At 37.1% G+C, this 72,089-nt stretch overlaps 2 protein-coding genes across 2 annotated transcripts; both read right to left on the bottom strand.

Annotated features, from left to right (window-relative positions):
* Positions 1-15,640: 15,640 nt before the first annotated feature.
* OPRPN (opiorphin prepropeptide) lies at positions 15,641-27,956 on the bottom strand. Its single transcript, XM_003898803.3, has 3 exons — positions 27,313-27,956; positions 26,015-26,080; positions 15,641-16,459 (listed from the first exon to the last, which is right to left on the bottom strand). The coding sequence occupies exons 2-3, from the start codon at positions 26,063-26,065 to the stop codon at positions 15,767-15,769; spliced, it is 744 nt and encodes a 247-aa protein (XP_003898852.2). The 5' UTR covers positions 26,066-26,080; positions 27,313-27,956; the 3' UTR covers positions 15,641-15,766.
* A 12,657-nt stretch (positions 27,957-40,613) lies between these two features.
* On the bottom strand, positions 40,614-47,203 carry LOC101011282 (submaxillary gland androgen-regulated protein 3B). The gene is made up of 2 exons (XM_021938564.2): positions 45,964-47,203; positions 40,614-41,191 (listed from the first exon to the last, which is right to left on the bottom strand). The coding sequence occupies exons 1-2, from the start codon at positions 46,015-46,017 to the stop codon at positions 41,006-41,008; spliced, it is 240 nt and encodes a 79-aa protein (XP_021794256.1). The 5' UTR covers positions 46,018-47,203; the 3' UTR covers positions 40,614-41,005.
* Between the last annotated feature and the right edge of the window lie 24,886 nt (positions 47,204-72,089).

The following is a 72,089-nucleotide window of genomic DNA, read 5'->3' as shown; positions in this document are numbered from 1 at the left end:
AAAAAGTCAGGAAACAACAGATGCTGGAGTGGATGTGGAGAAATAGGAATGCTTTTACACTTTCGGTGGGCGTGTAAATTAGTTCAACCATTGGGAAGACAGTGTGGTAATTCTTCAAGGATCTATAGCCAGAAATACCATTTGGCCCAGCAATCCCATTACTGGGTATATACTCAAAGGATTATAAATCATGCTACTATAAAGACACATGCACACGTATATTTATTGTGGCACTATTCACAATAGCAAAGACTTGGAACCAACCCAAATGTCCATCAATAATAGACCGGATAAAGAAAATGTGGCACATATGCACCATGGAATACTATGCAGCCATATAAAAGGATGTCCTTTGCAGGGACATGGATAAAGCTGGAAACCATCATTTTCAGCAAAATATCACAAGGACAGAAAACCAAACACTGGATGTTCTCACTCATAAGTGGGAGTTGGACAATGAGAGCACATGGACACAGGAAGGGGAACATCACACACTGGGGCCTCTTGGGGGGTGGGGGACAGGGGGAGGGATAGCGTTAGGAGAAATACCTAATGTAAATGATGAGTTGATGGGTGCAGCAAACCACCATGGTGCATATATACCTATGTAACAAACCTGCATGTTGTGCACAAGTACCCTAAACCTTAAAGTATAATATTAAAAAAAGCAGCTCCCATAAATTCTATCTTTATTTTCCATTCTGAGACACTCATACTAACAGACATTAGATTATATGTAAGAGAGAGACATTCAAAATAAGTTATATTTTTATGGCCTTTTATACTATTTTTAAATGCCATACACATAAACAGAGGGTGTCAACAGTAGAAAAAGGTAAAATGCAATGTTAAGAAAATTCAACACCCAAGTATTAAGTCTGAGAATATGAAAGGTGAAATCAGAAGTGCCATGGTATGTTCTCTTCTTCAGTTGTAAAAGGGTCTATCTATCCATCTCCAAACTAATTATTTGTTTACTTACAATTAAATGTAAAGGTGGATCAACTGACTCATGAGTACTTATTGAGAAAGAAGTCACAAAAGCTAATAGACTCAGGGTCAGGTAGGATATTCTCATTGCCTCTAGCTGTTGTTTGAAAGTAAGCACAAGAAATGTCCATTTCAGTTGTCGTAAAAGATCCTCTTTATTTGTTCCAGAATAATGACAGTTTTGAAGAACAGTTTAACAAAGTAATCACTGAGAGACATGGTTGTTAGAATTGTAGACAAATGTGCTACGTATTGAACTATATAAAGTATAATAGAACATTTTAATTCTTTTTTAATGTTAGGAAATATAATTATGCTACTATATACATATTTTATAGTAGAATGAATACTGCAGCATTTTTGGTAAACAGACTGTTAGTAATTAAAAATTTCCTTTGGGTATATACCCAGTAATGGGATTGCTGGGTCGAATGGTAGTTCTGCCTCTGGGTCTTTGAGGAATTGCCACACTGTCTTTCACAATGGGTGAATGAATTTACACTCCCACCAATAGTGTATAAGCATTCTTTTTTCTCCACAACCTTACCAGCATCTATTATTTTTTGACTTTTTAATAATACCCATTGTGACTGGTGTCTCATTGTGGTTTTTATTTGCATTTCTCTAATGATCAGTGAGGTTGAGCTTTTTTTTTTTTTCATTTGTTGATTGGCTGCATGTATGTCTTCTTTTGAAACATGTCTGTTCATTTCCTTTGCAGTGACATAGATGGAGCTGTAGGCCATTATCCTTAGAAAACTAACGCAGGAATGGAAAACCACATATTGCATGTTCTCACTTATAAGAGGGAGCTAAGTGATGAGAACACATGGACACATAGAGGAGAACAACATTCATTGGGGCCTTTTGGAGGGTGGTGGATGGGAGAAGGGAGCAGATCAGAAAAAATAACTAAAGGGTACTAGGCTTAATACCTGGGTGATGAAATAATATGTACAAAAAACCCCTTATGACACAACCTCACCTATGTAATAAACCTGCACTTTTACCCCTGAACTTAAAATAAAAGTTAAAAAAGGCCGGGCATGGTGGCTCATGCCTATAATCCCAGCATTTTGGGAGGCCAAGGCAGGGAGATTGCCTGGGTTATGATTTTGATACTAGCCTGCCCAACATGGTGAAACCTCATCTCTACTAAAAATACAAAAATTAGCTGGTTGTGGTGGTGCTCACTTGTAATCCATGCTACTTGGGAGGCTGAGGTAGGAGAATTGCTTCACCCGGGAGTCGGAGGTTGCAGTGAGCCGAGATGGCACCGCTGCACTCCAGCCTAGGAGACAGAATGAGACTCCATCTCAAAAAAAAAAAAAAAAGAAAAAAAAGAAAAAAAAAAAAAAAAGTAAAAACACCCTGCTTAAAAAATAAATAAATAAAAGTCTTGGTTTTGAATTTCAAAAAATATTTCCAAAATATGCTATGAATAATAAGGGAAAACATGTAGCTAAATCTCATTAGATTTAATAAATATCTATTATCATGTTCAAGTGTAACCATATAGGGTAGTTAAGAATCAAATATAAATGTTTTGTGTGGATTTTCTGAGGGCTGGCTGGTCTACATTTCTAATAGATAGTTGGTATAATTAAAAGATTGCCTATTGAATTCAGAATCTTAGAAACATAGATTGGTATCATTGGAAAGAATTTAGGAGATGATCTTATTTCTCTACTCAGGATAAGGGCAACTCTAGCTGCCCTAGCAGTTTTATGAAAAGAGTATCAGACTTTTATTCCCATATGCATGTACTTTCTATAAATCCTTTATTTAATCATTATGAATTACAGATGAGCTGGTATTATCTTCACAATTAATCAGGAAAAGGTTTAATTGCCTTGTCCAAAGCCACAAATCTACAAAGTGAATAAATTAGTCTTTGAATCAGGACTTTTCAACTCTAAGTTCTGTGGCTTAATGCAGACATAGTGGTAAGTCAGGAAGCGAAGCATTACAGTCTTATGTTTTTCGTATTTATAGGTAAATACAATACAAAGAAGAAAGTCTATTTTAAAAACATTTTTCTCATATGTTCTTGGTTTCACTGCATCTAAGACTTTATCTAGGGCAAGGCTGTTTTTCCTCTGGGAGATCAAAGATTTTCCTGATCTTTTCTTCCTTCTTATATTTGGAGTTTTCCTTAGCCAAAAATGTAAGTAAACTAGATATAACCATTACATACTGAAAAGTAGCAACACAGCTCCCCATCCAGTGAATTATATTAGGACTAATGTCAGGTAGACAGGAGATATCACTAATGTTAAAAAATTATTTGCCAGTAGGAGAGAAAATCAAGACACGGTAAATTAGGTAGAATGTGGATTTCACTAGTATTAGTCCTATGAAATCTCATGATTTTTTTTTTTTTGTCTTACAGTTAAATTACACTGAAGATTAGAAAAATAAAACGGCATCACTAATCATATTTTAATCTAAAAGAACATTTAGAAATGCTGTTCTACCAGTGAATTTTTACAGTAATCACTAGAAATGCAATGTTTAAGAAAATAACCTTGATTCTCTATTCAAAAGTCTTAGTTTGTGAATTCCCAGGTACCTACCTTTGAAGGAATCCTTCCTCCAGGTCTGGTCAAACTACCTGTCAGTTGAATTCTTGTCAGTTACTCTGTCTAGGCATTTTGGTAGCCAAGAAGCAACTTAAAATCTAAGGTGGCAAATAAGAAAGATTAGTGAGAGAAAGTTTCTTATAGCTTTCCTACTAGATTCTTTTAGGAATGGGAATTGAGTAAAGGTCATGTATGGATGGAGGCTTTTATACTAAGAATGGTTGGTTGTTTGTTCAGTTGACAGTAGTCCGTTCAGTTGACAGTTGTCCTTTGTACCTTGATTACTTCCTGAGAAACAATGAGTTGTGTCTTAATATGCATATTGTCCTCTTGTTAAGTATGTGCTCTGAATAGAAGTATCTGTGTCAATTATCTTTGGGGCCATAGTAGACTCTCTTGCTAATCAATAGAAGTCAGACTAGCTAAAAACATCTCTATGCATACAAATAAAATCACGTATTACTGAAAACATTTGAGACTATAAAATAATTAATAAAGAAAATTACAAAATATTTACAGTGAAATACAAAAAACCAGTATATATGGGATACAAAGGGAAGTGCAATCTCTAGCTCTCAAATATTTACAAAAGAATGAGAAAGACTGAAAACAAATGAGCTAAACTTTTAGCATCTCTAAGAACTTGGCAAAAGCAACAAAATACATCAAGAGAAAAAAGAAAGCAATATAAGGGCAGAAATAAATGAAATAGAGAAAAAACAACAACAACAAAAACAGATGCCTTGTGAACAGAGCCATAACCCCTTCAGACTTTTGTAGGCTCACTAAAATTTTTTGTTCCGTCTGATGGGAGTTGTTTTTGATGATATTATCATCAGTTTTAAAGATATCTTACTTTCCTTATATCTAATATTAGTCGATCTGGGTAGTTTGCATTTCATCTCCAGATTTTTTTTTCCTTCTTTTTTTTAACTTTTACTTTAGTTCAGGGGTACATGTGAAGGTTTGTTTTATAGGTAAGCTCAAATCATAAGAGTTTGTTATACAGATTATTTCATCACCCAGGGACTAAGCATTGTACCTAGTAGTTATTTTTTTGGCTTCTCTCCTTCCTCCCACCCTTCACCCTTAAGTAGGCCCCAGTGTCCATTATTCTTTTCTTTGTGTCCGTGAATTCTCATCATTTAGCTCACGCTTATAAGTGAGAACATGTGGTATTTGGTTTTCTGTTTCTGCATTAGTTTGCCAAGGATAATAATGGCTTCCAGCTCCATTCATGTTCCTGCAAAATACATGATCTCATTCCTCTTTATGGCTGCATAGTATTCCATGGTGTATATGTACAGATTTTCTTTATCCAGTCTGTTATTGATGGGCATTTAGGTTGTTTCCGTGTTTTCACTGTTGTGAACAGTGCTTCAGTGAACATTCATGTGCGTTTTTATGGTAGAATGATTTGTATTTCTCTGAGTATATACCAAGTAATGAGTTTGCTGGGTCAACTGGTAGTCTGTTTTTAGGTCTTTGATGAATCACTACATTGCTTTACACAATGGTTCAACTAATTTACACTCCCACCAACAGTGTATAAGTGTTCTCTTTTCTCTGCAACCTTGCCAGCATCTGTTATTTTTTGACTTTTTAGTAATAGCCATTCTGACTGGCATGAGATGGTATCTCATTGTGGTTTTGATTTGCATTTCTCTAATGATCAGTGATATTGAACTTTTTTTCATATGCTTGTTGGCTGCACATATGCCATCTTTTGAAAAGTGTCTGTTCATGTCCTTTGCCCACATTTTAATGGGCTTTTTTTTTTCCTTGTGAATTTGTTTAAGTTTCTTATAGATGCTGTTTATTTGACCTTCATCTGATGCATAGTTTGCAAATTTTTTCTCAGAGTCTGTAGGTTGTCTGTTTACTCTGTTGATGGTTTCTTTTGCTGTGCAGAAGCTTTCAAGTTTAGTTAGATTCCATTCATCAATTTTTGCTCTTGTTGCAATTGCTTTTGGTGTCTTCATCATGAAACCTTTACCTGTTTCTATGTACAGAATTGTATTGCCTAGGTGTCTTCCAGGATTTTTATATTTTGGGGTTTTACATTTAAGTGTTTAATCCATCTTGTGTTGATTTTTGTCTATGGAAAGGGTCCCATTTCAGTCTTTTGCATGTGGCTAGCCAGTTATCCAAGCATCATTTATCAAATAGGGAGTCCTTTCTCTATTTCTTGTTTTTGTCAGCTTTGTCAAAGTACAGATGGTCATAGGTGTGTGTTCTTATTTCTGGGCTCTCTATTTTGTTCCATTGATCCATGTGTCTGTTTTTATAACAGTACCATGCTATTTTGGTTACTGTAGCCCTGTAGTATAGTTTTGATGCAGGACAGGCAAGCTCTAAAGTGGAGCTTAGGCTGGGAGGGTTCTTGGCTTTGCCCAAGAAAGAATTCAAGGGCAAGCCAGAGGGAGAAGAAAACAGCTTTATTGAACAGGGAGTGTTATAGCTCTGGTGGTGTTACAGCTCCTTGACTGCTCCTGCAGAGCAGGGGTACTCCAGTAGGCAGAGAGTAGGAGTTTAGGGCAATTTTGCAGTCATTTTTATACCCATTTTTAGTTGCCTGCAGTTTAAGGGGTGGTTTATGCAGGGAAGGGGTAGTAACTTTTGGAACACTGAGTGCCATGGAAATGGACAGTAACTCCCAGGTATTTCCATGGCAACAGTAAATTGACTTGGCTCACTAGTGGATGGGTCTGACTGAAAGCTTCTTTTGACCCTGTCCTGTTTTAGATAGTCTTCAAACTGGTCTGTGTCTGATCCCTGCCTCTAGGGTCAAGTCCCACCTCCTACTTCAGTTTGAAATCAGATAATGTGATGCCCCAGCTTTGTTGTTTTTGCTCAGGATTGCCTTGGCTATTCGAGCTCTTTTTTGGTTCCATATAAATTTTAAAATAGTTCTTTCTAGTTCTGTGAAGAATGTTGTTGGTAGTTTGATAGGAATTGCATTAAATCTGTAAGTTGCTTTGGGCAGTATGGCCATTTTAATGATACTGATTCTTCCTATACTTTACTTAAGTTTTTTCCCCCGAGTCCATAGCATCAGTATAGTGATGGCATTTCCTTGTAACACCAAATAAATATATATTTAATTTATATACAACATAACACATTTCTTAGAAGAAATAATCATTACAAAGCTTTTAGTGTCAGGTTAGGTCTTTCAGTGATTATCTGTATGTCTGCCTGTCATACACCATGATTGACATAAAGTGGTAAATGTTAGAATTACTGGCTCCATGGTACAATCACCTCCCACTAGGTTCCTCCTCCAACACTGAGGATTACAATTCGAAATGAGATTTGGGTAGGGACATAAATCCAAACCGTATCAGAGATGATCCAGATGTGGTAGAAGAAGCTCTTGTTCCAGAAACAGTAGTGGCAGCTGATGTTGCAGACAGTAGCTGTGGCAGCATCTGGGAAAATGGAAGTAGAAGTGGTAGTAGGATTGGAGCTGGTAGGGGCAACTGTGCCTGTGCGTGAAAGGGCAGTTTAGGCCTCAGTGATGGTAAAAGGTAGCAGTGGGAGTGGCTGGTGGTATCACCAGCTGAGGCAGAGGGAGCAACTGTGGTGGGGGCTGGTATTAGTAAGTGCAGGTGTGCAAGTATAGTTGTTGGGGGGAGTGGTAGCAGGAGAAATGTTGACAATTGACATGTCACTTGATGTTGGGGGAAAGTCCCTAGATGTGTTCAGATAGACAGATTACTAACAGCATCAGATACAGAAATAGGAGTAGAAAGAGAATATGTAAGAGTAGGTGTGGTAGATACTGAAGCTTCAGATATGGTAGTGGCAGCAGTGACTACAGGTGTTGTAAAGACAGTGATGAAGTAATATCATCCATATATAGTTAGTAGGTTCGTATGTAGATAAAGTGTTAAATGTTGAAACTTCAGCTGTCTCATCTTTCAAGGTAAATGTATTAGACGTGCTAATTGCAATCATATCTGTGGCAAAAGTCTTAAGTAAGGTTGTGGCATTAGAAGTGGTGCTTCTAGATTTCAGATCAATAGTTATGGTGACATCTGTGGAAGCAAGTGTGCTGATAGTTTCAGCAGTTTTGAAGGTACTTCTAACTTGACTGGTAGTAGATGTGGAAATTCATGTGATACTGGCAATGGGGGTAGAAGCAGTTGTCATGGATTGGAAAGTGCTTGTGGGAAGTGAATTTATGTTGGTGGCATCTGATGATAAGTTGGTAGCAGATGTAACCTTAGCAGTATTTGATTAGGTGGAGGTGATATATATATAGAGAGAGAAGGTTGAAGTATTATGAAGAGCATCCTGGTAGATATAGAAACTTTTGTGTTGGTGGCCAGAGTTTTGGTGGTAAGGATACATTTTATGCTTATAAGTAAAGTGATGAATTTCATGATATCAGCTACTAGTTTGACAATGACAGTGAAACTGGTGGTGGCACTCTCATATTCTTGTTAATGGGAGCTAATAGAAGTTGAGTAGTGACCATTTCAGTGGTATTCTCCATAGGAATAGAGGTGGAGGAAATTTAGTAGTAAGTGCCACTGTCTTGGTAGTAGTAGCTTTGTTGCCAGTGGCCATGGGTTTGGTAATGGTGGAGGCTACAGGTTTAGAAGTTGTTGGATTTGGTAGTAACTTTTCAGGTTGAAGTGTATGGGGCACTACTGGAGGATAATGATGATGTGAGTGAGGTCTAGTTTTAATTGATGGCTTATGGGGATATTTACATGAGTGAGGATGGAGTTTTTTTACTGACTTGACTTTGATGATATTTTTGTGTGCCCTGTCACTGAAACAGTTTACATGTACAAAAACAAGGTGAAACAGAATAGCATTTTTGTACATCAAGATGCCAAAGTGAAGGCACTGTAGGTTGAGGTTTTGGTTGACCAGGATAGGGAGGTCGACGGTATAGTGGGAGATGTCTCTGATGATGTTTTGCCTGTTTGCTTTTCTGTTCAGTGATGCTTTTGGCTTCAGTTTTGAGCATCTAGGTGATTTGTGTTTAATCAAACTGACCTCATATTACCCTTCACTAGTTTGATATTTTTTGACAATGTTTGTTTGACTGTATTTTTTCTTTATGATTGAATTTTTAAGAAGTTTTATTTGGCCAGAAGTTTTGTACGGACCTAGTACTCATGGCTTGACTTGGGTTGGTCCATTTCTTTTACCAATGGAAGTTGCATGTGGTTTAGATTATTTGCAGTTTTGTTGAATACTTTTTCTAGAAGTAGTTTTAGATTTCCTTGGCAAATTTTTACCAGTTTTGCTTGGATGGTATTTGCTCACACTAGATCTCTTGTATGTTACTGAGTTCTTAGAATTTTGGTATTGTCTACTCCTTGGCTGTGCTGGAGATTTTTTTTAACCAAGAATTTTTTGATGAGGTTGATGATGCCCCCCCTTACATAGGGTAGGTCTCTGCTCACTCAGTGGCTGTTTGGGCTGTTTAGATTTCTTCTGTACATTTGTCTTTGTCTCTGAATTTGAGAACCTAGCTTGTTTTGATTGAGTAGTGTTATAGTAGTATTTTCTCTGGTTAGTCTGCTTTCCTAAGGGAATTTTTATTTCACTGATTCACTGCTTCTTGATCATATTTTTGTGAAATTTTGATTATACAGGTATTTTCTCAAGGTCTGGTGTTATAGTTTGGCATAGACCATTTCTCTTACTAAAGCTGAAGGCAGTAGGTGTTGTTTGGAGTTCTGTTAAACATTGGTTCTAGAGTGGGGCTTAGATTTTTTTTTGGTGTCATTTTGGCTATTTGGGCTGGATAAGGGGTAGATTTTTTCTTAGCCGTTGTGTTTCTATAAGTTTTGATTTGGTAGCTGCTTTATTGTGTAGGGGAATTTTTGTTAGAAAATTCGTTGTCCAGATCCGGGGTTGATAGATTGTCTATTTAATTCTCATTTGTCTATACATTTTAGACAGAGATTTTGGATGGATACATTTTCTTGACTCAGTATTATTAAAAAATTTTTTTCTTTGATTAGCTTGCTGTGAAATTTGTAATTTTATTTGGTTGGATTATTTACTTTCTGGTTGTAATTATATGAACTTTTGATTGGCCTGATGTTTTCTGTGGACCCAATGCTTATAATTTAATTTTATTGACAATTTCTTTTACCAGAAGAAGGAATTTGGGATCAAATTGGGTTTTAAAGAATATTGTTTCTGGGGTAAGAGTTATATCTCATTCCTAAATTTTTAGCAAGTTAGTTGGCCAAGATTTGGAAGTATTATAACTTGATTTACAAAGTCATGTGGTGTTGAGGTTTGTGAACACTTTCTTGCACAGGGTAAATTTGATCAGATTTTGTCTTTTTTGGTTCTTTTTAAAGCAAGAGGTTTTAAACAGGTAGAGAATACTCTAGAATTTTTTTTTTTTTTTTTTTTTTTGTGGGTGGACTTGGATTACATGTAATTCTATAATTGATGAAGGGGAGCTGCTACTCGGACAGAGAAAAGTACCTTTCCTCTGTGCTTGCTTTGTGACTTGCTGGCTTTTAGAAACAAACAGGAAATTCATTAGACATGTATAACCATTCTTTTTATCTTTTCTAATTTTTCTTTTTAGTTCTGGTGTAAATGTGCAGGATGTGCAGGTTTGTTACATAGGTAAACATGTGCCATGGTGGTTTGCTGCACATATCAACTCATCACCTAGGTATTAAGCCCAGTATGCATTAGCTATTCTTCCTAATGTTCTCCCTCCCCATCCCACTCCCCTGACAGGCTCCAGTGTATGTTGTTCCCCTTTCTGTGTCCATGTGTTCTCACTAATGTATAACCATTCTTATCTAATATTTCATTATGTGAGAAATGTTAATGAGCACGTTGTAATTCCTGAACTCGTGTATAGAGAAATCATATAGCCAGAGGACCCTAGTGTCCTATTCTCTTAGAGATTAGTCCTCAGAAACAAACTAGCTGTGTCTGAACTTCAACTCTGCCATTTACTCTCTTTGTGGCTTCTGATAAGTTACTTAATTTATCTGTTTCCCTTCGATGTCTCATTACCTCCAATTACAGAATTTTTTTAAGTGAGACTATCATTTTTTGGATGTCTGTAAATTTGCTGTTTAAGGCAGATTTTTGGGTAAGAGAGATTTCAGCTGATTTAGACCATTTTCTTATACAAATTATTTGAAACAAAGGCCAACGTAGGTGGATCACGAGGTCAGGAGTTTGAGACCAGCCTGGCCAACATGGTGAAACCCTGTCTCTACTAAAAATACAAAAATTTGCTGGGTGTGGTAGTGTGCACCTGTAATCCAAGCTACTTGGGAGGCTGAGGATGGAGAATTGCTTGAACCCAGGAGGCGGAGGTTGCAGTGAGCCAAGATCACACCACTGCACTCCAGCCTGGGCAACAGAGCAAGACTCCATCTTGGAAAAACATAAAAAAAGGATGCCTACATGCTTGTGACAGTGAAATGAAGAGTACAGGAGCACCTCATTTTATTGTGCCACACTTTTGTGTGCTTTGCAGATACTGCGTTTTTTACAGGTTAAAGGTTTGTGGCAACCCCGTATTGAGCAAGCCCATAGGTAACATTTTTCCAACAGCACGTACTCATCTCATGTTTCTATGTCACGTTTTGGTAATTCTCACAATATTTCAAACTTTTTCATTATTATTATATCTGTTATGGTGATCTGTAATCAGTGCTCACTGATGTTACTATTGTAATTGCTTTTGAGTTAATTGCCACAAACTGCACTCATATTAGACAGCAACGTAATTGATAAGTGTTCTGTGTGTTCTGACTGTTCTACCAAGCAGCCTTTCACCCATCTTTCTCCCTACTCTTTGGCCACTCTATTCCTTAAGAAGCAATAATTTAAAATTATGCCAATTAACCCTATGATGGTCTCTAAGTGTTCACATAAAATAAAGAGTTACACATCTCTCACTTTAAATCAAGAGCTAGAGGCCAGGTGTGGTGGCTCACGCCTGTAATCCCAGCACTTTGGGAGGCCGAGATGGGTGGATCACAAGGTCAAGAGTTAGAGAACAGCCTGGCCAACAAGGGGAAACCCCATCTCTACTAAAAATACAAAAATTAGCTGGGTGTGGTGGTGGCCGCCTATAGTCCCAGCTACTCAGGAGGCTGAGGCAGGAGAATCGCTTGAACCTGGAAGGTGGAGGTTGCAGTGAGCTGAGATCACATCACTGCACTCCAGCCTGGGAGACAGAGCAAGATAAGTCTTAAAAAAAAAAAAAATCAAGAACTAGAAATGATTAAACTTGGTAAAGGGATGTCAAAAGCTGAGATAGGGTGAATGGTAGGCCTCTTGAGCCAAACATTCAAGCTGTAAATGAAAAGAAAGAGATTTTGAAGAAAATTAAAATTGCTACTCCAGTGAACACACAAATGATAGGAAAGTGAAACTACCTTATTACTGATATAGAGAAAGTTGGAGTGGTCTGGATAGAAGATAAAATCAGACACATTTTCTTAAGCCAAAGCCTAATCCAGAGCAAGGTCCTAACTGTCTTCAATTCTATGAAGATGGAGAGAGGTGAAGAAGCTATAGAAGAAAAGGTGAAAGCTAGCAGAGATTGGTTCATGAGGTTTAAGGAAAGAAGCCATCTCTGTAACATAGAAGTGCAAAGTGAAACAGCAAGTGCTGATGTAGCAGCTACAGCAAGTTATCCAGAAAATTTAGGTAAGATAATTTCTTATCTAGCTAAGAAAATCTAGCTAAGGTAAAATTAACACATTTTCTGTGTAGACAAAACAGCAGTGTATTGAAAGAAGATGCTATCTAAAGAAGATGCTTTCGTAGCTGAGAAGTCAATGACTGGCTTCAAAGGACAGGTTGACTCCTTGTTAGAGTCCAGTGTAGCTAGTGACTTTAAGTTAAAGCCAATGCCCATTTGCCATTCCTAAAATCCTAGGACCTTAAGAATGATGGTAAATCTACCCTTCCTGTGCTCTATACATGGAGCAAGAAAGCCTGGATTATAGCATATCTGTTTACAGCATGGTTTACTATTTTAAGTCCACTGTTGATACATACTGCTCAGAAAAAAGGTTCCTTTCAGAATATTGCTGCTTATTGACAATATACGAAGTCACCCAGGAACTATCATAGAGATATACAGGGAGATGGATGTTGCTTGCATGCCCGCTAACACTACATCCGTTCTGCAGCCCATGGATCAAGGAGTAATTTTGACTTCCAAGTCTTATTATTATGGAAATACAGTTCATAAGACTGTAACTGCCATAGATCGTGATTTCCATGATGGAACAGAGGAATGGAAAAATATTTGTGATTCATAAGAGGAGTCCAAATATCAACATTTAACAGGAGTTTAAAAGAAATTAACTTCAGCCTTCATGGATGATATTGAGGGATTTGAGATCTCAGTGGAGGTATATATAGATACATATCTGCAGTCATATATATATATATTTGGTTTCAAATTCAGTCTTTTAAAAGTGTTTATTAAATCCAATATTGAAAAAAATTTGTAGTTTTATGCAAGGTTCTGAATGTTTAATCAAATATTTAATGTCACATGAAATTGATACTCATGATGGCTTTTAGAGCTATAGTTTCTTGTCACAATTAAGATAATTTCATATTAGATTAGTGTGTGACCATGTTTTGAAATATAGTAAACTTTAGCAAATGTATCTTCATAAATAAAAATACCCAGGGAATGAAAATATGCTTGGACTCTGAGAGAAGATTGAATGTCAACCTTCTGCCTTTTGATCCACTTAGGAGAGCAATTAGTATCTTTTATTATTTTATTGAAACTTACTGTCAAGTTTTAGAATGATATAAAGATAATAATTTCCTTCAGAATGAAACTATTGACAGCACTTTAAGCAAACTGCTAGGGTCAAGATGCTAATATCAATATTCCTTTACATCTTAGTTCTGAATATTCATGAATGGAGATAGCATATGTTTTACTTCCTATATGTAAAATATTTATTTTACTTCCTGTATTGTTCTGTCAAACAAGTTGGAAACAGGGATGATGCATTCTTACCTAAGTAACTCTATTTTATATGCATTATCATCCAGAACATATAGTCTTGAGCTTATTTACATATTTTTAAGCATAGTAACATTTTGCTTTCTTTAAAGAGTCTAGGAATCTTAAGCCTAGGTAAAGTAAATAAGGGAGAAGGCAGGTAGAAGAACAGAGAGTAGTATATAATGTTTGGAAAATGAATAATATAGGCCCAAATATCTTCAAATTCTGTTCTATAACATGTTATACAAGCCAAGAAAAACAGGTATGAGTCTGAGTGACCTCTTGAGCTTGTAGATTGCTATTGCTAGCAGTCTTTTTGTTGTTGTTGTTGAGGGTTGGGATGGGGACAGAGTCTTGCTTTGTTACCTAGGCTGGAGTGCAGTGGTGCAATCATAGCTCATATAGCCTGCAAATCCTGGCCTCAAGGGATCCTCCCACTTCAGCCACCTAACCAGGAGTTAGGACTACAGGTGTCTGTCACCAAACCAGCAATTTTTTTTTTTTTTTTTTTGGTAGAGATAGGGTCTAGTCAATAAAATCTAAGAGTCATTTGTTATAGGGTAGTTTAGTGATTGCGTGCAGGATTCAAGTGAAAGGCAGGGGTCCAGTTTCATTCTTCGTCACATGGCTAGCCATTTATCCCAGCATAATTTATTGATTAGGGGCTCCTTTCCTCATTGCTTGCTTTTGTTGACTTTGTCAAAGATCTGATGGTTGCAGGTATGTGGCTTTATTTCTGGGTTCTCTATTCTGTTCCATTGGTCTATGTGTCTGTTTCCACTAGATCAATTTAAGTTGATATTTTCATTATTTTATTTCTTTTCTCTTACTTTATATTATTATTTGTTTAAATTTTTGTTACCTGGTTGAATATATATATATATATATATTATATATATGTACATATAATATATATATATATGTACATTTCCTGGGTAAAGGCAATAAAAAACTGATGTCATTTATTTTTCTGCTGTCTCTGCCTTTCTATGCAGGAAGTCAGGAACCCTCATATTTTTCCTTGACTACTTATTTGGCCTCAAGATGCTGAGTGAGGCTACTCGTGGTGTCAGCCTACTGATAAATCCTCATTAGCAGTCCACTCTTCTCTGCCTCATTCTCAATCCTGGGAGGATGATCATACAAACTCTTACATGTGGGTTTCCTTACCTGTGAGATTTTTGTTGGGTTCTGTTGATGAAATAGGTGGAGGAGAGAGGTAGGGGTACTATTTGGTATACAAGATAAAAAATGGTACAACCTTATAGGTTCCTTGCCATGAATGGAGCTTAGCTTCTAAGAAATCAGAGAACTAAGAACTAGGTAGAGAAGCGTTGACTGCTAATGAGGAGTAGTAGTCACACCTGGCAGTAGTCACATCTTTGAAAGTAGTTTCAAGTGGAGGTAAACACTCCAGTTGGACTATCTGGGAAAATTCTTTCTGAGTCAATTCTAAGAATTCAGTGAGATTCCAGGCTCTGAACCCTTAATCATGTAACTCTTAGGAGACTATTAATTGTATAACTATTAGGAGCTTAACTTAGCTCCATTCATGGCAAGGGATCTACACAGTTGGACCATATTTTATCTTTTATACCAAATATAAAAGATTTATACCTCTCCCTTCCACCTGTTTCATCAGCAGAACCCAACCAAAACACCCAGGTAAGAAAACCCACATGTAAGAGTTTGTATGGTTATCCTCCCAGGATTGAGAACTAGGCAGAGAAGAGTGGACTACAAATGAGGAGCAGTAGTCGCATCTTTGCACAGTGGGTCTTATTGGGTGGAATTTCCTTCATTGTCCCAACTCTTCTTCAGGCTCTGGGCTCCTTATTTGTTCCCTTTGCTTCATCAAACATAGGCCCATGACCAGCTGTACTGGGAGACTCTGAATGTCTCAATATCCCTGTATTTTTTAAATCCTGTCCACTCTCTTTAAATACACCCTTTATTATTTTTTTCCCATAAAGGGTCTCTGTTTCCTTCTGGGAACCTGTGTAATCAACTCTTGGTAGGTGATAAAATATAGGATAGAGTGATAGTCATAATGATAGCAATAGGTGCATATTACTGCTCGAATACTTTATTTATTTGGTGTGCCGGTTAGATCAGGGTTGGTTCCATCAAAATCATTGCAGTTTATTTCTTCTAAGATATCAGAGCAGTTTGGAAAATATCATTTATTGCATCTTCAACCAAAAATGGCAAAGAGTTTTTGCCAAAAACTTTTAGAGGCTGTGCTGCTTAATGTAGTTTGGTTGGAAGTCGTAACTTGGACAGTGGCATTGAGCGATATGGTGTGAGGAGGATTGGTGAGAATTTCAGTAGTATTTTCAGTAGGTGCTGTGGGGATTGCTGCTGATGTGGAGATGGCAGGCTCTGGTGTTGAAGAGATAGGTACTATTGAGGAGGTGACCGTCATTGTGGGTTTTGTGGAAGTGCTGGTGGTTGCTGTTTTGGTAGGGGGATTTGTGATGATTGTTGTATCTGTAGTGGTGATATTTATTTGGGGCTCAGGGTTAGAGATAGGAAGATAAACAGCAAGGAAAAAAGGAATAGGAGGAAATGGGGATTTTAATACCCTAATAGGTCCTACATAGTAAGGTCTTAGTGGGAAATGTAGGTTTGGATAACCCTGAAAGAGTCGAGGTTGCCTAATAGGTTCCAATGGAAAGAGTTGAGATAGAATGACTGCTTGGCTAAATCGAGAAAAAGAAGATGGTGGAACTCGCCCTGGGACAAAGGGAAGAAAAAGTGGTGAATTAAGTCTTGAGCCATAGGGAGGTGGGGGACTTGGTGGAACCCATCTTGGCCTGTAGGGTAGAGGTGGTGGCAGCTGGCCAGGCAGATATGGTCTTCTGGGGAATCTTTGACTCTCACTGGGCTGTGGAGATAAAGGCAAAAACAGTTTCTAAATTTGATCATTTAAAGTTCAAACATTAGGATACACTATGTATTAGTATGTGTACTATGTATACATTAGGATATACTAAGCCATAAGTCATATATTTCACTGAGAAAATAGTTAGAAAAAATAAGGAATAGAAAATTTCTTGTTTATTCTGGATGCCTGTGCAATCAAAGAGAAGTAGAATAGTATTAAATCAGAAAAAACAAAAAAAAAGTGGTAAGCTTGCTATCTGATCTGTAGGTTTTAGGGAGGAACCAAATCACCTTGATTGTGTATAAGAAAAGACCACCTTTGAACGTAGTTTCAAGTGGAGGTAAATACCCAGGTTGACTATCTGGGAAAATTCTTTCTTACTTCATTCTAAGAATTCAGTGAGATTCCAGACTCTGAACTGTTAATTGTATAACTATTATATGCAACACTTCTTTCTAGGGACAAAGAGAAACAGATTTAAGACACTGCTTATGTGAGTCTGAAATCCAGTGGAAGATATGTCCCTCAAATGACAATGCAAGGCAATATAACGAAAAGCCTATGGAGCCAGTATAGTATGTTGGTTAAAATGAAGACACTGGAGTCTGATTGCTGGAGCCTCCTAGAACCAGTCTTTCCATTGTTGCATGCTATCTGGGGGACTTGCTTATGGTTATCTCTGCCTGTTTCCTCATTCCTCAACTGGTTCTAGAAATAGTTCTTAACCATTTATAGTGGTAGAGAGGATTATATATAATCTATGAAAAGTGCTTAGACAGAGTAAGGTAGAGTAAGGGCTCAATATAATTTTGAGTGATTTTGTACTCTATTAATAACAAACACAGCTTGTAGATGGTAGCAATTCAAGAAATAATTGATTAATACTGTAAACAATTATAGTGATTTAGAGGAAATTTTAATTTTTATCAAAGAGAGAGGACCAATTGCCATGTAGAGAAGATAGCATTTGAAATGAGGATAAAATAACAGAGTGGAAAGGAGGAGGAAGAAGCCAAATTAGAATAATATCATAAACAAATGAACAAGGTCAAGAAAATATCGGTTCTATTCTAGCAACCATCAGAAGACCAGTTTGCCTGAAACAGAAGCTTTTGGAAGGTACAAGACTCTAGTTATTCTCCTATAACATTCACCTCCTTCGTGTGTCTCTGCCATACTGCCTTTAGAAACATCAAACTTTTGTATCAACTCTATGCAAACTACCTTCCCTAGTCCTACTTCCATGGTGATGAACATTGCTGGATGAATGTCACAATCTCTAATGGTAGCAACACTGGAGAACTATAGTGTCTGTGTTTGTCTGGTGCATCAGCACTGCTAAATCATTTCCTCCCATTTTTCCCAAAAGGCTATCTTCTCAGCATCTATACCTCACTTCTACTTTTCTTGCTCCCCCCTACACCCATCAGAAGATGATCTTGCCTTCTATTTTACATAATTTAGGCCATCACACGTGAGAACTTCTTCACTTTCCTGCCCTACATCTATAAAACTCACAAATACCTTGCTGTTCTCTCTTCCTGTTTAAGACCAGTCTCTTCACCTGTGTTTTATATCTACACCTTCTCCATCCCTAGGGTCTTTCTTCTCTTTTATTCTTGTAAAATAAACCTCTTTCTGATCCCTGTATGTATTGTTTCAGCTTATAATATTGACTGATATCTCATGTATTAAAAAATCTCATTCTTAACATAGAGTACCCCTGAAGCTTTCTTTACTAGCTTATCTCTCTCCATTCCTAGCCAGATAGTGAGGAAAGCTGGCTTAGATTTTCTGTTTCCACTTCTCAATTTCCTTTTTATCCTGGCTACTGTCCCCATCACACAACTGAATGTCTTACAAACATCACTGACAACTCAAAAATTCCAAGTCATTTCAGAGGGAGCCATCGTAATGTCTTGGTCACACGATCAATTCCTCTTATATCTACATTTGCCTCTTATATGTACATCTACAGGTCTTAGTTATCACCTTTTATTCTTGTAACATAAAGATAAACACATTTATTTGGGTTCTTTCTGGACTATTGATCCATGGACTTCCAAACCACAGGCTATCCAGTATCTTAGGCCTTATGGCCAGAAGAAGAAAAATAAGCCAGGTTTGTAAAATTCTCTTTCTCTTTGTAACTTGAACTAGGAAATATTGAGATATCCTAATTAGAAGTAGGAACTAAAATGTGAATATGTGAATATCGTGACATGAGAGGAGCCAGACAGAGGTTGGAGCATTAATAAGGGCCACGTGCAAACTAAGCTATAAGGACACATGACTGAGTAGAGAGAGCACATCTGAGGGAGGGAACAGTACAGAAAGAAGCAGGGATGCCATGAGAAGCAGAGATCAGTTTTTAGGGCTGCCTGCTTTTGCTGTGCCAGTTCTACTTTATATTTATTCTTGCATTGACTTCCTTATTTAAGGAAGGAAGAAAACATTTACTGAGAACCTGGCCGGGCATGTTTCCTTCCTTTAAGGAAAAAGGAAGTCAGTGCAAGAATAAATATAAATTAGAACTGGCACAGCAAACTAAGGCAGCCCTAAAAATGCAAGAATAAATATTGTGAGTGGAACCCTGTTCTTTGCAAGCAAACACGAAAGCCTGTTCCACCATCCAATCTCATCTTTTGCCACTTCTTTCTCCTCACTCTGGCCATGTAGAACTAGGACTAGTTCTTTTAACATAACGAGCTCTTTCTGGTAGTCCCTGTGCCTTCGTAAAAGCAATTCCTGTAGCTGAGAATGTTTCACTCCTGCCCTAATTTCCATTCACTTGGCAATCTCTTCCTTCAAAACGTTTAAGTGGCTTCACTCCCCTCCCCCAATACTTTGATATGAAAACTAAAAGAATTGTACAGAAAATATCTTTATACAATATAAAATCAGCCAAAATTTTACTTTTGTAAAGCTTCTATTGGAGACAAAAGCAAACTTCATCACTTTCTTTTCACAGTGATAGTAATTATTTGTTTTCATATTTTTCCCCACTTTTAGGCCATGTGCTGTTTTACTGCTGTTGAAGGAATAAGTTGTATCTTCTTTAGCTTTGTGTCTTTAGTATCTTAGTCAGTGCTTGGCATCTTTGTGAATAATAAAGGGTATGAGGAATTGGAGGGGAGCTAGGTGTCTTTATTCTTTTTGTTGCTTCAGCACTTCTATTATAATACTTACAGTCACTTATAATATTGTATAGTGTAGTAATTATTAACTTCTTCAAACAATGTCTCTGTATTATTTATTATTCTGTCTCCAGCTTCTGGCACCTTGGAGGTTCTCAGCACATTTTATTTTTTTTTAAACTGGGTCTTGCTTTGCTACCCAGGCTGGAGTGCAGTGGTGTGATCTCAGCTCACTTCAACTTCTTTCCCCCAGGCTCAGGCAATCCTCCCACCTCAGCCTCCAAATTGCTGTGACCATGGGAGTGTGCCACCATATCCAGCTATTTTGTTTTGTATTTTCTGTGGATATGGGGCCTCACTATGTTGCCCAGGCTGGTCTCAAGCTCCCGAGCTTAAGCAATCCACCTGCCTTGGCCTCTCAAAAGTGCTGGGGTTGAAAGTGTGAGCCACCATGCCCGGCCAGGTTCTTAGTAGATGTTTTTGAATAGATGAATGTGGACTCAAATAAAATGGAGATATTAAGTCATGACTGCTAACATTAATGAAGACATAAGTGCCAAGAGGAAATAAATTAATTAAGTTTTAATCCTTTTGAGTTTGAAAAGTCATAGAAGTTTGTAGATGCAGATTGAAATATCAGAACTGGAGAAATCGATTTGGAAAGCACTATTGGGTCAAAGCAATAAGTAAGAAAGTAATGAAGAAATGGCTGAAGACAGAAACTTGGACATCAATAAGAGAAAGCTGAGCAGGTAGTGAAGGAAAATCAGAGACAGGAGGAAACCCAGATGGTACAGTACCCTGGAAATTAAGTTCAAAGTGAGCTTTGATGAGCTGCTCTCTGGACCCTAAGCAGAGGTGGGGAGAAATCATGTGAAAAATTATACCTTACAGCAAATAGCTGACCCCTAACCTCCATTCTTATTATTTTTATCTTTTTCTATTCTCTTAACAATTTTTTCACTAGCTAGTTTCCCTCATCCACTGGCCAATGGTGGTGAACTTTATAACCCTAGGCAAATGATGAAAATGCCTTCTTAAGGAGTCTACATTTGGGGCCGATTACCTCCACAAATGATAAGCTTATTTGAAACAGAATACAGAACTGGCTATTTTGAGTTTCATTTTTCTTATTAAGGGAGGATAATAATAATAATTGTCACACTGGATTTCTGGAGAGATTAAAGAGGGTACTTTTATAATATACTTCTTGGCATATGTTAAACACTCCATAAATGGAAGTGGTAACTTTAATATTATTATTATGCAGCCCACCTATATTTAAATTTGATTGTATTCTCTCTGTAGTTTTAACATTTGATGGTTTTAAGTAATCAAAAATGATTTAATGATGTGTGAGTTCCATGAGGGCAGATATTTTTAAATTTATTATTTATTTGTCAAACATTTAAGGAGCTTAGATGCAATTTTGTTATATAGATACATTGGAGTTAAGACATGGGGAGGTCAAAGCAGGGCCTTGTAGGTAGGGATAAGGACTTTGTGCCCCTGACTTCTAAGTGTTATGGAAAATCATTAGAAGGTTTTGAACAAAGGAATGATATGGCAATATTTACCTTGCAAAAGCATCTTTCTGGTTGTTGTGTGGAGAATAAACTACAGGGACAATACTGAAAGCAGGGAGATCAGTTATTATTGCAACAGGTAGGAAGTGATCGTTGCTTGGCCTAGAATGGTAGCAGGAGGGTGGTGAGAAAGGGTAAGATTTAGATGATGGTTTGAAGGCAGAGTGGGCAATATTTGCTGAAGGAGTGGATCTGGGAAGTGATAGAGTCAAGGATGATTTCAAGTTTTTTTTGACTTAAGCAACTGGATTTGTGCCAATAGATGGAGAAAGGGTAAGAGGATGGTGTCCTGGGACACTGACATTTAGAGATCAGGAAGAGGAGATGTGTCCGGAGGAGACCAACAAGGAGTCGTCATTGAAGTAGGAGAAAAATCAGGAAAGTGGAGTTGAGGAAAAAGAAAAATTCCCTTTAAGTAGTAAACTGTTCATGTCAAATACAATTTAGACATAATTATCGTGGAGACTGAAAACTGACCCTTACACATGGTCATTTGGAGTACAATTTGACAAATGTGGTTTCATCGAAATGATGTGGGCAAAGTCTGCTTGGAGTTGGCTTAAGACAGAACAGGAGAGAAAGTGAAGATGCGCAGAGGCAACTTTTTCAAATGGACCATGATGGGAGCCATAAGATCAGTGGAGAATGAAAACAAACATATAGTTGATATTACCTCATATTTATGTGCTAGTAGGAACAATCAATAGAGAGAAGGAAAAACTGCTGATGTAGGATGTTTAGATTTAGAGTAGATAATTGCAGGATAATTGGAGGAATCTCCTTGCATAGGGGAGAGGATGGGACCTACTGTACAAGTTGAGGGGTTGGTCTTAGAATACACTGGGGTGATTTTAGTTCATCCCAGATAATAGAAGAAAAGGCAGAAGATAGGCAAATAGATCAAGGCAAGTTAAAATTTTGTTTCTCCATTCACAAGTTATGTGAATTTGGGTAAGTTATGTAACCTCTCGTTACTTTCCTCATCTTTAAAAGAGAGAAAGTAACAGTATCTTTCACATGATGTTCTTTAGAAAAAATAATTAAAATGACAAATAATTTAGCATAGCATTTTTGCATGCACACAGTTTCAATGAAACATAAATATTTTTTGAAAACTCATGAATAATGTTGGGTTAATTTTATGATTATTTTGTAAATGAAGTATCAGGTTTTTATATGCCATTTTGCCTTGTTCACTGTCTCTGTAGACTGGGAGTTAGCAAACTAAGGCTGTGGGCCAAATGTAGTTTGCCTGTTTTGGTAAATAAAGTTTTACTGGAGCATAGCCATGCCCATTCTTTTATTGTAGCTGCTTTCAAGCTACCTCAGCCAAGCTGACCACTTATTACAGGCCCTCAGAAGCCTACAATATTTGTTATCTGGCCCTTTTCAGAAAAAGTTTGTCAGTTCCTGCTCTGGCTATTGTTACCAATCTGTCCTGTATCCTCTGACAGTCATATACCTGTTCTACCCCCTACTAAAATTCCTTCTTCCCAAATTTTCTGCATCACATAGTCAGTTATTTTGTTTATGGTTTGCCTCCCCCAAGTAGAATATAAGCTCCATGAAGTTAGAAACTTTTTGTCTGTTTTGTTCACTGCTGTTTACCCAGCATCTAGAATAGTGCCTGGTAAATAATAAGTGCTCAATAAGTATTTTGGGTTGAACAAATTACCCATCTTTGGTGATAAGCAGAAATTTCTCTCACTTGGTTTCAGAATGCCATTTCCTTCCTTGCACATGGCAAGGAGCATAAGGCTTTCCCATGACAACATTTGAGCATTTATACAAACCCATAAGAAGTCCTCAGGCTTCCTCTGTTTGATTTCTCAGTCGACCAGGGCCTCGCTACTCAAGATGTTATTTGCTGACCAGCAGGTCAGCATCAGTATCACCTGGGGGCTTGTTAGAAATGTAGACTCATGGGGCTCAGGCAGACCTACTGGATCAGAGTCTGCAATTCTACAAAATCCCTAGATGATTTGTGTTCCTGATAGAGTTTCTAGAGTTTGTAGAGTTTTGAGAACTACTGGCTGTCTTCGGTTATTTGATATCTGCTTATCATTGGTTTAGTTCAGGCTAAAGGTTTTGCTTCGCTTTTGGTAATTATTTTATCATAGCCCTTTCTGTAAAGCATTTTATTTATGTTCCCTTTTTAAGCTTATTTTACTTTTTACTTTTTTAAAACCTCCATTTCCTATCCTTACAGATTAGAAACTGCCAGACTGACAGCTTAACCAGAGCAGTTTAGTGGATAGATTGTGCTGCAAACAAAAGCTTCCCTATGTTAGGGATGGCAGGTATTGGCAAAAATGCTGTCCTTATTCATCTTGTGAGCATGGCAGATGTCCTTGTCAATCAAGAGATACATTACCTTTGAACTTACACTTGACCTATTGTCCATCCCTGTGTCATGCTACATATAGCCTATCCAATGGCATGAATGAACAGGTACGACTCTGAAACCTAGTTGTTATTACTTGGCGTCAACTACACAAAGGTCCATTCACTCGTTGTGTCATTTCCCTAATACTTATTGAGGGTTTATCTCATGTTCAGCTCTGTGCTATGTAAAGGAGCATCCCAAATAGTCCGTGGGTTTTTGTGAGGTTTGGGGGTAAAACTGTGCTCCAGAGTACATTGTAAATATATAAATATGAACTGTTATTTTTAATTTAAATTCTGGATAGTCCCTATCTCAAAAGAGATAATCTCTGATATATTGAAAGTTTTAGATGCTAAGTACAATAAAATTTCTTTATTTAGACTAACGTCTGAGACTGTTGTTAAGATTTATCAACTTTTCATGAGACAATGAATACAGCAAGACATTTTTGCTAGAGTGACATTAAAATTATGTCTTGTGGTCTTGTTTTCTTATATCCAATAGTATTTAATTCTAACATGAGAACATTTATGTATTAAACTCATTTTTTTTTAGGACATGGAATCCTCTGCTTCTTATATAAATGGGATTCTATACTCTTTCAAGGTAGAAAAGAATTTAAGCTGCATTTGTCTTGCAATTCAGGCTTCTGGAATAAAAATATGCCATTAATTCATATGAATCCTCAAAATGGATGCTTTATGTAGGGTTCCTCAGAAGTTGTCTAACCTCAGTATGAAACAGAAGGCTGTAGATAGACAAATAAAGACAGCATTTCCTCTATTATTGTCTCTGAAAAGTATTCTAGTCAACAACCTCTCTTTCATTTCCCCCAACTTTCTCAAGTTTACTTGATCATGGCTCTTTCTTTACCTTCTAATTTATTGTATAAAGTCTGAATTAGTATTTATTAATGTTAGCAGAGAAGTCATATTTGTCATATTTGGGGAATTCTACCAAAAAAGTGGTATTCCAGAGTAATAAATTTGATAATTAATTGTAATTATTGACTTACATTTTTTCATATGATGGATTAAGTTGAATTTACCTTGAAAGCTCTCTTTATATATTTCATGCAATTATAACATAAGAACTTGAGAAGCAAATTTCAAGAAAATTCACTCAAGGGGTCTCAGACTTCAGCATGAGTAAGAGTATCCTAGAATGCAGGTTTCCAGGCCCCAAGATCAGCTATTCTTTTTTTCTCAGGTCTGGGATAAGTTCTGGAAATGTTCATTCTTAATAAGTGGATCAGGTGTTTCTGATATAGGTATCTCATGGAGTATAAAACTCTTCGATTTCAACCTCAGAAATATAATTTTTATATAAATGTTATTACATATCACTATATGCTTCAGAACAATACAAATGTCATTAAATGTCACTAAAGAGACTTATACAAACATCATTAAATATCAAAAAATGTTTCAGAACAATAATGCTACTTTATTTGTGTCATTGCTAGGGTCTATTGACATTTATTTATTCACTAGTTTCTCTTAGGTAGGTACTATACTATGAAAAGAAGACCTAATCTGTGAAGATCCCAATTTGGAATTCGACTTTGGTATTTCTGTGTTAACCACCACTAGGCCCAACACACAGTGGATTATCAGTAATTACTAAGAAATGAGACAAATAGGGCTCTTTCTCTCCTCTCAAGTCCACCCAACCCCAGCATATGCTAGGAAAATTTGTCTTACTCTGAAATTCATATTATGCTATGATGTTTTTGGCTATGGCACTTATCACTTGTTACTTTGCATTATGTATTTTTGGATCTCCTATAGAGCTTTAACAAATGCTTTTCAAATGTTTGAATTAGTGTAAGTGCTTCTTGAGTGAATGATTTCTTTTTCTGTTTTTATTTCTTTCCCAAGTGAGTAACACTTTAATTTCCAGTCAGTTAAAGGAATATTTTAGTCATAACGAATATATTTTCAGGCATCAGAAAGGCTTTCTGATTTTAGTTTTTACAAATATTTGCAATAAAAAACTATTGTACAATCAGCAATCCTTGCATTGATATACCATGTTGTCTTTTAAGAAAATTTATCATGAAGCTCCAACTGTATACTTTCTTATTTCCTACAGCTTTAAAACATTTAGTAAGCTTATATTATATTTTTCTGACAATTTGATGGTAGTCCTTTTGAAAAAGAAATAAAAAGGAACAGATGTTTTTAGATAAGAGTTAGCTCTCCTAGATATGACCTGCCCTGTGTCCTCTTTCTGGAGTCCACTGTCCCTTCACGCTTAGCAACCAATGACTAGATGGTTACTCATAAATGAGAAAGGAAAAGGAAAGTAAGAACAAGTCCATAATGATCCACAGCTTTGACACTGCATTTTTATACACAGGACAAAATTGTTGGTATCAAAACTTTCTTTGAAGTCATGATTAACAAGAAATATGAAAAGTAAATTTCGAATTGAGGGAACTTACTGTGAAACATGAAATAAGAGCCAACAGGCCCAAGAGGAAATTTAATTTCATTCTTTAAAGTTGCTCCTAAAAACAGACCAAAGATTATCCACAGTTAGCCAAATCAATCAACAGTGTTTTTCAGAATAAAAAATGTTAAAGCATTTTAATGCTTGTTATGTAAAATGATGAAGAAAGACCAACATAACCTTTAAAGATGTGCTTGATATTTTGGGGAAAGGAAGCAGCATAGATGCACAGCAATACTGTCATGTTTGTGATTTTTAAAAATAAAAAACGGCACTACTTTATTTTATGAAAGGTAATTTTCAGATAATTATTGAAAGTACATTTTAAAATTAAAGCATTTTTGGAAATTCCTTGTTGCCTTTAGTGGTGACTAACTTGGAACATAACTAATTAGGGTATACTTTTAGTGCATTTACTTAAAATTAATAAAAACTTACAGATTTCTATAGATTTGTGACCTAAACATTGTCAATGTGACAGGACTGTTGTAAAAAACAACTTCTTAATGCAACTATTGTGTTATTACTATTATATCTGTCTGAAGCAAAAGAAATTGTGTAATGTGTATTTTTCCTTTAACATCACTCTACTGAAGTATAATTACTTTCATATGATTTTTTCCAAGTTATTCCAAAAGTTAATTATTGTCTATCAGTGTGTGAATTAGAAAAAAAAGGTTTTTGTCCTAATTTATTTATAATTTTCAACAATATTTAATAAGTACATGGCACCCTGGGTTCTGGGAAGGCAAAATTCAAGCACATTGGCTGACAGATTGTTCTGGGGTCCATGTGGTATCTGTCATTTGCATTAGTCTTGAAAGTGACGTAAGACAGATCGATAGATCCTATAGTTGTATGTGCATGTGTCTACCCCCTTAAAATAGCTTTTTTTCTAATATATTTTCATATTAGAAAGCAGTTTAGCAGTACATAAGAAACATAACTCAAACAAGAACAGAAATGCAAATCTATCTTATACACCTTTTTAAGACTCTTCTACTCAGGATTGACTTTAGAGACCATAAAATATAGCAGTGGAAAAAGTCAGTAGATTGTGAAATTGGATGTAAATTGTGCAACTAATCAATGTGAATGTTCTTGACACTTTTTCAGGAATTTTAAGGAATTTTACCACTGACAATGATTTTTTTTTGTTAAACACATCTGAGATTTTTAGGTAACATGGCTATTTCCATCAAAAGTCATGAGGATGATATTCTTGAGAATATGAACAAAAGCTAGAATTTCAAAGTGAAAATTCTTACATTCATATTTCCATATACCTACCTTGGTAGAAGAGTCTTCTTTGGAACAAATTACTGCTTAATCTTACTCTTGCCAGATACTCAATTTAGGTAGCCACAATTTAAAAGTCCAAGAGGAGAAAGAACTTTGATGGAAAAGCCTTTCTTCTTAAATACCTCTGTCTTGATTTTTATTGGAGTTAAGAGAAAGGTTGAGAGAGGGCAAAGTTCTGTAATGATATTCTTTACTGAAACAAAGAAATGATAGTTGCAGTTGCCAGTTTGGCAGCTTCATCTACAGAACTGTGATCCAATCACTGTTCTAGCAGGCCCTGGGGCAGCACACAGAATGCTGGAGTACAGTGGTTTTCAAACTTGACTGTACATCACAACTATCTGGGGAGTTTTAAAAAAAAATTCCAGTTCTCAGACCTTACCCCAGAACAATTTATCAAAAGTTATGGGGCAGGGAGACAGGCAAAATAATTTAATTTTGTTTTAAAAATTTTATTAATTTTATTTATTTTTTTTCTTCCAACTTTTATTTTAGGTTCGGGGTATCTGTGTAGGCTTGTTACATGAGCAATTTGTGTGTTGCTGGGGTTAGTTGTACAAATTATTTCATCACCCAGGTAGTGAGCACAGTACTCAATAGGTAGTTTTTTGATCCTCATCCTCCTCCCGCTCTACACCATCAAGTAGGCCCTGGTGTCTATTGTTCCCTTCTGTGTGTTCCTGTGTACTCAATGTTTAGCTCTCATTTATAAATTAGAACTTGCAGTATTTGGTTTTTTGTCCTTGAATTCATTTGCTTAGGATAATGGCTTCCACTTGCATGCATGTTGCTGCAAAGGAACACAAGAATTAAAAAACTCCCCAAGTTATTGCAAAGTGAAGCTTTGTTTGGGAACCACTGCTGTTAAATGCTATAGATACTGAAGTTTTAATGTGTCTATACATATGTATCAGAACTGACATATATGTGTGTGTGTGTGTGTATATATATATAAATAAAGAGTTGGTTTATTTGAGAAGAAGCTTATCTGGGAAGAAGGAATTTAAAGAATGGAAAAAGTAGGCAGTTGAAATAAATTCTTTGTTTTAATTTTGAAAATAACAGGAGATATCTAGTGGTGGGAGATAATTAGGAAAGAGAATCCTTCTAGTTTCTTATTTTCAATTTCATATTTCTTTCCCAGATGTATAGTTTTGTTTAAAGATACTGTACACATGTATTTGAGCTACTTAAAATGTTAAGTATATAGAAATTACTTAATGCATTTTTCTGAAGTTAATAATGAATATCTGGACTGCTTAACAGATAATAAATTCTCCAATATATGTTACATTCTGTAAGTATGTGGTGTTCTCCCATTATCTAAACCAGATGGATAAATACAATGTACACTAGTCTACCAAAGATGGGAGGTATGGGAACATTACACAATCTATTTTACATTTATGGCAAAAGGATGTAGTAAATTACACAATTTTATGTATAAGATGAAGGCAGGTACTGAGAAATTTACTCATATGAAATGAAATCTATTCAGTTGAGAGGAAATTACCATATGCTAGAAGAGGTTATGCTTTATTTTCTAATAGCCATAATTTGTTGAATCCTTACCATGTCCTAGACTGTGTGCTAATCACTTTATGTAGATTAGCTCTCATGCTCACAACAACCCCCTGCAATGTATGTTATTATTATATTACTGATTAGATAATAAATTAGAGAGGAGTCACATAACTTGCTCAAATTCACTAAAATAGCTGAGAGGTGAATTGACCTTAAATTTGCCATATTTGAGAACTTGAATTTTTCCCCTAATTATGCCACTTTGTCTCTCAAATCCAATTATTTGAAACACTGAAGTAATTAATATATTTTTAATAGTAGCACTCATTGACGCTTGAATGCAACTCATCAATAGTACATGAAATCTATTTAGGGAGAAGTAAACCGAATTTAGATGATGGATAGAGCAGAACAGAAGTAAATATCAGATTCCATTATATGTAAGTACTTTTCGGGATATATTATATGGTTATACATGTGGATGTACTAGGTTATTATGTAAAATATATGTTTTCTGTCAGCTGCAGTCAATAAAATGTAAGAGTCTTTCGTTTTAGGGTAGTTTAGCGATTATGTGTAGCATTCAAGTCAGGTAGCCTAAGATGAAATGTCAACTTTCCTCCTATTAACTGCGTTTTATATGACCAGCTATTTAATCCAATTATGTCTCAACACTGTCATTTACAAAATAAGATAGTAATACTTCTACTTCTTGATATTGTTCTGGGGATTAAATAAATAGGACATAGAAAATTGTGACCCATGTTATTAGTAAGTGTTAGCTTTTCAGTGGGAATGTCTTTCTTCCATCATGCAATTTTTAAAATATTCTGGGTGTGATGAATCTCTAGTAAAGGGGTAAAACATATTCAAATTTAAAAGGTGACTTAAAAGCTTTTGGTAGTGAATGGGGAATTAAGTTGGAATTGGTCTTAAACTACCTGGTTTTCTTTGCCTCTGTCTTTGTCGATGACAAGTTGACAATTAGAACTCTTGTCTCGTTTGTTAGTATGCTGATTATAGACAGTTTTGTTTCTGTACCCTTCTATGACTCAGGAAATCCTTTAAGTTAATATCTAATGCTTCCTGAATTGTTACCTTCTCTAGTAACATGCTCATTTTGTGAAAAAGATAAACAACTTCTTTTTCTGCTTGGTGTTGTAAATTGTTTTGATGCCCAGTGTATTTTCAGCCAAGTGTTTTAAGAACAAGGTGTGATTTGTTGTTGTAATGAATCACTGGATATGAAGGACTTAAGAATGAACATTATCAAAATTAAAATAATTTCTGCATGACTCATAGTCAACAAAGGATTAGTTTCCAAAGCAGGTGGAATCACATTTCTTTTCAAAATAAAACCTGTTATTCAAGAGAAATTTTAATTAACACCTGGCTTTAAAAGATCTTGACTAGATATTTTCTAGAACAATACGTAAAGCAACAATTGCCTTTTGTTAAGAAAATTCAAGTTCCTGGTGTAGTCTCACTGCTGTTGGTGAATAAAATTACTTATCATGACATCTTTCTGATCAAGAAACTGTTTTCACAGCAAAAGAATGTGATTATGAGCTCATGCATATGAAGTTCACTCTTCTTACCACATAGCCCACCACAGAGAATCATCTAGTCTAATAAAACAGTACAATGGCCTACTGAAGACTTTATGATACCAGTTGAGAGTATATACCCTCCAAGAATAGGTTCTATTTTATAGGATGCAGTACATGCTTTCAATCAGTGACCGACATATGCATCCAGCCCTCCTAGGGCCAGAATTCATGGGAACAGAAATTAAGGCTCTTCTTATTATCACAACTAAATAGCCCACTCACAGAATCTTTGCTTTCTGTCTTTGTAACTTTGAGTTATGCTAGTTTGGAGGTCTTGGCTCATAAGAGAGGAATTAGGACATTTTGATCTCCTCATGTCACTGAACAAAAATAAGCTAGAGTTACTCTACTGGTTAGCAGGATTGTTCCTGATTACCAAGGGGGAAATTGGGTTGCTACTAAAAAAGAGGAACACAGAGGACTGTCTGGATTTCACAAGATTCTCTGCAGCACTATTTAGTATATTCATGTTCAAAAGTGAAAATTAAGGGGAAACTACTACAACCAAGAAAATGTATGACCACTGAGGATTCAGATACTTCAGGAATGAAGGTTTGAGTCAAGCCTTTAGGAAAGGAACCTTGGTCAGTGTTGAACTCTGTTGTTTTTTCCTACATGTACAAAAGCAGCCTCATTAAGTCCTCTCAGAGATTCCAGGACCAATCTTCCAGCATTCCTCCCTACTGGACTAGGTCTTAGACAAAAAGGACCGTTCCTGTACGCATAGAGAGACCAGCACAAGCCAAGAAGTTCTACTTTTTCATAGGTTTGCTTTTCATACTGTGCGACCTCTCCTGCAAGCTTCTAAATTTCAATAATTTCAAACATTACCCTTCTTTCCTCAACCCTAGGAGTCTTAGCTTCTTTCTGTAGTTGCTACCTCCATGAGGTACCTCCAGTGTTCTCATTTTGCCTTCTCAGTTACCCAGTTAACAATTCTTGCTGCCTAGTTAATGATACTTGATATTAAATTCTTTTAAAAATAACTCGCATTATTGCTGCCTTCTGACAGCACCATAACTGATGCAGTGACTGATGGCTGCAACACCCACTAGGCTCCACTAGTAGCAATAGCCTTGGGCTCAGGATGATGTCCAAACTCACTAGATTCATCATATACCAAGTTTATTAGCATTTACTTAGAAAGTATACAGAACAGGTAATAATATAGCACACTTGACAAATACCTTGCTGGAGAATTGGTAAACTTTAGGCACAGTTTCCTATGTCCCAGCCATTCTGAACCTGGGATGTATATGGTCATGAGTAACAAGTTTGAGTGTGGTTGGAAAACCTTGGTTCAGAGAAACTTTAATGATACATTGATTGCACGGAAATCTGATGTATTTGATGAGTCATTACTGGCTGTGCTAGAGGCTCAGAGTAGAGGGATATTTCTATGGGAATACTATGGCCAGTCTAAACTACAGCAATATGCCCCTTGTAAATGTGATCTCTTCTGTTACTCCCTCAAAGTCAGAGTGCTGAAAACAAAAGCTAAAATTTCATAGTTGGCAATATTTCTCCTTCACTTCCTTAGGTAACACATGTTCCTTTGAGGCCAATTCCATTCAGTTCTACACTCTGACGTCTGCTTATGTGATCACCTATTCTCATTTCATTTGCTAGTTATATTGCTATTTGCTTGAAGTCAGGCTGGGTGACTTAAATTTTCTTTTCTTTCAACTTTCACTTTGGGTTCATGGGGGTACATATGCAAGTTTGTTACCTGGTTATATTGGATAATGCTGAGGGTGGAGTGTGAATGATCCCAGCATCCAGGTACTAAGCATAGTACCCAATAGGTAGACTTTCAGCCCTCACCTCCTCTCACTCCCTCTCCCCTCTAATAGTTCCCAATGTCTGTTGTTCCCATTTTTATGTCCACTGTACTCCAATTAACTCCCACTTAAAAGTGAGAACATGCAATATTTGGTTTTCTGTTCCTGTGTTAATTTGGTTAGGATAACGGCCTGCAGTTGCATCTATGTTACGCAAAGGACATATTTTTATTTTTTTATGGCTGTGTAGTATTCCATGGTTTATATGTAGCACATTTTCCTTATCCGATCCACTGTTGATGCAGTTAGGTTGATTCCATGTCTTTGCTATTGTGAATTGTGCTACAATGAACATACCAGGTTCATGTGTTTCTGGTAGAATGATTTATTTTCCTGTGGGTATATACATAGTCATGATAGTTCTGTTGTTAGCTCTTTGAGGAATCACCACACTGCTTTCCACAATGGTTGAAATAATTTACTCTCCCACCAACAGTGTATAAGTGTTTCTGTTTCTCTGAAACCTCATCAGCATCTGTTATTTTTTGACTTTTTAATAAAAGTCATTCTTACTGGTGTGAAATAGTGTCTCATTGTGGTTTTGACTTGCATTTCTCTGATGATGAGTGATGTGGAACATTTTTTCATATGATTTTTGGTCACTTGCATGTCTTCTTTTGAGAAGTATCTGTTCATGTCTTTTGCCTATTTTTTTTTGATGGGGTTATTTGTTTTTCTTGCTCAATTGTTTGAGTTCCTCATAGATTTTGGATATTAAATATTTGTCAGATGTGTAGTTTGAGAATATTTTCTCCTATTCTATAGGTTGTTCATTTACTTTGTTGTTAGTTTCTGTTGCTGTGCAGAGGCTCTTTAGATTAATTAGGTCCCACTTGTCAACTTTTGTTTTTGTTGCAATTGGTTTTAAGGACTTAATCATAAATTCTTTGCCAAGGCAAATGTCCAGAATGATATTTCCTAGACTTTTAAAAATAGAATTCTTATATTTTTAGTATTTATTCTTAAAATTTAAGTCTTTAATCCATCTCGAGTTAATATTTGTATATGGTGAAAGGTAGGGGTCCAGTTTCATTCTTCTTCAAGTGGCTAGCCAGTTATAGCAGCATCATTTATTGATTAGGGACTCCCTTCCTTGTTGCTTGCTTTTGTTGACTTTGTCAAAGATCAGATGGTTGTAGGTGTGTGGCTCTTTATTTCTGGGTTCTCCATTCTGTTCTATTGGTCTATGTGTCTGTTTCCACTGGATGTCCCATCTAACCCCTAGCTTCTCTCATCTTGCATCTTGTAACCTCAGTGACTTTTCTCTATTTCAGCTACTCACTGCCGCAGTCACACATTGGATTGCTATTATACTAATATATCCTGTTTCTAAATCACTCGTTTACACATCTCACTCCAGAATGACAACTGCCTCTCCTTCCAGTTTACAAGTTTAACTGTTCCCACTGGAAACAGCAGTTGATTGACCTAATGACTCTCTCTCCATCCATCAGCTCTCTTTAACCTTTCTCTCTTTATTCAGCATAGGGTCAATAGTAGATTACTAAAATGACATTCTTTCTCATCCCTAAATAGGTATTAAAATTTTTATTATTATGAAGAACAGTTAAGAAATACATTGAACAACATGTCCCAGTGTGCATAAAGGTGAATGTATTTGTCAGAACAAGGGGTATGAAGTACAATGCACTCTATTGTTCCATTCCATTCTATTAATCTCATTCCATCCAATTCCCTCTAATCCTGTGTTATTTAATTTCATTCAATTATATTTCATCGAAACTATTTCTTATCTGGGGTGGAGAATAAATTCCCTGCTATGGCTTCATTTGGCCATATTGATTCCAAGCCATTTCAGCTAGCTCTTTGATCTCATAAGTAGAGGGAGTGTTTCAGCAACTTGTTTCTTTTCTTATCTGCCATTCTGCAAACTTAAGAATTTCTGTTAGTTATGGTTTCTTTAACTCTTCAGGACACTGTGTTAGTCAGGGTTCTCTAGAGGGACAGAACTAATGGAATATATATATATAAATAAAATATGTATATATACATTAAGTATTAACTCACAGGATCACAAGGTCCCATAATAGGCCATCTGCAGGCTTGTGAACTACTTGTGAATCCTTGTGAATTACTCATCAGGGCCCAGTATACTTAGCTGACATGTGGTGATGAGATGAGAGGAATTGGTATACATGATGTCTTCTTTATATTGTTATTTCATCCTGATTCAAAGTATTACTTAATTTTGTTTTTTGAGATGGAGTTTCACTCTTGTTGCCCAGGCTAGAGTGCAATGGTGGGGTCTCAGCTCACTGCAACCTCCACTTCCCAGATTCAAGTGATTCTCCTGCCTCAGCCTCCCAAGTAGCTGGGATTACAGGTACTCGCCACCACGCCTGGCTAGTTTTTGTATTTTTAGTAGAGACGGGGTTTCACCATGTTGGTCAGACTGGTCTTGAACTCCTGATCTCATGTGATCTGCCTGCCTCAGCCTCCCAAAGTGCCAGGATTACAGGCGTGAGCCACCACGGCCAGCCCATAGTTTTATTTTTGTTTGCAGAATATCTGAGTCTCTAATTTGCAAATTTATAAAGATAAGGGATCTATGTTTTTGCTCTTGGACTGTTCACAATGTAGAGGAGATGGAGTGGATAAAATGGGATATTACAGTAAGTGGCAGAAATATGTAGACTCTCTGGACAGGATGCCAGACTAGGAAGAATTAATGAGCAATTTGAGGGTAGGGATTCTGTCTGATTAAGTTTATACACAAAATTGACTGTAAAGTTCTGATATGTAGCAAATACTAATTGAATGAAGGATTAGAATGGACTTGAAAAAATTGTTTAGCAGTTTTTATAAAGGGACTTGGAAAAGGAGCAGAGAGATTTTGGTACAGGAGCTGTGTTAGCCAAACACTGTAAGATGAATTGAGTTTTGATTAAGGAGTTTTCCTGTGGGGGAAAAATTTGGGGCAATATATGTGCTTACAAGGAGATGGGGGAAGTGCTACATCTGGTGGTTAAAATGGCTGCAAGTAATGAGATGGTGCTTGTAGATGTTTGTGTATGTGCATATTAAATTAAGAAAAAAATAAAGATCCAAACATAAGTATAGTACCTAGAGACAACATTTGGGAGAGAAACAAAGGTTCTGCATGACCTCCAAACTCACAGTTTCAAACATTCAACCCTCTGCCACCCTATTTGTATTTTTTTGGGCTCACTTTAATAATTCACCCCTTGCAATAAACCTGCTATCTATTGACCTTTCCAGCTAATCTTTGTTTCCTGTCCTTCTCTCATGCTAGTTAGAGGCACAGAGTGATTCAGGCATATACTTGCCTTATTTTAAAAAGAGTCAGCTCTCATTGTGGTATTTACACACAACCTATGTGAAACTTGTGATGCATTCCAAGGGAAATGTAGACACTTAGAATTATGCATTATTTTGTAAATAATTTTTTTCCCAGATGGATATAGATTGGTCTTCCTTGTATCTGCTCTTGTTGGTGATATTATAGTTTTAATTAAATACATTTTTCATGAATTTCAAGAAACCTTTGAGAAATGAGTTTGTTTAAAGATGTAATGATAATCACATATTTCTTTCTCTGCAGTCACCAAAACTGTTAAAGCAAAAATGTGGGTAATTTCAGCATTTGCCAGTCAAATAACATCAAGGTGAAATTGAGTTGATAAGGGTTTTTCACAGGTTTGACAGAAAAAACATAACCCTCTCCCCGTTGATACTCTCTAACCTCCAGGAGAGCAACATTTTAGTTTGATCACTTATTTATCCCAGGTAACGACCACAGTTCATAACACATGGAGGTCAGTAAATAATGTTAAACAAATTAAGAAAGCATTGAGGTGGAGGCTTTCTGAGCTCTGGGTGCATTTGTTAAGACCCTCTCATCCTGAGAGAACAATTCTGAGAAAGAGGATATAATTAAAATGTATTACTCACATTTCTTTAAGAGGCCATCAGGGCTAATCTTGTGTCTTACACTTCTTCATCTTTTTCCTCTAAGATTCCATGTCTCTAAGATCATCCACCTATATCCAGACCGTCATCATCATCCTTGGAGGGCTGTATAATCTCTTTTTTTCCCCCATACACAAACATCAACTCTGCTCTCTTGAACCCATGAAAATTCATCAGCAGGATCCTCTATTTTCTCAGTTTCTTCTCTGTGTGTTTGCAGTAATGTGTGGCAAAACTGAAAACTTGTCTGTGTCCCAAGTACACTGCATCTACTGCAGTACTTGGTAGAGGTAGTTGTATTTTCTCCATACTCTGTCCCACAGGGCTTGGAAGCAAATGTATAGATCACTTATCTTTATAAATATGCATATTAGAGGCTCAAGAATTTTGCAAATAAAAATAAAATTACACCTTGAATCAGGGTGAAATAACAATTATCGGGGGAACCCGCCCCCAATATTTCAACATAGGTTCTTTCTATTTTCCATAAGTGTTGGCTGGCTGAGGAATAAAGAGAAAGAGTACAAAGGGAAGAATTTTACAGCTGGGCCTCCGGGGGTGACATCACATATTGGTAGGGCTGTGATGCCCACCTGAGCCACAAAACCAGTAAGTTTTCATTAAGGATTTCAAAAGGGGTGGGAGTGTAAGAACAGGGAGTAGGTCACAAAGATCACATGCTTCAAAGGGCAAAAAGGAGAACAAAGATCACAAGGCAAAGGGTAAAAGTAAAGATCACAAAGCAAAGGGCAAACCCAGAATTATTGATAAGAGTCTATGTTCAGCAGTGCACGTATTGTCTTGATAAACATCTTAAACAACAGAAAACAGGGTTTGACAGCAGAGAACCGGTCTGACCTCAAATTTACCAGGGTGGGATTTTTTCCCCACCCAAATAAGCCTGAGGGTACTGCAGGAGACCAGGGTGTATTTCAGTCCTTATCTCAACCACATAAGACAGACACTCCCAGAGTGGCCATTTATAGACCTCCCCCAAGGAATTCATTCCTTCCCCAGGGTATTAATTATTAATATTCCTTGCTAGGAAAAGAATTTAGTGATGTCTTCCCTACTTGCACGTCCATTTATAAGCTCTCTGCAAGAGGAAAAATATGGCTCTATTTTGCCCGACCCCGCCAGGCAGTCAGACCTTATGGTTGTCTTCCCTTGTTCCCTAAAATCGCTGTTTTTCTGTTCTTTTTCAAGGTGCACTGATTTCGTACTGTTCAAACACACATGTTTTACAATCAATGTGTACAGTTAACACAATTATAGTGGTCCTGAGGTGACATACATCCTCAGCTTACAAAGATAACAGGATTAAGAGATTAAAGTAAGACAGGCATAAGAAATTATAAGAGTATTATTTGGGAACTGATAAATGTCCATGAAATCTTCACAATTTATGTTCATCTGCTATGACTCCAGCTGGTCCCTCTGTTTGGGGTCCCTGACTTCCCGCAACAACAATATTAAGAAGAATCATGTATATACAGTCTTCTCATCCCATCACCAAATGTCAGCCTAGTACACAAGACCTTGCTGAGTAATTCAGAGCAACTTGTTTCTATTTAGGTACTCCTTATTTCATTTACCGATAGCACTGCTTTGTAACACTTATGTCATAACAGCAGCCTTCTTTTTTTTTTCCAAATTAGAAGGAGATTTAATTTCACAGTTATTGGATTGATGATAAGGAAACAATGGTAACATAGAGGCCTTCTGAGGGTTATGTTATACTGTGATATCATCCATCACTGCCCATTACAAATAATATGGATATAGCAACACCAAGATCATGCAGATGACCTTTCTTTCATTGCTATTTCTAGATCTCATCTCTTTTCTATCATTGCAACTTTGAAGAGTCTTTAAAAAAGCCATACTTCTTCACTGTTATTGTTTATTGGAGTAATTTCTTCCTGCTCAGCCACTATTGGGAATTTTGACAGACTTTATCACTTTAGTCACTGTCTTCTCCCTTTATTCATCAGGTTTGATGACTTCAACATCCCTGTAAATGATTCATCCAATCCATGGCCTCCCAGTTCCCTCCTTACTTCCAACATTTGGATTTGAAAAGCCAACATTATTTTATTTTATCCTAACCTTTTTCATGGTAACCCCTAAGACATTGTCATTACCAGCGATTGAATTGCCTCCAATTTTTAAAATCAAAGCATTAAACTTCATGTCTTCTCTAGTCTCACTTTTATTAAATAATCAAAGAATGAATATTTTTCTTAAAAACATATATATATATATTCTTCTGGTTGGAGTCAGAGAGATATAACCAAACAAGAGTCAGAAAGAATAGATATATAGAAGAGATAAATGGGCCTCAAAACAGATTTTTCCTTAAAGCCTGCAAAAAGGTATGCAGCCTTACTAATACCTTGATTGTAACCTGGCAAGACCCTAAGCAGAGGAACTATCTGAGCCATATTATTACCTGGAATTCTATCTGTAGAATAGTGAGATAATAAATTTGTGTTATTTTCTGCTTCTAAGTTTGTGATAATATGATATGATAGTAGTACAATAATACAGAAGGTAAATGGATAATACAACCTTAACACGTTCTGAAATTCATGATATTCCACACCCTTACACCCTGATCTTTTCCCAATTTTTCCTAACTTACTAAATGACATCACTATTCACATAGTTGCTTAGGCCAATATTATCAGAGATATTTCTAGATTATACACTTTCCTTCAAACCCAATATTCCACACTTCATTGAATTTTTTTTTTCAGCTGTACCCTGCAACTGACCACTTCTCTCCATCTCTGTTGATCTTTGCCTTGTCTAATGCACCTCTTCTCTAATCAGGACTCCCGAAATAGCCACCACTCTTGCTTTTCTAACAGTTTTCTATCCATAGAACAGCCAGACTGATGAAGTTTTGAAAATTTTAATCACATAATGCTATTTCTTCATTTAAAGTTGCAATGACTTCCCATCACACGTAGAATAAAGTTCAAAATCCAAATCTCTTTACATTGTGTTTTTTCTCTGCCTTCTTCATATCATCTCCTTCCACTCTCCTCTTTTCTGAGTGTGAACCACATTAACATTTGTTGGCTCTTTTCATACACAAAATCCATTGCTGCTTCAGATCTTTACATGGTTGATCTCTTTTGCCTTGAACATGTTTTCTCTAGGTCATTTAGTACCTTACTTCTTAACATTCTTAAAGTCATTCCTCAAATATCACTTCATCAGAGAGCTTCTCCCTGATTATCTCACATAAAAGTCAGTCACCACTACTTGGTGTCTCCCTACTTGTTATTTATCATTTTTCAAAGCGCTCTCACTTCTTACATTTTATTGACATGTGTCTACTTTTTTTATTTCTCACTAGATAGAAGCTCCATGAGGACAGTTCCTTTGACTACCTTCAATATTGCTGTTATTGTGCTACTAAAACTGTCCCTGTACCCTGGTAGATTCTCAAAAGTGAAAGAGAAGCCTGGGCAACATAGCAAAACCCCATCTCTGCTAAAACTACAAAAAAATTAGCCAGAAAGTCCCAGTTAGGAAGCTGAAGTGGAAACCCCTAGGCCAGGGAAGTCGTGGCTGCAGTGAGCTGTGATTGCGCCACTGTACTCCAGCCTGGGAGATGAGAGTGAGACCTTGTCTCTGGGGTGGGGGTGAAGAAAGCACTGAGCACATATAAACATTTTTGCTTACTTTAGGTATCTTGAGATTTAATTTATGTGTTTGATGGCAATGTGGGAAGTTAAGTGTCCTGAAAGAAAAAGTCAAACATGGAAAGATAAAGCTCTCATGACATCATGAGGCCATTTCCTAAATAGTCATATCATAATACTTCTGATTAAAACATCAACTAATAATTAGAAGCAGAAGACACTTGGAAATCTTAGCCATCAGCCTCTTCTTATTGCTATCTGAAACCATCTCCTATCTCTGTCTTAGCTTAGAAAATGATTTTTCATATCAAATTCTAAGACTTGTGCTTCACATCTCAGATATTTAGATTTGTTAAATGGTGTTTCTTCTTTGCAATTATTTATAAGCAATGATTACATGGAACTCAGGAGTTTTCAGGGGGCAGGCTATGGTGAGGGCTAAGATTCTTTCATTTTAGTATCTATTAACATCTTTTGGGCTTTGTAATTGTATGATGGGTTGCCATACTGAAGAGAAAATCCTGTTCCTTACTCTTCCCACTTCATAACCTTAAGTTTCAAGTTCAAGTGTCTCATTTCATTTTTCCTTAATTACTCTTTGGCCTCATGGGACAAGACTAGCCTTCTGGCAGCACTAATATTCATTTAGGTGACATAACTGGGGGAAAAATGTTGCTCTGATGACAACAGTGGAGATTTCATATTGATGCTCAATTCTTTATTTTCACCTCATTGGTATAAATGTTATGTTTGCATGGGGTTTTTCTACAATTTCTTTCTAAGATTATTTCTCCCTAAAGCTCAGCACTTTTGGAATTTTTCATTCTCATTCAAAAATGGAAGCGATTTTACACAAAAGTCTTCTGGAAGCAGTGTTGGAATTCGTATTTTGGGTAGTAGAAGCAGTAGTTACGAGGGTAGTGGTGTCTTTTATGGTGGTGGTGGCACCTGCTGCAGTTGTTCATATTTGGGGTGCAGGAGTAGGGAGGGTAGGATCAGCTGGAGAATTTACCAGGAAAAATGGAGGTCCAGGTGGATAGGGTCTTTGTTGGGAAGGAGGCTGTGGATAACCTGGGCCATCAGGATGGAGTGGTGGACCTTAGGGTTGAGGAGGGGGTGGTGGAAATCTCCCTGGACCATAGGGTTGGGGAGGGGGTGGTGGAATTCTCCCTGGGCCATAGGGTGCAGGAGGAGGTGGTGGAACAAATCCTGGGCCAAAAGGTGGAGGAGGTGCTGGTGGTCCAGGTGGATATGGTCCCCTGGGGCCTCTCTGACTCTCACCAGGCTGTGGAAAAAAGAAGTAAATAATTTTAATTCACCTATTTCACAGTTAAATATAAGGGTGAATGCTTTCTATGGTAGGCAGAACTGTAAGATGGCCCCAAGATTTCTACTCCCTGCTGGCACATGCTGGCCTGACCTTATCAGGTGAGCTCTTTTAAAAAAGGTTCTACAATGTCAGAGACAGAAGAAATCAGAGAGATTTGAGGCTGCAGTGAATGCTTTTCTCTGTGCTTTGAATCAAGATGCCATGTTGTGGGGAGGGCCACGTGGAGGTACATGGTAGACCCGCTATAGGAGCTGAGAGTGGCCCCTGGCTCACAAGCAGCAGGAAAGTAGGGGCTTCAGCCCAATAACCAAGGGACTGAATCCTGCCAATAACCATACAAGCTTTAAAAAGGACGCTGAGCTGCAGAAAAAAATTACAGCAGTGGACACACCTTTTCAGCCTTGTGAGACTCTGAGCAGAGAAGCCAACTAGCCAAATTCAGAGTTATGGCCAAAGAAACTGAGATATTTATGAGTTTTTAATGCTACTAATTGGTGGTAATTTGTTATGCAGCAATAGAAAATCATTACATTGTATCTAAGTCACATAGTCTGAAAGTCTATTATCAAAGAAAAAAAGTTTCTCTTTTGCTTTCTGATTACCTAGGCTGTCTATGAAAGCAGGGATAGTGTTGACTAAAAAAATATATACATATATTTATATAATGAGCAAAAATCTTACCCTTTGCCTTTAGTCGAATCTGTCATTTAAATAAATTGTAAGTGGAAATAAATGCCCTTCCAGGATGAGAAAAATGTCTTTTTACGTCTAATTCAAGAGTTCAGGGCTGTTCAGACTTTGAACATTAATAAATTGTGAAAAATATCATGAACACCTACTTTGTGCAATGAGCTAATGCAGGAGCTGTGGTGGGGAGCCAGGGTTACAAACAGATCTTCTATGAATCTACAGGCAGAGGAGTTACAATACAAGGCAGGATAAATATGATTTAAAGGGAAGTGAAATGAGTGGAATGAGTCTGTGGGGTTTCATGCGAGGGTTTGAGTTCCGCTTCTGGCACATAGAGGTTGGGTGAGTGTGGAATACTTTTTGAGTCTCTTTTTCTCATCAGAAAAATGACATTAATAAAAGGATCCACCTCCTGTGGTTATCGTCAGATTTTTGTTCTGAAATATTACCTGTAAAATGCTTAGAGCGAAGATTGGCTCAAGTATGGTATACATACAGCACAATTTTTAGAAATAAAAATAGCTGAGACTGGGCATGGTGATTCATGCCTGTAATCCCAGCACTTTGGGAGGCTGAGGTGGGTGGATTGCTTGAGGCCAGCAGTTCAAGGTCAACCTGGACAACGTAGCAAGATTCTGTCTCCATTAAAAAAATTAACGTACAAAAGCTGGAAAGTAGTGCAAGGAACAAATATATTAGGTAGTTAAAGCAATCAGTTCTGGATAGGAAAATGATGAAGGATTTTTCTAGTGAGAAGAAGTCATTTGAAAAGAGGCTTAAAGAATATAAAATAAGGAGGAAACATGCCAAATAGAATGAAAATACACAAATGCTCTGGGGTAAGAATGAAGTTCCACTCTACTGATGGCAAGAAGTCCAGGTTGCTTGGAGCAGATGCTTTTTTTGGACACAAAACTACATTCACTTCCTGTGGTTCTCAGTCCCTTCACCTATTTGGCCATTACCCTTGCTAATCCTAAACTTTACTATTACAGTAAAGCATCCCTGTCCTGGATTCCTAATGCCAGGTTCTTAACAATGCTAGAGGATGTCACCAGCACTGTACCATCAGAGTTAACGTCCTTCAGTGCTGTCTGAAATCCTTTTTTGAGTGTCTTATCTTACATTATCTCTTCCCACTTCCCCAGAAGCCTGTAATTTTCCAAGTTGATGCCAGTTTTATCAACATTCTCCACCTCATCCTGAGCTCTCATCTACCCCCACCAAAGTGGCTTTTCTCCTGCTTCACCAAGATATTTCAGGCAATTAGAAATGAACTTCCCTGATTTACTGGCCACACAACCATGGAGTCACTGATAGCTAGGAATTTTCTCTTTCTTTAGAAGTGTCTTCTCAGGGACTTGGCTCTGTCAGTCTTCCCTTTACTTCTTGTAAGTATAATATTGGAATTTGTTTTCTGAGGAAAATGAGACAGTTAAATGACAGGAATTATAAACTGACTCATTTTCTTCAGAAAACAACTACCATTTATGTTCAACTCACACTTCTTCCCCACAATCCTACTGGTTTTGCATCTCCCTTCCTGAATTCTAATTCTAACCGCCTCTTATCATTTCTCTTACTTCCACTCTAACCTAAGTCATTTGTTTTTACCCAAGTTACTGTAATGACACCTTGATTTGACTGTTTGATTCTACTCTTACCCTTTCACCTAAAATATACAGAAAGTTTAAATAGATCATTTGCAAAAGAAATATCAAGTTTTATTATTTCCCTGCTTATAAAAGGTTCAGTTTCAACCACTGGTACCCTTGTTGTCATTGATTTTCTTGTCACACCTTTCCTGCAAAGCGAAGCTCTATGAAAGGGTATTCTAGATTTGCCAACTCCACTTCTCAGTTCCCATTTGCTCTTCAACCTGGCTTCTGTCCTTAGTGTGCGAGTAAAAGTTTTATTAGGATCACTAATACAACAAATGAAAAATGCCAAGGCACTTCTGTGGAACCGGCCTCGTGTTTGTCTTTTCTAGCTGATGACATTCTGTGGTATTATGCAGGGCATTTGACCCAAGTGCTGCCAAACCAAAGACTAGTTAGGATGTATGGAAGTTCAGGACTTGATTTTTAATTGTCAAGGAAACAAATCCTTAGTGTGGGAAAATACTCCATTCACTTTTATTGTCAAAACAATTAAAAAATTAGCTGAAAGTATCTTTGCCTCCTAAAGATATTCTGATATTGATCTTAATATTAAGTAACGAAAAATCTTTGTGGTAAATATGCCCAATCACATTGATTAGCTCCCTTTCCACAACTTTCTAAAGGTAATAAACTCAGAAAAATGATGAAAATACTATGTTAAGAAGAAACACTACTCTCTCAAAGGGCTATAATTGACACTAATCTCCTACATTACTTTGTTTAGGAACAGTACGTCTAAGACATGGATACTTTGAACCTAAATTTATTTGTATTTTAATGGGACTAATAGTAGTTAGACTTGCTTTATTTATGTGTGTGTGTGTGTGTACATATACACACACATGTAAATGACATGCTACCCTTCACATTTCCAACATTCGATAATTATCAATCATCATGAATCTCATATAATTAAGTTGGGGGAAAGGTTTATATCTATTTATACTGCTTATGCTATCAGATAACTATCTTTTTCTTTTTTCTTTTTTTGTTTTTTTGAGATAGAGCCTCACTCTGTCACCCAGGCTGGAGTGCAGTGGCTCGCTTGGCTCCCTGCAACTTCTGCCTCGCGGGTTCAAGCGATTCTCCTGCCTTAGCCTCTGGAGTAGCTGGAATTACAGGTGCATGTCACCACACCTGGCTAATTTTTGTAATTTTAGTAGAGACAGTGTTTCACCATGTTGGCCAGGCTGGCCTTGAACCCCTAACCTCAAGTTACCGCCCGCCTTGGCATCCCAAAGTTCTGGGATTGCAGGCATGAGCCACTGCGCCTGCCCAGAAAGCTATCTTTTTCAAATTAATCTTATAAAAAAATTTTATATAACAAAAACCTGATACTTTGAAATTATAAAATGTTTTTCTTTTGTATTCTGAAGGCATAAAAATATTGAAAATCAGCTTTATAATCAAGTCATTAAGATATTGCCTTAAAATATGTCAATATATTTTATTGGTTTATTAAAAATTATGTCAATATATAATACTCTCAGTAATTTAGCGAAGGTCAGACTACCTCAGTAACCTGAGAATTTCCTGCTTTTGTTCCTTTTTGAAAGTAGATGAAAGAGGAATTATTTTATGATTCATGTTTCACAATGATGTAATTTTATGTTGCTTGATTTGTGGAAGTCATAATCTAAAAAAAATGGCTTCATATTTTTCCATTTGATATAGTAGATTTTATAGTACTTTGGTGGAAATTACCCTGGAATTAATCTTCTCTTTCTGTCCCTAGAATTAATCTAACACTACTTTGAAATCAAGTATGATTCTACTACTTTGAAATACGTGTGTTTTAAAAACATTTTTGTAATTTTGTATGATATTTAGTATCTCATTTGTCTTTAACCTGGTTTTGTATATAAAGTAGTTGTTTATATATAAATGCTTAGCATTCTCTCAAAATTTAGCATGCAAAGATACTTGTAGATCCTTGGTAAAATGCATCTTTCCCATTATGTGATACTCTTATTGAGGCTTGGATGAGGTCTTTACTACATTTTTAATAAGTGAGTTAGGTGACTCTGGTGTAAATGATCCATAAACTACATGCTGGGAAAAACAGTTCTATTTTAATTATTTATTTTTATAGAGTTTTACCTACTGTGTCACCGACTAGAGTATGGGGACTTACATTTATACGTATCTGTTTAATGCAGTCTGATATTACAGACTTGAACTGTCCAGTATGGCAGCCATCAGACATGTGTGGCTATTTAAATTAGATTTTAAATTTAAATTTAAGTCCTAAACAGTGTTTCATCAATGGTTAATAACCATTGATGGAAAGGTAACATCATTAACGTAAAAAGAAATCTGAAATAATAGTTAATGAGAAAAGTGTAAAGATGTGTGACCGTGATTAATGATACTTACTGTGAAACACGCTGCAAGAGCCCAAAGGCCTAAGATCCAAGTCAGTGATTTCATCCTTTCGGTTGCCTCTGAAAGTAAGCACAATAGGTGATCAGTATGATTGTTTTTTTTTTTTTTTAAATTAAAAAGTCGTATTTAAAATGTCTCAACATTTGGATATAATGTAATACAAATATCCTACTATAGCATTTTCGGGGAATTTGCCTAACATTATTTTGAATTCAGTGTTACTGTGGGGCAATATTAGTAGGCTTATAAAATTTGACTTCAAAATAGTGGAAGTAGTTTTTACTTTTGACTTGTAAACTGATCCTTGGGATAATGCAAAAGAGTTGTTCATAAATTGTTCTGAGCAATAGAAGTTTTTATACTTAAGGTTTTTCCCTTAGAAGTAACTACCTTAAAATGTATACTTATTTATATTTGAACATTTTGATATTTTTAAAATAGTAGGTACATTACTTTATAGATTTCTATAGATGGGTTTGATATTAACATTTTAACTAGATCTTATGTTACAAATTTAATTTCTTGGAACAGCTTAAAAATAAGAAAAAAAAAAAGGAATCACCCTGTTGGTTATAGTCCAAGAGAAGAGTCACATAATCTATTTCATAGTTTTAACAACATTCTACCAAATTAATTTAGTCTGTGATGAGTGATCTCAAAGTGCTTCCAAAAATCCATATATCAGAGACTAAGGCAGAGAGCATGGAAATGTCCAGGTATTCTACTCTCAATTGGTTCAAATTTTACAATATATTTCAAATACATGATAGCTTGAGTTCTGGGAAAGCAACTCCATGCACCATTGAGCAAACTGGCTTCCTGATAGTCAACTCTGCACATAGGTTGAGTGTGTGGTCTGAGCAATGCAAGTCTTGAAAGAATTCTATGGACAAAATTTCACTGAATATTCAATTATACATATGTGGGTGTGGCTATTCCTTAAACTATTACTTTTCCTATGATCCATTCTTAAAAGAAGTTTGAAAAGCAAAAGAAAAACCAATAATAAAAATATTCTGTAGAACAATTTTCTCTTTTAGAGTACACCTGAGAGTATTCTATCCCTATGAAGTTTCAAGAACTTTAAGGTACATCAGGAGGAAAAGCCAACTGTGTACTTAGATGGACTGATTGGCCCAAATGCCCAACATGAATGTTTTACTTTGACCTGAAAAAACCAGAATTTTTCAAAATTTAATGCATATAATGACTTACAGTTTCATGTCAGCTGCTTATGTTTTTGCTGATAATGAATGTTCTATGAAAAGCCCATAAAATGTTATCTTTGAAAAGATTATCTTTGAGAAAAATGTTAATATTCAAAATAAAAATTATTAAGTTTATATTTCCAAATACCTACCTTTGTATGAGGATCTGTCTTACAGTTGATTAATCTGCTGGTCAAAATGACTCTTGCCAGTTGAAAGACGGCAAATAAAGGTGAAAAGGGACAAGAAATCTTGCTCTTATATATTGTAATGGATTTCTGTTGGCAATATGAGAAAGGCTATTTGGAAATAAAACAACTTCTGAGTTGTTGCTCTTCAAACAAAGATAGGAAAGTTGTCCTTGCCAATTTGGCAGTCTTATTCTGGATTTTTTTTTCATTCCTGAAAAGCATTGACATGTTCAACATTTGCTGTTTCCTGAGGAAACAGATACAGCAAATCATAATATCCTATCACCTCAGGAAAACAATCTGGGGCCTGTGGTGCACCATTTCCTCTTTATTTCAAAGGAAAAGCTGGCACAAGCTTTTTCTATTCCAAGTGATTTAATGGGCCGTCTTTTGTTATTTGTTAGTCTCATCATATTTTCTATTTTATTTCAAAGGCCTACATATGTGCGAAATACAAATATTTTTAAATTCTAACATGATCAGGAGAACATATGGGAACAAAAATGATAATTGAAATTAAAAGTACCTAATTAAATAAGTGTTGCCAAATACTGCATGTACACACATACACCCAGGTATGATGCAGGGCCAGTAATGTAAAGAATATCTAAAATATCACTTGACTGTTTGGATCACCGTACTATATGTTGTGGGTTTCTTGTTTCTATTTTTTAGTTGAAATAATGAGATTATATTATTGTTTTGTGCTTGAAAGTTTGTATATATCTTATCCCATGTATGGTTTTTCACAGTTGTCTTCATTGAGTAGATGTTTCTGAAGGATGATGAAAATGAGTGCTGCTATTAGGATTTGGATCTAAGTTTCAAAAAAGCAGGAAAGAAAAATCTAGTGGTAGAAGAGGGATAATAGTCAGAAGGTTTATGCAGTTTCTCAGTCAACTATATTTCAATTCTTTGTGATTATTTTAAGGTAGTAGACTATTTACAAGACCTTATATATGCATTTTGTAGGAAGTTCCCTTTTGCCAATGAAGAACTAAATGAGAACAAACTGTGTTTTAAAAATCATGTTGTCCTTGTCATTATTAACTTGAGACATTTAATTAAATAAAAATATAATGACATGCACAATTTTTGATTATGGCAAAATTATATGGACACTTTTACTTTGAAGTGAATGTCTAATGGAAAATCATAGCCTTGTCTTCTTGATACATCTAGGCTTTGAGCATAATTTTTCCTAAGCTAGATGATCCTATAATCTGTAGTTTTTATACATTATTGTATAATAATAATAGCTATTACTTACTAAACCTTTAGCATATTCCACATGGCAGGATAAAATGAGTTCTATTGTTATCTCTGTTGTACACATAGATGACATAGATGCTAACTAGCTGAGTGGTGCTTGACCTAAGTCTTCTCAATGGGGCCTGAGTGAGTTTTTAACCAGTATTCCATGTTGCTCCCTAAATCTTAATAATCATCATATACTTAACTAACTTTATGTTACAGTACATTGTAGAGATGAATCAAGTGACCTTAATAGTCAGGTCATTCTACTTCAAAGCCAAATATCAACAATTCCTTGCTGGGTTATATAAGACAAGCTATTTTATCTCATTGTGTCTCCATTTCTTCATTTGAAGAATGTATATATTTATAATTTTTAGATCATGAAGATTACAACCAACCTTCCTGCCTCCCCTCCCCTCCCCTCCCTCCCTTCTTCCTTCCCTCCCTCCCTCCTCCCCTCCTTTCTTCCTTCCCTCTTTCCTTCCTTCCTTCCTTCCTTCCTTCCTTCCTTCCTTCCTTCCTTCCTTCCTTCCTTCCTTCCTTCCTTCTTTCCTTCCTTCTTTCTTCCTTCCTTTTTTCCCTCCCTCCCTCCCTCCCTCTCTCCCTCCCTCCCTCTCTCCCTCCCTCCCTCACACATTTATTGAATACCTGCTGGGTGTAAGACATAGTGCAAGTTGCTGAACTTATAGCATATCTAAGTGCTTAGTGTTTTAAAAATCCTTTGTGAGGTGAGATAGGAATAAAGAAGCTGCACTTCCAGAGTTGATCTTAGTTTTGAATGACTGTGCTTAATTTCATTTACTTTGTTGGAGTTTCACTGCCTTTAAAAAAATTCTGATGACATAATTAAGTGTAACACAATACATTCCTGGTTTGCTAGTCTTAGCCCTTAATATGTTGCTGAATGATTACATGCCCCAAAATCAGTGAAGATGGTTCTATTCCTAATTAATAAAGAAATTTCCACTTCTTTCTTTGATGATAATTCAGTTTGTCGAAAGCTGAATGTCTCTTCTTTCTTGTTTTGATGCCAACATATTCATCAGCCAAATGTTTGAAGTCAAAGTGTGATCTACATTGTAATGGATCATTGGCTCTGAGGGACTTAGGATGAACACTGGCAAAACTAAAAGATGATTTCTGAGTCGGTTGTGACCAGAAAGAATCTGAAGAACACAAACAAATGGAGGCACATGTCTGTTAAGAAACAGGAACAGTCACTCAAATTAATCTTTAATTAACTTATGGCTTTAAAAGATCCTGACTCAATACTTACTAGAACAATACATAAAAGAGCTAATGTCTCTGGTCACAGGAAATTAAAAAAGTGACAGTAGAGAAAAATTATTGTTAGTGCAGAGATTTACATGACAGATGGAAAATATTTTCTTAATAGAGGTAGATTTGCAGAATTAAATTCAGTCATGCAGCAACATATTTGAAGTCTGATTTCCTGTTGTATTACACTCATTTCCACTGAAATATAGCAACCATCATAGTTTCTTTGGACCTATGAAAAGTATGTGTTTCTTCTTAATTATTCAGAAGGAGATGATATTGTTTCTGGGGTAATGCCACCTGAAATATTTATCATGCTTTGGAACTTACAGATTACATTAAAAATTTCTGTGGAAATATTGTATAGGATATCAATAATGCCATTTAGCTCTGAGAGAAAATGTGTTCTCTTAGATTGAAGTCTAGCATGGTGAAATGTAATTAACAATAAAACTTGTAGACTGAAGAACAGTTAATATCTCTGACTTGTGCAGCATGGATGCTGCAAGAAACCCACATCACCTAGGTCTGTAAACTTTCTGGAAGTTGACAACAAATTTGCCCTGAGCTTCCAAGTAGCCAAAGTTGAAAAAAAGAAGAAACCAGGTAAAACATTTACAATGTCCATAAAATATAATCATGGTAATTTCTTGAGAAAAGTAGCTTTCCTTTCCACTGAGAATCATGGGAAAATTTCCCAATATTTTTAAGCAGGAGGTGTATTTTTCTACAGTAAATGCCAAATTGGTCTTTGTAGTATAACCTGGATGTCCCCAGACTGTGAATGTAAACAAAGATACAATTGCCCTTTAATCAGAATTTTGCTAGATTGATAACCTCAACCATGTAACCACATAAATTCAGTTCCCCTTTCAAAATCTTTTTGGGGAATATTCCTGGATTCATCTTAATTCTAAAAATATATTTTCTTTGCTGTAATATTATTTTTACAAAAGCAAATCTAGTCATACACATGTTTTCTCTGTAAATGACATCAAGTACTTGAAAAATTTTAAACTATTAGTGTAATACATTTATTGTATGGTAAATCATGCTATATTTATTTTCTCATTGAATATTCAAAATAACTGCAAGACATAGGAAGATGTTAATGTCTTATTTATTTATTTATTTATTTATTTATTTATTTATTTATTTTTGGAAAGAAGTCATTCTGTCACCCAGGCTGGAGTGCAGTGGCGTGATCTCGGCTCACTGCAACCTCTGGTTCCAAAGTTCAAGCTATTCTCCTGCCTCAGCCTCCTGAGCAGCTGGGATTATAGTCACCGGTCACCATGCCTAGCCTATTTTTGTATTTTTTTTTTTTTTTTTAGCAGAGATGGGGTTTCACCATGTTGGCCAGGCTCGAACTCCTGACCTCTAGTGATCCACCCACCTCAGCCTCCCAAAGTGCTGAGATTACAGGCATGAGCCACTGTGCTTGGCCAATGTCTTAGTGTTTTAAATGAAGAAAGAGCATCAGAGAGGGGCCTAATTGGTACTAAGATCATGTTGGGCTTGTTTAATAAAGTTACTCCTAAAATTTATGTATAGTCTATGGGTAAGAATTTGTTAATTAAAAATGATGAGGGACTGTAAAAGTAAAATCTATTAAAAATAAGGATTAAAATGTTTAAAAAATGAAAGATGCACATATTCTAACCTAAAAGTTAGTATAAATACCTTAAATTACAGCTTTATATTTTGGAGGAAAACTGTGTATTGTTCTCTGAAATGGAAATGAAAAGAACTCAGTTCCAGAACTGACTTTGGCAAAATGAATGACTTATTTTACAATGAACTGTGATTTCAGGTGTTTTAAACCTTTGATATTTGACAAACATTCCAAAATCAAATTATAAATTATGTCTGTTTCTGACCTAATTAATCCTTTAAGATATCAGGTTCCTTAAAGTCCAAAAATGACATAATTTGGTTTATTTGGTATAAAAATTATACAAGAAACATTGTCGAATATGAAATGGTGTTTGAAGTCAAAGTGTGATCTACGTTGTGTTGAATTGCTGGCTCCATTAAACATGTAGCCATTCTGATACACTGCGTTCTGATACACTAAGTCATGTCAGAATTATACATTTTCCATGCATTCCAAAATTATGGGAAACTTATAATTCTGATATGACTTAGTGTACATTATCAGTAATAATTATAAATATTATGTTAAATTATTGTGTGCCACAGAGGTAACAAATTTCCTTGTCAATAGTGTCTTTGACTATAGCTGCCCTAAAGCTTTTTGTCATCCATGAACAATTGTCTTGTTCTGGTCCTCTTTCGAAGGTGGTTTTACAATCAGCTATACAACTCTAACAGGTACTCTTGAATACAAGTTTCTGATAACTTTGGAAATTTTGACATCAGAGTAGAAGAAAAACTTTCAGGATGCATGGAGAACCGAAATGTTCATGAATATCAAGCAAAATAGGAATAAAATGCATGGACAGAACTAATAGAAGACTGAAGTAGTCTTTTTGACTTTTTGCTTAAAACATTGCTGCTCCTTTGTTTTTGCCAGAGTCAAGGAAACTTTTCTTTTGAGCTATTGACTGCTTTTTAAAAATTTAGTATACTCCTATAAACATAATTTAGAACATAGTTGTTTCTCTCTACCTGATTTCTCCAGAATTTGGAAACTATCGGTGAGTATTCTTAACTTATGGCAATACAGTTATTTACATAAGTGCAACAAGAATCTCTTTTCATTTATAACAGGACACAATTGGAGAAACTGGTTGTTTTACCAAGGCTTTGAATGGAATAGTGTGCTGCCCTTTAAGGAATCAAATTTGACTTATGGAGCCAATAAAAGCCCTTTGGGAAAACTGGCCTCATACCTTGTCTACACAGTTCCTATACATGGTTCGTGACCTATGTTAAGTAAAGAATGCCACTTTCCGACAGGCACAGGAGCCCCAAGTTTGTCATGGAACCTTAAGAGAAGAGGAATTCACCCAACTCGTAGGTATTCTATTGTGTAAATCCATGACTGGGCTTCGCTTTATAAAAGTCTTATCTGAGATTCCTTCTATGGAACAAAGTTCCATCAAAGTGAATTTAAAAGCCTATGTAAAAATAATTGTTCTTGCTATACTGTATACAAATAATTAGGCCAATTATAATAAAGCAAACCTGTTCTACCATGATTTGTCTTTAGTAAAAATGGGAAACTGGAGGAAGAAAAATTGTTTCAAAAACTGTAGTACACCTGTTGTTAGATTCCATTCTTGCCTAAAGTTTTTCAATTTTTATTATTTTCTACAGTTTGGACAAAATTCTAATTTTTCTTGGCTACAAGTCTTCAAAACAATGCTCTCATTCTTTTCCTTCTTTTTTTCTCCCATTTTTCCTAATTTGGAGTCACTGAAAACTAAGCTGTGCTTTTGTAAAACTCTAACTGAAGCTAGACAACTTAAACTTCAGAAGAAAATAACAGCAACCTATTTATATACATAAGCAACTTTTATACCTACCTATTGATGTATGAACTTCAGAGCAATGTAGCCGATATCAATTTTCCAACATTGTTCTTTGTTTGTTTTTGTTTTCCTTCCTTCCTCACCCTATTTTCTCTTCATAGGACATTAGACTTCACAAGCTGCTATATATGAACTTTCCTAAGAACTTGGGACCTTCCTTCTAGGAATAAACCATCCTAGCCATGATAGATCAGATGAATCCTGAGACCAGAGACTAATTTTCTCCTGAAATTATTTCTCCAAAATATTTTTAAAAAGAAAAGGGGAAAATGTGAAAGAAAAATAAATATTGGGGCCCCCAAATCACTATGCTAAAGGTAAAAGTCAAGCTGGCCTCCCATTCTATCCAAAGTCACCCCTCTGCTCACTGAGATAAATGCATATCTGGTTGCTTCATTTGGAGAGGCGAATCAGAAACTCAAAAGAATGGAACAATTTGTCTCTTATCTCCCTCTGGCCTGTCCTGCCTTTGACTCAAGTTCTCCCACTTTTCCAGACTGAGCCCATGTATACCTTACACATATTGATTGATATCTCATGTCTCCCCAAGATGTATAAGACCGAGTTATAACCTTACCATATTGAGCATATGTCGTCAGGACCTCCTGAGGCTGTGTCATGGGTACACATCCCCAACCTTGACAAAATAAACTTTCTAAGTTAACTCAGTCTTGTCTCAGACATTTGGGATTCACACCCCCGTAACTGCCATTAACCACCCCCAAAAGTATATTTCCTAACTAGTTAATTATGCGCCAAGTTTCTCTCATGATGCAGAGTAATTTGTGATGCCCACAAAAGTCAAAACCATCAGCGAACACAATGCAAAACAGAACAGAGCCTTCGATTTTGAGAGGGATCTATTCTCTTTGAACTTCTTGGCTTCTATGAGGAAAGCAGAGGTCTTTCCTAGAATGGGGTCTGTGGTATCTTCTCTGCTATTCCCCAGGAGTCCCAGGCTATTAGAATTTATCTTAGGTTCTCGCATGTGGGCATTATGAGTGGCAAGAAGACAAAATGGAGAAGAACAATTCAGTCTCCTGAGAAGACAAATACTTTTTTTCAGAAAAAGCTCAAGAAGAGAAAAAAGATAAAGCCCTCTGAAATACATATAGTTTAGATCTACCCATTTTTAATTAAGTTGATTTCAACCATAGAGCTCTTTTTTCTAAAAAAAAAGAAAATCCTTTTACTTTGGGAGACCGAGGCGGGTGGATCACAAGGTCAGCAGATTGAGACCATCCTGGCTAACACGGTGAAACCCCGTCTCTACTAAAAATACAAAACAATTAGCCAGATGTGGTGGTGGGCACCTGTAGTTCCAGCTACTTGGGAGGCTGAGGCAGGAGAATGGCATAAACCCGGAAGGTGGAGCTTGCAGTGAGCCAAGATTGTGCCACAGCATTCCATCCTGGGCTACAGAGCTAGACTCCATCTCAAAACAAACAAACAAACAAACAAACAAACAAACAAACATCCTTTTAAACTTCATTATCAGACTCTAGCCAGGATAACCAGTATTTCTGGCTTTTGAATTCTACCACAGGTAACTTCCCACATAAAATTAATATGTTTAAACTAAGATTATAACTTAACCATGGATGCATACTGGGTGTCAAAGAGATGGCAAGCAGTTTCTTTTTTCTTTTAAAATAAGATTTCAAATCTCCCCAAGGGTAGTTTAGAGAAAGGAAAATTCAAGACAGGAAACCAGAAGCTATCCATGGGGGGAAAATCCTTAATAAATGACAGAGTTATGCAAATAATGAACCAGAAAGGAATCATTCCAGAAGTCAAGAATTGAACCTGGGCCACCATTGTCAAAAGATAAAGCCTTAGCTACTGAGCTACACAGCATTGAGCAGTTTCTATTGCTTTTCCCAGAAGAAGCCTAAAGAAATTAATTTTGAATTTGTGGAGGCTTTTAACTACTCAAGATAATTTTTAAGGCTAACTATGACTCGAACCTCAAAATTCCTGCTTTCTGGGTGGCGGAAACCAAGAAAAGTAGCCCCACATGGTCACAAGGTTAAGCCCTTAAGGGCACAAGACAGAGAAATTTCATCTGATACTGGTTTGAGGGACCCGTGGCAAAGTTTATAACTGATCAGCCTGCCAGGCTGGCTTGAAAAGTGGGCTAATAGGCATCCTAAACCCACATTTTTATCCTGTGATACTCCTCTCTCCATTACAGAACAACACAGAAAGACAAATTCTTACCACAAAGTACACCAGATTTGCTACAGCCTAAGACAAGTCTCACAGATCCTTTTTATTATTAATCAAACCTTTGCAGGGGAGATAAACTATGACATTTACCATTTACACACACACACACGCACACACACATGTGCATGCACATGCACACACACACACACACACACATACACAGAGCAAGAGAGAAAGAGGCCAGAAACTTGGCTGGTAGGAGTTTCTTACCCATTTTGCTGGCACACCAAGTTTCCAGGTTCCTTTGCTCTGCAGCTTTCAGAATAGTAGAGTGGCTTTTGATGACCCTGCTCACTGTGCCATAGCTATGGGGTTCAAGCCACTTTACAAAAGAAAATCAAACTTCTCTGTTTTATGAAACTGTGGACAAAAGATTCTCAATTTTGCAAGATGTTGCCCAACAGGCTGCACAGGGAACTGAATTAACATTTTCCATCCCAGCAAAATACACATAAAACAGATATTAGTCACCTCATTCAGCCTCCAATGTCAACCTGGCAAGGCTCAAACTGTTTTCTGCTGGTTCCTGTTGTCTTTGATCCACTCCAGGTTGAGAGGAATGACCTCCAACCAGCAATTTACAATGGGTGGTCTTTGGGCAAGTAGAAAAGCAGAGAGTCACCCGAAGACATCCCTGTTGAGCTTTCTTTAGAGCTCACCGAATGTGACCAGACAAACAAGGAGGGTTCTCTGAGTTAGGCCTGCTGGACTTCTATCAGCAATTTGTTCTGAGATCCCCTTCACATGTGCAAACACAGACAATGACAAGCCAGACACAAGGCCTTCCAAATCAGATCCCTAACCAAGAACTCCAAAAGTATCCATTCCAAGCTATCCTGCTATCGTCTGTCTGCAAAACCTCCCCAAAATCTTCCTGATTGAAGAGAAGTCTCCTGAACCAAGACTCTTCTTACCAGTTAGGGAGAGCTAACCGAGAACCTTTCAGGAACCGAACCAAGACAGATATCCTGCAAGGGGCTTCAGACAAACTGAGACCCCCAAAGAAGTTGAACTGAGACAGACACCCCAGGGTAGAGCTACAAACAGAAGTCCTGCAGTGGGGCTAGAGACAGACATCCCACCATGGGACAACAGAACCAGAAGGGAGAAGGAAGGAGGCACTGGCAGCACCTAGGATACTCAGCAACCCAGAGATGCCACAATGGGGCTACAGACAGGCACCCCAACATGGGGCTACAGACAGACATCCTATGATAGGGCTACAGTTAAGGGATGTCTCCCCAGGACTATTTATTGCACTAAATCCATGCACATTGGGTTGGCAGTGCCCCACCTACAGACAGAGTATCAGAGCCAGCCCCTAGTCCGAGAGAACTAGGTGGCCACTTGGGCTGGCCTCTGGATCCAGTGCCGGAGGGGGGCTACTGAACCACAGGAAGGTAGCCACAAGGGCAATTATGGGCAAGTCCCTAAATTTGTAACTGCCCAGTGTGTTCACCTTGCCCACTGCCTAGTCAGGGGAATTGCAACAGAGAAAGAGTAATTCACACAGAGCTGGCTGTATGGGAGACTGGAGTTTTATTATTACTCAAATCAGTCTCCCTAACATTTGGGGATCAGAATTTTTAAGGACAACTTGGTGGGTTGGGGGAAGCCAATGTGCCAGGAGTACTGATTGGTTAGATAGAAGATGAAATCATAGGGAGTTGAAGCTGTCTTTTTGCGGTGAGTCAGTTCCTGGGTTGGGGCCACAAGATCAGATGAGCCAGTTAATCCATCTGGGTGGTACCAGCTGATCCACCAAGTGCAGGGTCTGCAAAATTTCTCAAGCACTGATCTTTGGAGCAGTTTAGGGAGGTTTAGAATCTTGCAGCCTCCAGTTGAATGACTTCTAAACCATACCATCTAATCTTGTGGCTAATTTGTTAGTCCTACAAAGGCAGTCTAGTCCCCAGGCAAGAAGGAGGTTTGTTTTGGGAAAGGGCTCTTATCGTCTTTGTTTTAAACTCTCAACTAAGTTCCTTCTAAAGTTAGTTCAGCCTATGCCCAGGAATGAATAAAGACAGTTTGGAAGTTAGAAGCAAGATGGAGTTGGTTAGGTCAGATCTCTTTCACTGTCTCAGTTACAATTTTGCAATGGTAGTTTCATCTCCTTGGCTATTGAATTTTCACTTTATTTATACCTTCTAAAATTATTTTTAGATGAACTAATAACAATGAGAACAACCTAAAATCTAGGGTGGAGCAAGATGGTTAAATAGGAATAGCTCCAGTCTCCAGCTCCCAGTACAAGTGAAACAGAAGACGGGTGATTTCTGCATTTTCAACTGAGGTACTGGGTTCATCTCACTAGGGAGTGCCAGACAATTAGTGCTGGTCAGCTGCTGCAGCCCGACCAGTGAGAGCTGAAGCAGGGCGAGGCATCGCCTCACCTGGGAAGCACAAGGGGGAAGGGAATCCCTTTTCCTAGCCAGGGGAACTGAGACATACAACACCTGGAAAATCGGGTAACTCCCACCGCAATACTGTGCTTTACCAAGGGTGTTAGCAAATGGCACACTAGGAGATTATATCCCACACCTGGCCAGGAGGGTCCCATGCCCATGGAGCCTCCCTCATTGCTAGCACAGCAGTCTGCGATCTAACTGCAAGGCAGAAGCAAGGCTGGGGGAGGGGCACCCACCATTGCTGAGGCTTAAGTTGGTAAACAAAGCCACTGGGAAGCTCGAACTGGGTGGAGCTCACAGCTCAAGGAGGCCTGCCTGTCTCTGTAGACTCCACCTCTGGGGACAGGGTACAGCTAAACAAACAAACAAACAAAAAGCAGCAGAAACCTCTGCAGATGCAAACGACCCTGTCTGACAGCTTTGAAGAGAGCAGTGGATCTCCCAACATGGAGATTGAGATCTGAGAACGTACAGACTGCCTGCTCAAGTGGGTCCCTGACCCCTGAGTAGCCTAACTGGGAGACATCCCTCACTAGGGGCAGACTGACACCCCACACCTCACACGGTGGGGTACACCCCTGAGACGAAGTTTTGAAAGCAAGAATCAGACAGGTACACTCGCTGTTCAGCAATATTCTATCTTCTGCAGCCTCTGCTGCTGATACCCAGGCAAACAGGGTCTGGAGTGGACCTCAAGCAATCTCCAACAGACCTACAGCTGAGGGTCCTGACTGTTAGAAGGAAAACTAACAAACAGGAAGGACACCAACACCAAAACCCCATCAGTACATCACCATCATCAAAGACCATAGGCAGATAAAATCACAAAGATGGGGAAAAAGCAGGGCAGAAAAGCTGGAAATTCAAAAAATAAGAGCACATCTCCCCCTGCAAAGGAATGCAGCTCATCGCCAGCAATGGATCAAAGCTGGATGGAGAATGACTTTGACGAGTTGAGAGAAGAAGGCTTCAGTCCATCAAACTTCTCAGAGCTAAAGGAGAAATTATTTACCAAGTGCAAAGAAACTAAAAATCTTGAAAGAAGAATGGATAAGTAGAATAATCAATGCAGAGAAGGCCATAAATGAACTGACAGAGATAAAAACCATGACATGAGAAATACGTGACAAATGGACAAGCTGGTCAGTAACCGACCCGATCAACAGGAAGAAAGAGTATCAGCGATTGAGGATCAAATGAATGAAATGAAGGGAGAAGTCTAAAGGAAAAAGAGGAAAAAGAAATGAACAAAGCCTTCAGGAAGTATGGGATTATGTAAAAAGACCAAATCTACATCTGATTGGGGTGCCTGAAAGTGAGGGGGAAAATGGAACCAAGTTGGAAAACACTCTTCAGGATATCATCCAGGAGAACTTCCCCAACCTAGTAGGGCAGGCCAACATTCAAATCCAGGAAATACAGAGAACGCCACAAAGATACTCCTCGAGAAGAGCAACTCCAAGACACATAATTGCCAGATTCACCAAAGTTGAAATGAAGGAAAAAATCTTAAGGGCAGCCAGAGAGAAAGGTCGGGTTACCCACAAAGGGAAGCCCATCAGACTCACAGCAGATCTCTCGGCAGAAACTCTCCAAGCCAGAAGAGAGTGGGGGCCAATATTCAACATTCTTAAAGAAAAGAATTTTCAACCCAGAATTTCATATCCAGCCAAACTAAGTTTCATAAGTGAAGGAGAAATAAAATCCTTTACAGATAAGCAAATGCTTAGAGATTTTGTCACCACTAGGCCTGCCTTACAAGAGACCCTGAAGGAAGTACTAAACATGGAAAGGAACAACCGGTACCAGCCATCTCAAAAACATGCCAAAATGTAAAGACCATCGAGGCTAGGAAGAAACTGCATCAACTAACGAGCAAAATAACCAGTTAATATCATAATGGCAGGATCAAGTTCACACATAACAATCTTAACCTTAAATGTAAATGGACTAAATGCTCCAATTAAAAGACACAGACTGGCAAACTGGATAAAGAGTCAAGACCCATCAGTCTGCTGTATTCAGGAGACCCATCTCACACGCAGAGACATACATAGGCTCAAAATAAAGGGATGGAGGAAGATTTACCAAGCAAATGGAGAACAAAAAAAAGCGGGGGTTGCAATACTAGTCTCTGATAAAACAGACTTTAAACCATCAAAAATCAAAAGAGACAAAGAAGGCCATTACATAATGGTAAAGGGATCAATTCAACAGGAAGAGCTAACTATCCTAAATATATATGCACCCAATACAGGAGCACCCAGATTCATAAAGCAAGTCCTTAGAGACTTACAAAGAGACTTAGACTCCCATACAATAATAATGGGAGACTTCAACACTCCACTGTCAACATTAGACAGATCAACGAGACAGAAAGTTAACAAGGATATCCAGGAATTGAACTCATCTCTGCAGCAAGCAGACCTAATAGACATCTATAGAACTCTCCACCCCAAATCAACAGAATATACTTTCTTCTCAGCACCACATTGCACTTATTCGAAAATTGACCACATAGTTGGAAGTAAAGCACTCCTCAGCAAATGTGCAAGAACAGAAATTATAACAAACTGTCTCTCAGACCACAGTGCAATCAAACTAGAACTCAGGACTAAGAAACTCAATCAAAACCGCTCAACTACATGGAAACTGAACAACCTGCTCCTGAATGACTACTGGGTACATAACGAAATGAAGGCAGAAATAAAGATGTTCTTTGAAACCAATGAGAACAAAGATACAACATACCAGAATCTCTGGGACACATTTAAAGCAGTGTGCAGAGGGAAATTTATAGCACTAAATGCCCACAAGAGAAAGCAGGAAAGATCAAAAATTGACACTCTAACATCGCAATTAAAAGAACTAGAGAAGCAAGAGCAAACACATTCAAAAGCTAGCAGAAGGCAAGAAATAACTAAGATCAGAGCAGAACTGAAGGAGTTAGAGACACAAAAAACCCTCCAAAAAATCAATGAATCCAGGAGTTGGTTTTTTGAAAAGATCAACAAAATTGACAGACCACTAGCAAGACTAATAAAGAAGAAAAGAGAGAAGAATCAAATCGACGCAATTAAAAATGATAAAGGGGATATCACCACCGACCCCACAGAAATACAAACTACCATCAGAGAATACTATAAACACCTCTATGCAAATAAACTGGAAAATCTAGAAGAAATGGATAATTTCCTGGACACTTACACTCTCCCAAGACTAAACCAGGAAGAAGTTGAATCCCTGAATACACCAATAGCAGGCTCTGAAATTGAGGCAATAATTAATAGCCTACCAACCAAAAAAAGTCCAGGACCAGATGGATTCACAGCTGAATTCTACCAGAGGTACAAGGAGGAACTGGTACCATTCCTTCTGAAACTATTCCAATTAATAGAAAGAGCTAATCCTCCCCGACCTATTTTATGAGGCCAACATCATTCTGATACTCAAAGCCTGGCAGAGATACAACAAAAAGAGAATTTTAGACCAATATCCCCTGATGAACATCGATGCAAAATTCCTCAATAAAATACTGGGCAAACCAATCCATGTTGTTAATATCAAAAAGCTTATCCACCATGATGAAGTGGGGTTTCATCCCTGGGATGAAAGGTTGGTATAACATATGCAAATCAGCAAACGTAATCCAGCACATAAACAGAACCAAAGACAAAAACCACATGATTAGTCTCAATAGATGCAGAAAGGCCTTTGACAAAATTCAACAGCCCTTCTTCATGCTAAAAACGCCTCAATAAATTCGGTATTGATGGTATGTATTCAAAATCATAAGAGCTTATTTATGATAAAAACAGACACAGCCAATATCATACTGAATGGCAAAACTGTGTGTTCCTTGAAAACTGGTAGAAGACAGGATGCCCTCTCTCACCACCCTATTCAACATAGTGTTGGAAGTTCTGCTAGGCAATCAGGCAAGAGAAAGAAATAGCAATATCTCAGTTAGGGAAAAGAAGAAGTCACCTTGTCCCTGTTTGCAGATGACATGATTGTATGTTTAGAAAACCCCATCATCTCAGCCCAAAATCTCCTTAAGCTGATAAGCAACTTCAGCAAAGTCTCAGGATACAAAATTAATGTGCAAAAATCACGAGCATTCTTATACACCAGTAACAGACAGAGAGCCAAATCATGAATGAATTTCCATTCACAATTGCTTCAAAGAGAATAAAATACCTAGGGATCCAACTTACAAGGGATGTAAAGGACCTCTTCAAGGAGAACTACAAACCACTGCTCAGTGAAATAAAAGAGGATACAAACAAATGGAGGAACATACCATGCTCATGGATAGGAAGAATCAATATTGTGAAAATGGCCATACTGCCCAAGGTTATTTATAGATTCAATGCCATCCCCATCAAGCTACCAATGAGTTTCTTCACAGAATTGGAAAAAACTGCTTTAAAGTTCATATGGAACCAAAAAAGAGCCTGCATTGCCAAGACAAACCTAAGTCAAAAGAACAAAGCTGGAGGCTTCACGCTACCTGACTTCAAACTATACTACAAGGCTATAGTAACAAAAACAGCATGGTACTGGTACCAAAACAGAGATATAGACCAATGGAACAGAACAGAGCCCTCAGAAATAATACCACACAGCTACAGCCATCTTATCTTTGACAAACGTGAGAAAAACAAGAAATGGGGAAAAGATTCCCTATTTAATAAATGGTGCTGGGAAAATTGGCTAGCCATAAGTAGAAAGCTGAAACTGGATCCTTTCCTTACTCTTTATACGAAAATTAATTCAAGATGGATTAGAGACTTAAATGTTAGACCTAAAACCATAAAAACCCTAGAAGAAAACCTAGGTAATACCATTCAGGACATAGGCATGGGCAAGGGCTTCATGTCTAAAACACCAAAAGCAACAGCAACAATAGCCAAAATTGACAAATGGGATCTAATTAAACTAAAGAGCTTCTGCACAGCAAAGGAAACTACCATCAGAGTGAACAGGCAACCTACAGAATGGGAGAAAATTTTTGTAATCTACTCATCTGACAAAGGGCTAATATCCAGAACCTACAAAGAACTCAAACAAATTTACAAGAAAAAAACGAACAACCCCATCAAAAAGTGGGCAAAGGATATGAACTGACATTTCTCAAAAGAGGACACGCATACAGCCTACAGACACATGAAAAAATGCTCGTCATCACTGGCCATCAGAGAAATGCAAATCAAAACCACAATGAGATACCATCTCACACCAGTTAGAATAGCAATCATTAAAAAGTCAGGAAACAACAGGTGCTGGAGAGGATGTGGAGAAATAGGAACACTTTTATACTGTTGATGGGATTGTAAACTAGTTCAACCATTATGGAAAATAATATGGTGATTCCTCAAGGATCTAGAACTAGAAGTACCATATGACCCAGCCATCCCATTACTGGGTATATACCCAAAGGATTATAAATCATGCTGCTATAAAGACACATGCACACATATGTTCATTGCGGCACTATTCACAATAGCAAAGACTTGGAATCAACCCAAATGTCCATCAGTGACAGACTGGATTAAGAAAATGTGGCACATATACACCATGGAATACTATGCAGCCATACAAAAGCATAAGTTTGTGTCCTTTGTAGGGACATGGATGCGGCTGGAAACCATCATTCTCAGCAAAGAACAGCAAGAACAGATAACCAAACACCGCATGTTCTCACTCATAGGTGGGAACTGAACAATGAGATCACTTGGACTCAGGAAGGGGAACATCACACACCGGGGCCTATTATGGGGATGGGATGGGGGAGGGATTGCATTGGGAGTTATACCTGATGTAAATGACGAGTTGATGGGTGCTGACGAGTTGATGGGTGCAGCACACCAACATTGCACAAGTGTACATATGTAACAAAGCTCTACGTTATACCCCTGTACCCTAGAACTTAAAGTATTAAAAAAAAAAAAGAATATTTGAGAACATGAAAAAACAAAACAAAACAAAACAATGAGAAAAACCTAAAATCTAAATCAAGATATAGATCTAGATTTGTGGGCTTTTACATGGATGGTAATTTTGTATATGAAGTGATTGACACTTGAGAAAATAAGTAACTTGCTCATAGTTTTAAGAGCCAGTATTTGAACCCAGTTTTATTTGTCTCCAAAACTTTTTCTTTCCCCTGTACCAGGTCATTCCTAGGTATGTTTAACTTCGGTTGTGAGAAATTCTGGCTAATCATAGTGAATAAGTTGTAGACAAGGAGATTCTGTCTTAGGCATTTTTGTGGCTCTATGAACTGGTAGATTTCCTGGCATAAATTTAGGTAAAATATAATGCTTTTGAATATATATATATATATTTATATATTTATATATTTTTATGTATTTGTAGAGATAGGGTTTCATCATGTTGCCCAGGCTGGTCTCACACACCTGGGCTCAAGTGACCATCCCTCCTTGGCCTCCCCAAATGCTGGGATTTACAGGTATGAGCCACCACCTTGGCCCTTTTTCTCCTTTTTATATCAAGAAAAGGTGAGAAAAGAATGCCATACTCTTGAACCACTAATGTTTAAGTTGAGATAATTGTATAATCTCTAAAAATTTACTTTCAGCAATAATGTATTCTATTTTAAAAAGCTAAAAATAAAGGAAGCTATCATTTTCAGTATATCATTATATATATATATATGTATATCAATGGTCTTTCATTTTCTGACTTTGCTGCAAATGACTCTAATGTAAAATTCTGTAGACTGAGAGAAAAATGTCAGGTTTCTAACTCACAAGATTCTTGCTTAGATAACTTGACTAGAAACACCTACCCTACCCAACAGGGCTGGTTTGAGCTTTCAGCTTTCTACATAAAATATTCATTTTAAGGAGTCTGTGTAGTTAAACTCATGCTTATTTTATCATTATTTTGTTTAATAGTGTAAGTGGAAAACCTTGAAAAGTATTGGAATATGTTGATAATTATTCTTATTGATTCTTGCTTTTCCTTTGGGCTTCATTATCTCTTTCATATCTTACATGAATGCCATAGTTTGTTGTATTTATGCTTGTTGCTTCCTCAACCACCACCATCCAACTTTTACTTTTTCACAAAAATTATCTTTCTAAAACACAATTTATAGGTGAATCCAATGCTTAAAACTTTGGATGCCTTCAATTGTCTATCTCTGCATTTCCCAAACCATGTTCCAGAGCATTAGTCCTAGAGGAGTTCACTGGAGCTCCACAGCAATAGAGCTCCATGAATGCTTCTTATGCATATTCTATTTAAAGACTCCAGGAAATTCATCCGAATATGTCATCAATGAATTTTACCCTGAAACTCTAATTCCAGTGAAACTAGCTCAGGGAATATGAGCTGTTAGTTACATGAAGTTTTAACACTAAATTGCTACACATGATGTGATTGGTTAATTTTCCATGTCAACGAGGCTAGGCTATGATGTCCCATTGTTTGGTCAACCACTAGTCTAGATGTTGCTGTGAAGGTATTTTTTAGATGTGGTTAACATTTGCAATCAGTCGACGTTAAGTAAAGCACATTACCCTCCATAATGGGGGAGAGACTTATCTAATTAGTTGAAGGCCTTAAGAGCAAAGACTGAGGTTTCCTGGAAAAGAAGAAATTGTGCCTCAAGACTGTAACACAGAACTCTTTCTGAGTTTCCTGTTTCCTGCCTGCTGGCCTGCCCTGTGGATTTTGGACTCAATACTGCCATAGCAACTCTTGCCTGAATCCCCAGCCTGGTTTCTTCTTTCATTCTTTCTGTATATCCCATTTGGCTATGTTTCTCTGGAGAATCCTGACTAATATGAATGGTCTGATAAGTTTGATTGTATTTTTTATTTGCTTGTAAATCCTTAATAGCACTCACAATTTGGTATATTTGTTTCCGTTTGTACTCAGACCCATTGTGCTTTCTTCAAAATTATTGATCACCATAAGTGCTTTTATACTTCTGTGTTTTTGCCCTTCCCCTTTCAACAGTTTGCCACCAGTGATCTTGTCTTGGCAAACTCATATTTATCTCTAAGCATCTAGTGCAGATTATCTCTCTTCTAAGAACATTCAGTTTAATAAATGAAAACATCATTCATCATTCATTGGTACATTTTATTCATTTGCTTAACTGATGGTTAGTGAGCATCTATTGTGTTTTAAGCTCTCAGAATTGAGTAGTGAACAATAGTATCTGATTTCTTCCCTTCAAATGGAGTGCAGATAGCTCTATTTAATTAGGACATTTTGGTTTACAGCTGTTGTTTTGGAGTCATTATTACATTGTCTTCTTTCAGTCTCAGAGTGTTCTGGTTTTGATGGTAAACCATGTGATCATCCTAATTAGCAGATATGCACTCTGGTAGGGAAGATAAACATTAAGCAGGTTATTGGTTAAATTATGCCCTCCCCACAAAAATATGCTGAAGTTCTAACCCTCAGGAATTGTGAGACCCCATAATTGGAAATGGGGTCTTCTTAGATGTAATTTAGGAGTGACAAGATCATAGTAGATTAGGGTGTGCCTAATCCAATGACTGGTGTGATTATAAATAGAGAGACATCTTGGCATGGAGATATAAGGGAGAACCTCATGTGACAAGGAGGCAGAGAGTAGAATGATGTGTTTACAAACCAAGGAATATCAAGAATTGCCCAAAGTTTCATTCTTCAAAAGCTAAGAAGACACACAAGAAAAAATTATCCCCTGCCAACTCCAGAGAGAGCATGGTCCTGATGACACCTGATTTCAGAGTTATATACCCCAGAACTGTGTGGGAGATAAATATCTGTTGCTGTAAACCACCAGTTTGTGGTACTTTGTTATGGTAGTCTGATAAAAGTAATGCAACATGCAATTTAAATAATTATGGAAATTACATAAAGCAAGGTATAGTGTGCTGTAATATGATGAAAGAACATAGGCCTGTGTAGATTTAGGGTTCAGGGAAGATATAACGGAGGAAATGTCATTTAGATGAACTTTAAAAGGTGAGTTAAACAATGTTTCAGGGAAAGCATGGCATGTTCAGTGATCCTGATTCAAGACATAGTTTTATGCTCGAAGGATGATCAAAATGAGATCTATATAGTTGGAATTTAAGAACATAAAATGACAGTAACATATTACAAGGCCGCATAGATAAGAAAGGTTCCCATTGTGGAGACTCTGATAAATATCAAAAGATTTTGGACTTCGTTCTAAAGTTGGTGGAAAGTACTGCATAATTTTAAGTATGGAGGTGGAAGTCTAGCATTTAACGACAAATGTAAGATAAGTTTTAAAACATAATTTCTCTTTGTCCAGTCCTCATTTTTGTCAAACAAAAAAAAAACAACAAATCATGATAGCACTGAGTTGTTTGCAAAATAGATTTTAGTCTTATAGTTGGCCTGATTATTTGCATAAAGTGCAGCAAGAATAACTGTTTTTACATAGGCCCTTTACATTGGCTTTGATGGAACTCTGTTCCACAAGGAATATCAGATGAGACCTTTTAAAGCCAAGCCAAGCCAAAGTTTTGTATCCTCAAATACCTCTGAGTTGGGTGATCCTCCTTCCTTAAGGTCTCACAATAAACTTGGAGCTTCTGAACCTGTTAGAAAGTGACATTTTTTACCAAACACAGGTCATGAACCCAGTGCAGGGACTGTGTCGACAAAGGTATGAGGCCTGTTTCCCCAAGGGGCTTTTATCAGCTCTGCAAATTGAGCTTGACTTCTTAAAGGGAAGCATACCCTTCCAGTCAAAGCCTTGGTAAAACAACCAGTTTCTCCAATTGTGTCCTCTTGCAAAAGAAAATGGATTCTTATTGCATTGATGCAAACAACTATATTGACATAAGTTAAGAATACTCATAGTTTCCAAATTCTAGAGGAACCAGGCAGAGAGAAATAAACATGCTCCAGATTTTGTTCACAGGAGTATATCTTACTCAATTATTAAAGGCCACAAATAGTTCAAAATAAGTTTCCTCAGTTTTGAAAAATAAAACAAGGATCAGCAATATTTCAAGCAAAAGTCAGAAAGGTTATTTCAGTTTCCTGAGTTCATTCAGTTAGCTCTTGTTGTGCTTGATATTTGTGAACATTTCAGCTCTTCATGAGTTCTGTATGTTTTTCCTTTATTCCAATGTTACAATCTCCAAAGTTATCAGAAACCTGTATTTGAGTGCACCTATCAAAGTTCCATAACTTATTATAAACCATCTTTTGCAAAGGATTAGAACATGACAACAATTGTCTATGAATAAAAAAATGTCCAGGATAGTTACAGCTAGAAACACAATTGACAAAGAAGTTTGGCTATCTCCATGGTTTATAATAACATAACAACCTTAATTATAATTTATAGCATACACTTAGAATTTTATAAATCCCATACAATTTTACAGCAATATTAGTATTATCCACTAAAGTACAACCTAAAGGAAGATTGAACACTGTTTTGGCAATCCCATGTACCTAAATATGTCAAATAATCCTATTTACTTCTTTTCTGGATACTCCAGGGGACCTTCTGAAGAATTCAAAAAGCCAAGTGTCAGGAAAGATGATTTTGAAACCGAAGTTTGATTTTGGGTAACCTATTAAATGTGTTACAGGTTTAAAACACTTGATGTTATGAAATAGAATTCCAGATTACCCTAAATTATTTTGTCAAAATGATGACTCAGAAATTTTAAAGAAACAGAAACCTTTTATAACTTTTTACAGCTTTTGCTAAAGAGTAGATTAATGCCTTAAGAGTACTTTGTTGTGCTTTTATTTCAATGCTCTATTTACAGAAAAACCAACCTTTTTGAATTTAGTCAATATGTTTGTATGTGGAATTTTTGCAAAATTAATTTTTATGATCTTCCACCATTTGTTTGAACTTTGATGCTTTATCTGATTTAAAATAATTCTCTAACTTTGGCAAGAATTTACATTTTTATGCCTTTTTATAATCTTTAAATAAAAACACATTTTATTATTCTTACATACCTTGCATGTAAATCTATTTTCAGCACTTTCATTACATGTTATAATGATACATTTTTATCAATTTTTAACTTTAATGTAAAACCTGGTAAGTTGTTTTAATTATGTGCTAGGTGCAGCCAAGGTTTGACTCCTTCCAGTACAAATAAGAGCGTGGTTAGTTCTATATGTCCCAGGCCTTACCAATTGTGGAGTAGGCAAGTCAAATAGTTCTCAAAAACCAAAAATTGGTTTATAACCTTGAAACATTTAGCAAACCTAGTACCTAACCTGCATTATTTAGTCCACCTGTTTATATTTTGATGACATCTGCTTTTTATTAATAATCTTTAAGGCTGTTTTTATTGCTCAGAGGATAAAGTCATGTGAATTTAAAGGTAACTCAGCTTTTATCTTTCCTTTAAAAAATGTTTGATCCAAGTGCTTATCTTCCTTTAGGCTCATCTTCCTTTAATTAGAGCTCTTTTTAATAGATAATATACCCACAACACATATACAACTACACAGACAGGCAGAAGAAAATCCGGCAGTGATAAGATTTTTCATTTGCCAATCTCCTAATTGGATTATTGACCTCCAGGTGAAACCCTTTAAGAGATGGCTAGGAAAACATAAGGCCTAATAAACAGGCATAGATGGGGCCAGAAACAGATTTTGAGAAGGATCTATCCACTTTTAATTCCTGGGGTCCCATGAGGAAAACAGAGGTCTCTCCTGTCTCATGCAAGCATTAAAAGAGGTAAGGCAAAAACTGAGAAAAATAATTCAGGTTACTGAGAAATTTTTTTTCCAGCAAAGCAAGATCCCAGAAGAGAAAAAAACATAAAGGCCTTTTAAATATACCTGTAACTTGGATATTTACTTTTAATTAGGCTGAACACTCCTTAAGAAAATCATTTTAACTCCCTTATTATTGGACTTTAGCTGTACCAAGTGGCCAATATTTCTGGCTTTCAAACTTTACTAAAGGCTAAGAGAAAGGAAAATCCAAGGTGGTTCATTGAGGGGAGGGGAAATCAACAAATAGCAAAAGGTCATGCAGATATCAAACCAGAAGGGAATCATTCCCTAAGCCAAGCTGAATCTGGGCCAATTGGAGGCTAAACAAAGACTTGCCATAGGGTTACAGGCAACTCCCTCAAGGACAAGAAGATGGAGGCCTGCAGCAAAGTTTGCAATAGACCATAAAGAAAGATGCACAAAGCACATCAGATTGGCTACAGCTTAAGACTAACCTCGCAAATCCTTTCTCACAATTAAAACTCTACAGAAAATATAAACAGTGATTTCCATCATTCCCAGCTCAGTAAAACATCTTCCAAAAGGAAACAAACAAACAAACAAACAAACCCATCTTATTTAAAAGTACACAGCTGACAGGGTGAAGAGGAGACAAGGATGCTTGAGGCAAGAAACTCTTATTCTTATGCAAATGTTTCTCCACCAGGGAGAGACATTTCATTGCTGTGGAACAGAGATGGACTTCTGGGGGAGAGGAGGGGGAGACTCCATGGACATGGGATGGAGAATGCCAGCCAGCCACATGGGGCCCTTGGGCCATGCATCCCAGCCACATCAGGGAAGGGAGGGTGGTTGGGGAAACACTGTTTACCTGTCAAGACACACAGAAGGGTGAGAAAAATGAAATTTATCAGGTGAAAAGGAGAAAACTCAGCAAAGTGAGAGGAGTTCCTATTAACAGGCTCCCATCTCCCAGATTGAGTCCCAGGTTTCCACACAGGAACAGGAGGGACCAGGGTCCTCCCCCTAAAAATGGCGTGAACTTCCATAGCTCCAACCCATTCTCCCAGTGCGCAGGCCAGTTGGAGTTTCTCCAGGGACCCCTTTATACTTGGCTGTCTTAATGGCACATGAGGTGAATATGAAAGATGATATTTACCACATAAGACTGTGGCCCTGGGAGTACAGCAGGCACTGTAATCTCAGCACTTTGGGAGGCTGCAGCAGGAAGGTTGCTTGAGGTCACTAGTTTGAGGCCAGTCTGGGCAACATAGCAAGACCCTTTCTCTCCCTTACCACCTCCCCCCCCCGACAAAAAAAACCAAAACACAGGGACTTGAAGTAACTTGGGTTCTTAGTTATTAAGATGCTTTGGTTTCATACAATGGAAAACTTAACCCAAACTTGTTTAAGTAGAATAGAAAATGCATTATCTCAGGTGAATAATCAGACTCTTTAGGCTAGCTATTAATACATGGTATGATTAATGTCAATTCTTTTATTATTTTATATTTGTACTTCTTGTCTCAAATTTCCTCAGTGCTCACTTTACTCTCAAGCAAACTCCTTCTTTGTCATCCCAAGATGGCTGGCTGTAGCAGCTTCTGAACCTAAATGTCTTCAGACTGAAGCTTATTCCCCAGAACCCTTCCAAAACATCTTGTCATGTCCTCTTTCCTCTGACTGGTTTTTGTGCTTATTCTACATAACTGTGGCAAGGCATGTGGGACACAGGGTGAGCAGGCAATGAGCCAAAAGCTTTAGAGATGGGTGCTGAGGGGCATAATTAACCAGCAAGATGCAAGACTAGGGGTGAGATGATCAGCTACAAGACAGCTGTTAGGCTAAACCAAGGCAGTGGCAATGGGAATAAATAAAGGAGGAGGTTAAGATAAAGAGTTAGAATGATTCATTATTCAACAGTTCACACAAAGCAATGTGATTTGGACTTGAATTTTGGAGCCACTCAGGTCTCTGGAACTGAGCTTTGTTAGTTACTAGCATCACTATCTGGGGCCAGTGACCTTTCTCAGTTTCACTTTGGTTATCTATGAAATGTGACTACTCTAAATATCCACCCACTGTACGCCTATCATGCCTTCCTAGGGTCGTCACTATTTAGAATATTTGAGAATAAAGACTCTGTCTCATATTCATTCTCTAATTATTCATCTCAGCTGTCTTTTCTTTGCTTCCTATATTTATTTTTTCAAGAATTGCATATTCAAGACCTTGTGTCTCACATTTAATCAAACTTCAGGGAAAGAGAAATTTTTGCTTTGAAATAGCACAATGTAAATTGATACTGAGGCACCCTTTCTT

This window comes from Papio anubis, chromosome 3 (genome assembly GCF_008728515.1).
Source record: "Papio anubis isolate 15944 chromosome 3, Panubis1.0, whole genome shotgun sequence".
NCBI lineage: Eukaryota > Metazoa > Chordata > Mammalia > Primates > Cercopithecidae > Papio > Papio anubis.
This window is presented reverse-complemented; position numbering and strand designations above follow the sequence as displayed.

Excerpts from the sequence above, each read along its gene's own strand:
- LOC101011282 (XM_021938564.2), bottom strand. The coding sequence starts at position 46,017 with ATGAAATCACTGACTTGGATCTTAGGCCTTTGGGCTCTTGCAGCGTGT. Across the intron at positions 41,192-45,963 it reads CTCTTGCAGCGTGTTTCACA|CCTGGTGAGAGTCAGAGAGG; the intron begins GTAAGTATCATT and ends TTTTTTCCACAG.
- OPRPN (XM_003898803.3), bottom strand. The coding sequence starts at position 26,065 with ATGAAATTAAATTTCCTCTTGGGCCTGTTGGCTCTTATTTCATGTTTC. Across the intron at positions 16,460-26,014 it reads CTCTTATTTCATGTTTCACA|CCCAGTGAGAGTCAAAGATT; the intron begins GTAAGTTCCCTC and ends TTATCTCCACAG.